This window comes from Camelus dromedarius, chromosome 3 (assembly GCF_036321535.1).
Source record: "Camelus dromedarius isolate mCamDro1 chromosome 3, mCamDro1.pat, whole genome shotgun sequence".
NCBI classification, from domain to species: domain Eukaryota; kingdom Metazoa; phylum Chordata; class Mammalia; order Artiodactyla; family Camelidae; genus Camelus; species Camelus dromedarius.
Genome location: NC_087438.1, coordinates 70,427,841 through 70,499,929, shown reverse-complemented (window position 1 = coordinate 70,499,929; position 72,089 = coordinate 70,427,841). Strand labels below are relative to the sequence as shown.

Here is a 72,089-nt window from a genome sequence, read left to right as displayed (position 1 = left end):
ATACTGGGGATGGTGTGGAGAAAACGGAATCCTCCTACACTGTTGGTAGGAATATAGTTTGCAGCAGCCATTATGGAAAACAGTTTGGAGAGTCCTTAAAAAACTGAAAATAGACTTTCCATATGATCCAGCAATTCTACTCCTAGGCGTATATCCAGGAGAAACTCTAATTTGAAAAGACACATGCACCCCAGTGTTCATAGCAGCATTATTTACAATAGCCAAGACATGGAAGCAACCTAAATGTCCATTGACGGATGATTAGATAAAGAAGTTGTGGTACATAAATACAATGGAACATCACTCAGTCATAAAAAAAGAACAATGTACATTCCATAAAAGAAGGTAATGGAGTAGTATTTTACATCTTAGAATCATTTTGATATTCCCATCCTGTCTTAGTCAATTTAGGCTGCTATAACAAAATACCATAAATTTGGTGGCTTAAATAACAGACATCTATTTCTCAAAGTGATGGAGACTGAGAAGTCAAAAATCGAGTTGCTGGTCAACGTGGTTCCAGGTGAGAGCCCTCCTTCTGGCTTGTAGAAGGCTGCCTTCTCGCTGAGGTCTCACATGGCAAAGAGAGAGAAAAGGCTCTGGTCTCTCTTCCTCTTATAGGACACTAATGCCTCATAAGGACTCCATCCTCATGACCTCATCTAAATCTAATTACTTCCCAAAGGTCCCACCTCCAAATATAATCACATTCAGGGCTGGGGCTTCAACATAACGAATTCCGAGAGGACACGAAGATTCAGTCTAAATTACGCCTCTAGCCCTAAGTCAGAATTGCATTATTTTATAACATGAATTTAACTCCATACAACTTAAGTACAAGATTATACATGTAAAACAGTATTTGAGATTTAAAAGTAATCAGTTATTTTAAATAATTTAAAGATTAAAAATTTTGAAATAAAACGTCCTCTCTCAAATGTCAAGAGATGCTATTTACAAATCTTTATTTACAGTAAACTCCTTCCCCCACCAACAAAAGATAATTTCCTGAGGAAGGATGCATGCATCTTAAACAAGCTTTACTCTCCAGTTCCCATCAATGTAATCTTAAAACTTTCAGCAAGAATGCCCAAATGCCTAAATGTATAATGTATCACATTTGGGGAGAATAAAGTAAGCAAGATCGAGATAATTTTGGACTTCATAGTCTGTATAGTCCACACCTTGAATTTTATCTGGAACCAGAGCATATCACAGAACACCGATGTAACAGCCAATGGAAACATTATCACAGCTTGATTATGTAGGAATATGATGCATTTCTCATATTGCTTTCATTAAAACAACATCATATCCACAAAACTTTTGAATAGACCATCTTTGGAGAGAGTAGTCCAAAATTACCATCTTATTAAAATATAACTCCTGCTTTGGTTGCTTTTTCTTGTATTCTTCAAAGTTCCAAACTATGGTGTGTGGCCAGGGGAACACAAATTATCCCTGAGATCTAACAGAACTGGCCTTTAATGTTACAGACAAGGCCAGAAATCTATTTTCCATGTGTCTTCTTTGAAATATAAACTCTTCACCCACTACCCGCCGGTCCTAACCCCAGGGCATCAACTTTCAAGTTAGGGTTGTGATAAACAAACACTTCAGATTTTAGGCCTAGCTCAGCCTCATTCACTTTAAGTCAGATTTTTTTTTTTAATCTTCTCCTTTCTGTCACAGAGTCTCAGAGAGTTCTGCACCTGAATGTCATGACTTGTCATGACCTGAGCTTGTGTTCACTGACAGGAGCTTGCGAGAAAATGAGCTGGGAGAAATAGATGTAACCAGAGCAAAGTCAAACAGAATGTTATGAATTAAAAAAAAAAAAAGTGGAAGAAGAGGATATTTAGGAGTTTTCCCCACCTCTCACTTTCCCATAATTACACACATCGCCTGACAGCTGTTCTTGATCTCCTTTCACTTAACATTCATAGGATCAAGATGATTTCAGAACACACGGGAAAGTTAAGACTGTGAGAGGTCATTCATCTTCTCCATAAGGAAAGAGAAGAAATGTGCCCCTCCCTCATTCTCAGAGTAATCCACTATAAATGGTGATTTTTATGCCAAACTGGAGTTTTCTTCATTCCTTCTTGTATAGCTGTATGAAGGCTTCTCCACACTAAGATGGGTCACCAAGGTAGCTTAAAGATTTTTCTTCCCTTGAGACCTTTAAAGAATATAAATATCAAAATGTCTTTGAAGGATGGCCTGGGGTCCTTACTACATGTTGAGAAGTGGATTAAAAAAAAAAAACAAAAAACAAAAAAAACCTTTGCTGTACCTAATGCCTTGTGGGTAAGGAATAAAAGCAAAACAAAACATTAACTATACTCATAATATAAAATAATTCCTTTTATACACTCTTTATTTCCAGTGTGGTGATTTTCTTTTTTTATGCATAACTCTCTGCCTTCCTGACATTAAATGTCAAAGCAGCACTCATTCTGTCCAGTTGAGCTACAAAATTAATTGACTACTACGAAGAATACCAGTTTAGCATAATGAGCCACAAAAGACCCATATCAACAATAAATTAGAAGACCTAACTGCCATTTCATAACTCAGTTATACCCAAGCCTGTAGCATCCAGAAATCACTGCAGGGTGATTAGAATGTTTATTAAAAGAACAAGGATATCTGATGTCTTCTGAGTAGACAAAGAATCTAAGGAAAAGATAAATCTTCTTTAGAATTTCAAGTACTAAGAACTCATTGGTCTTAAAATAGCAACAGGTTGACCTTTGCCTGGCATATAGTAACTGAATGTTGAATAAATGGACTAGAGCTAAAATATTTGTTTCTTCTGTCCTTTCAGCCTTTTTGAGATGACTAATTACCACCCCTCACAATATGCTCAGAGCTCTCTCTCCTTCAGGTATGAAATCTGGATTCACTTATCTTTGTGTTCTTTTATATTCAAAGTATAACTGCCTGTATCTAGAATCTTATTGGCTAATTTTATTTATACAACTGAGGTTTACTTTATCTTTTGTTAATTCCTGAGTTTGTATAAATCTTAATAGACCTTCCCAATCGTTATTGAAACATATTTTTAGAGTTCAGGAAGAGTACTCATTTTCTTCTCTAAATTACCACCTTCCCCCATCTCAATTAGAAACTGGAAGGCTGGATCAGCCCCAGAATCTCAATGATAATTTCTAACACTTGTCCATGATATTCAATAATTGTTACTTTTTCACCTCAAGAATTCTTTATAACAATTTGCCTGTAATCAAAATTTGCAGAGGTATGAACAGAGATATCGCTACTATGAGAGATATAGGGCTATAATCTATAACTAACCAGATAAGAAAGTTTCAAGAATCTGATTCCTACGTATGCAGCGATGTAAAGAACCATATTACTAGATCTTCCCTTAATTCAGCTCTTGTGGAAGACGGTCACTGAAAAGACAGGAAAATGGCCATTTTTAAGGGCTTCCCTTGGCTCCAAGATTCTGATGGTGAAAAAATGAGGAATGCTGTGAGCTCTGGGGCATATCTTCTTAGTAGATGATATCCTACAACAAAAAATGTTTCCACTGACTCAACATCTCCTGTGAGATTTCACTTCAAAAGTTGATTTTATTTTGAAAAGCTAGCATGAAATCACCAAAGAGATTATTTCTAAAGCAGATCTTTCATACATAGCCTTAAAAGTAAATGACCAACAATCATTTATTTTTATGTCCTCTCACAATTAATAGGGAATACAGTTCTCAATTTCATCTTAAGTTGTCACAAAACAAAGATTTCATTTTGAAAAAAATTTGATCTCATCTAAATGCGCAACTAAGACTATGTAATGAAACTTTATGGAAAAAACTGCTCTGTAAGAGGCACCTTGCTTGTTCCTTCTGTCAATTAATCTATTAATATTTAAAGTTACTTTCAGGTTAGTTGTTTTGTTTAGTTGGGTTTGCTTCTTAAAATTTGAAAAGGACCAAATAATCCATTACAGTCTGCCTACATACATGTTTCATAAAATCATACCATCTAAAACAGAACATAATTCTAAGACCCCAATTAACAAATAAATAGAAACTTTGTGTTCTGTATTTAGAAGACATTTAATGGCATTTTTGTCTTTCTTCCTCAAATTTTTCCAAAGCCTCTTATTCTAAGAATTAATTTCCTTTCCCTAATCTAAAGGCCATCCTTACAGGTAAGTGTAAACCTTAGGAGTTAGATTTCTCTAAAATGATAATCTATGACTTAAAACACCCTAGATTTAGTTGTTTCAACAGTAGCAATTGTAATTATACCCTAATCCTAACGCTGCTTTACTGATTAAAGCTTTTCAAGAACCAACACAGTGACAATTTGTTCACTGAAAAGAAGTCAAGAAAAGTAAGATTACACTCAAATGAGCATAGACTCATGTTCATCGAAATGCTCTGGAAGCTGTGAATGTTTTCTGAAAAGCTAAATATTTCACAAAGACACACTTCTCTCAGTGGCTTCTCATTCTAGGAACTGGGTGTGCACATTTCCACAATGCCTTTGCACCCTCTTATGGTCATTTCAGGATTTGCTTTATTGGGAGCAACTTATTCAAGGCTATTCAAAGGTTTCTTCATCCTGTAAATTTGAATTTTTATTAGAATAATGACATTTACACACTTTACACATTTAAACCTATAATTTCATAATCCCAAATATTAATTGAAGCTCGTACTTTTGAGAAAACAGAAGTATATAGAGTTGAGGTTACTAGGATAATAATTAGGAAACACTTCATACTTTCCAATTATGTCTGACATATTAACAAGCTAATAAGAATTTAAGATTCTGCCTCCTAGGCACAAAGCAATTCAATGGTAAGGCCATCATTAGATATCACAGTTCTTATATTCTGATACTGACACGATGAAATCAACTTAGAATCTGCTTAGACCTGTTTATACAAAGCATGGATAGGACTTCTAACTTACTTCAGTATCCTAAAAGAGAGCAGCATAAATGTGACTGTCTTTCATTAAGAAGTAGCAATAACAAGATTAAACATACTTTATAGCTCAATTTACTTGTATTGTCTTGAAAACATTAAATTCCTTTAACCTACCAATCTTTGAAAAAAAATAAAGATCGATTGGTACCTTTCTATTATATTTAACTTGATAACCATAATAAAAATAAAGACTGCTTGTTCCTTTCCTGACTTAAAATCTCCTTCTTTCTATAGGTTACAGTTTCATGTCTAGAAAATATTCAGAAAAAATGTGAAAAGTTTTAATGGCAAGCTTTATTTCTGAGTTCATGCCGCTGCCAGTGATAAGAATACTTGCCTTGTGGTTAAAACAAAACAAAACAAAACAAAAATACCAACCTTAAAACTATACAAATGGCAGAGGAACTACTTCTCAAGTGTTGAGAAGAATTGCTGCATTGCCATATATTTTTTCTCTCCAGGGTGACGGGCTATACATTTTAAGATATTTTCAACTTGAAGAGAAGTATAATCTGAGCACTCTGGATTTTAAATTCCTGACTTATATTACATTCATACTTTCGTCAGAAAAGTATGTCAGAACCTATACAAATATCTATAAATCAGTAACTTAGGTTTCCAAATACAACTACTGTTATTAAGGACACAAAAGAGTACTAACCAAAAGTGCAAGAAATTCCATATCTGAATAACATTTGAGGAGACAGAAAATACAATTTCACCAAGATGAAGTCAGATAGCATATAGGACAATGCTCCAAATATTTAAAGCTTCTATCAGATAATTCCCAAGTTACAAATGAAATTTAAAAATAAAACTTGGGGTGGTCTATCTGAAAAAACTGTAATTATCTCTCACAGTAAATAACAGCACTTAAAAGATCACCAATGCTGGCAAGGTATCAATCCATGGGTTTCCTATGTGTAATTCAGTGTATCAGATGTGCTGACAGCAAATATATACTTCAGAACATCAAGGTTATTGCCAGTTGTAAAAATTTCTTTATCTACCATCTACTTTCCAAGAATCTAAAAACCCACAAGTCATCTCTCTTAAAATGCACCCATGTATGTTGTCTAAAACACATTGTTAATATGTCATAAACATTGAAAACTATGATATGATATTGCCAAGCAAACACTACACATACCTCCTCTTGAATGCACTCTTTCACAATAACCATCACTGACAATTGGAATCTACTTTATTTCTATCTTTCTAAAAAACTCAATATGCTTTGTTAATGGGCATTGCAAATACTTACGTTCAAATGCATCCTATCCTACAAAAGTCTGATAATTTAATTGTATATTTAAAGACATAAAACAATTAAATTCACCAGTATAAGCAACCAGGAACTGACTTGATTCATCTTTACATCCCTGAGTATCTGAAAACTAGTAGGTGCTGAAGCAACAGGATGCTTTTGGAATCCAAAACATCATTATGGAAACCTGTGTTTCAATCCTAGGCTCAATATCTTAATTTTGTTGTTTCCTTACGTGTAAATGTAAATTACATGTAGAACACCTTGCAGGATTGTTGGGAAACTGAAAGGTACCTACAGGGTGACAAACCCAGAAAGATACCTATAAAGACTAACCCAGTGCTTGGCATGTAGAAGGCACTGTTACGTGCTCAATATACGTTAGTTAAATTGATCATTCACTACAGCTCTTTCCTCTTATACGTTTACTCAAAATATTTCCAGATTTCCCAAATTTAATCCACTACCTTGATCCTTTTCACTCTTTCTTATAAACCATAATTTAAACATAACCATAGCTATAAAAATAAAGAATTTTACTGTGTATTCAGGCAATTTAGGCATTTAAGAGCAGTAAGTTCAAAGTTTTTTTCAGAAATAAAATATTCTAAGAAATAGGAACTAAAGTGCAGAGCATTCAGTTTTATTGTCTCTTCTATTTCTCACCAAAAGAGAAAAAAATGCTTCAATATTTGTAAGACCAAGAATAATGAATGTGCATAATTTTGCCTTAACATACATTTCTGTCTTTTTAGACCAGTGTAAACTTAATGAAAGGCCTAGAATATAGACTTAATTACGCAGAAAAAAAAAAAAAGATCCTTTAACTGCATTGCACATTCAATAGACAAAAATCCAAAGAAAGCAGTCCTGCCTGAAACGTTTACAAATCGATTCATTATATTGATTTGGAATGAGTTGTGCTGTAATTTAAAACATAGATTATCACAGGCCAAACTTGATAAAGTTCTATTTTTAAGGCATTTTCAGTTGGCTGTGCACTTGACCTGAGAATTTTCATGAAACCACAATTTGCCTAACCTTAAAAAAAAAGCTATCGTATGTAAATACTAGCTTTTAAAGGGGTAGTGATTAAGAATTTAATCATAACAAAATTTCTAGAGTACAAAAATTGTATGTTTGAATTAACTAATAACTTCAATAAATTACTAGTATTTTATTGAGAATAGGTAATGTGCTTCCATTTCAAAATGATTTAGCCCACATATCATGTATAGAATGTTTCCATCTCATTTCCTAATTCTAAGGTAGTGCTGGAAGGAAATTTTAAGTTTGATTCTATTTTGTTTTTTTCATGGAAAAAGCTGCTCCTGGGGAAATCAGTGATTATGCCCAAGAACCCTTCTGTCCTGCTCAGATCTCCTGATGACTTACTGTTTATCTTAATGAAAGTTAAATATTTTGTTATTTTTTCCCCTTATCAGTCTTAAAATACAGTCTTAAAGTATCAGTCTTAAAATATACACAGGGTATAGCTCAAAAAGCACTGAAACTTAAGGTTTAGAAAGACCCGTCTAATTTTAATTACCCATCAAGCAAATGGGAGCATGAAGTCAACTATTCAGTTAATTAAGTGGCTAAAATAAGTGCTTCTTGGAGGGGATAGAACATTTGTTAAAATCATCTGTTTCAAAATAAAACACAGGACCTAGTAAATTTCTCTCTCTCTCTCTCTCTCTCTCTCTCTCTCTCTCACACACACACACACACACACACACACACATACCTGCCCCTGTTTAAAAAAAAAATGCTGGAGTCTAAGAGAACGTAAGTAAATAAAACAATAATTTGCAACTGAGTCATTCCTGAAGCAAGAACCAATGTAACAAGGTCTTTGCATACCATTAAATCTGTTTCAATGAAACTTTTCTTGGGCCTCAGTTTCTTCACCTGAGCAATGACCCCATTCAACAACATGATTTCTCAATGCTATTCTAATTTTAAGTACTTTAAGTTCTTAATAAATTAAATTAGATTAATAACAGAAATCAACTAAACTGCTGTTAGCTAATGTCTAAGAGACACATGGGCATTTAAACATATGAATGGTTAAATAAGCAATATGTAAGTTATTCAAACACATAGATCTATTAAAATCCAAGATATATCATCCTCAAAAGCCTTTATTGTTTCTAGCAAAATGACACAAAACCTGTGAAGAAACCAAACAGAATACTTCAATGAAAGCAAGTTATTTTATTTTCCAGGTTCCTTTTCTTTAAAATGAAAGAAGAAAAATACAACACAATTATGGTCTATGAAACAAACCATAACTAAAGAGGATATTTCAAATTATTTCCACAAATGCCCAGAGCAATTTGAGCTTTCTATAATTTGTTACCCTGTTGAACCAGAGTACTTTAGCTGTATAAAAGCTTTCTTGAAGTTTGCCACAAATTTTCAAAAATTATCTTTTCCTCAACAGAAATAAGCAATGTTTCTGTGACAGTTTTCCTGAAAATTTTAACAGGATTCAAACTACCTAAACTTCCCATTCTAAGTATTCTGTTTTTTGGTTTTTGTTTTTTTTCTTGTTTCTACAAACGAAATTCAAGGAAAAAAAGAAGCTGGCTTTTCTTACTGATTCGGTCCCACAATTAAAACAAAATTCAGCCTCTAAACAATTATTTTCAAACATATTCATCTTACAATTTTTAACTGATTTCTAAAGTAATTCTCGAAATAAAAGTGGCTATAAATGTAGGTCTCTAAAGATTTCTTACTAATTGTATTACTCATGCAGATTTGAAAGATACATTCCTTTCTGAGCTGATCATCTACCAAAAGTCACAACCTTTGCTAGTGCTGCCACCTGCTGTTGACTCTAAATCATTTTCCAGCATATCTAAATTGAAATGAAAATAAATAGGATAGGACAAATTGGTCTGGAAAAAAAGCAACAAAACAGATTTTAAAGACAATCTGTGTGAATACCACTAATGAAGTTTTTTTTTTCTGACAACTAAGTTACATTTACACTGTAAAAAGTCTCTTACAATAAAAGAGGAGCATAAGACATGACTGAAAAGGACCTTGAGCCTTTTTGGTTAGTCACATTTGATTAAAGTATATTTATTTTTAAAATTTTTTATTGAAGTATAGTTGAAATACATTAATCAACTACATTATAGCTGAAATACATTAACTACATTAAGTTAGTTTCAGGTGTACAGCATAGTGATTTCAACATTTATATGCATTACAAACTGATCACTGTGGTAAGTCTAGTACACATCTATCAGATTGAAGTATATTTTTTACAAGAGCATTAATTATGCGACAAAAGAGAGGAAATGCAGTACAAAAAAAATGAAAGCAATAAGAAGAATTAAGTGATTTCCTTTTGAGAAAAATGTCTAATAAATAAAGGAAGAAATAAGCATACATGTACAAAGATAAAAGCAAATGTGGCAAAAATTGGTGAATCCAGTTGAAGGATATATAGAATATCATTTTTCTACTTTTCTTAGATTTACAAAGAAACCTAAATTTCTAATAAATGGACATTCTAAATTTTGCTTTTCTGAATAAAAAGTTGGAGAAGAAAATACAATACATTGATATTTTTAATCTGTTTTACCAGTGCAGTTAAACTTCAATGAATTTAACAGAACACTCAACTTATAGTAGACAAACTTAATATGGATTTTAAAGTCTGAGAAAAGCAGAAATACTTTTTAAAAATAATACTGAGGCTTTCTGGGTTTTTTTCCCTCATTCTAGAGTAACATGATGTACAGCAACCTTGGTCCTGTGGGAGACAGCAAGTCGTGCGGCTAGAGCAGCGACCTAACACTGCCTCTTGGGTAAAACAGGAACAAAGCGTGTAAAAGAACATGAGTACATCCGATACTTTTTTCTTTTACAGTTTAACAGCTTCAAAACTGTCCTGTTAGTTGATTTTAAAGCTTTATCACTGTGCTTCCATTTTCCTTTTCTATCAAAAATTTAAAAACCAAAATGAGAATTTCTTTAAAACATAGGTGTGACGATTTTATTATTAAAAATAAAGAAAATTCATTTTAAAGCTGCTTATTTTTTTTACTAAGAAATCTAACATTTGAATAATAGACAGCTTTGGGGTTGCCTGTTGGAATCTCTCTCTGCGGATTCCCCCATCCACTTCCCTCAACCACAGAGATTTAAAATCCTTAGCCCTAGACAGGCATAGCCCACAGGACAATGTTTCTTTCTTCTGGAAGTTAAGAAATGAGATTCAGAAAGATAGTTCAGTCTGTGATGTTCTCTGAAGTGGCAACATGTAAATTTAACAGCTATGGGGCTGCCATTGAGCACAAAATGATTCTGTTTCTTGAAGCCAAAAGCCTTGAGTTCAACAAGTTGTTGGCACAGAAAATTCACAGACATTTTTGTTTGTTTGTTTGAAAGTTGCTTTAACAGTAGATCTTATCAAAGACATTTTTGTTATAACAACTACAACAAAAAAATTAGAACCCAGCCAAAAATTCTAAAAACTGAAAGATGTAGATAATTGCCCACGAAATACAAATTTAAAGATAAGCACCCACTACAGAAAACTGCAATATTTATCTTGAGCAAAGCCCATACTGAGGAACTACAATGGTTCCTATTGTATTATTTATTCAAAATATTCACTCTTCTTTGTAAGTTCCCTCTCTAGTGACTCTACCTATGTAAGAAATGTTAATTCCTGCCATCACAATTTCAAGCTTGGCCATGTGACTTGCTTTGGCCAATCCAAAGTAAGCCCAAGGAACCTGTGCCATTGCTAAGCAGAAACTTTAATGCCATCTTGCAGTTCCACCAAGCTTTTTTTCCCTCTCTAATCACAGAGGAAAAAACAATGTGAGGCTGTATTACAATAATGTAAGGATGTGTTACATGTCAACCTGCAACAGACATATAACATGAAGAAGAAATAAACCTATTTTAAGTCACTGAAATTTAGGAGTTGATTGGTACCACAGTATAACCTGGAAAAGCTGATGGTGTACGTCTCAAACAGATTTTCATTATAAATAAAGGCAATGAGTAAGAAAGTAAATGTTTAATTCTGAAGTTCATTTAAATATTGCTAAAAGCTTGTATTTGAAATAAGTCCTTTTAGATTTTAAGTTTTCACAGTGTTGATGATTTTAAGGCCCTTTATGCAAAATACCTATCAAAGAAAATATTTACTTCATTCATGTTTCTAAAAATTGTCAACAGATTTATCAAAAAGATACATATCTTCTTAAAATATATTTCAGAAATATTCTAATTTTAGTGTACATACTTATTAACTAAAAACTAAATATCATAAGACTTTCAAAACAGTAATATCACTTGAGAAAAAGTCCTTAACAAATTTTATATTCTTCTTCTATAATTATGAAAACTTGATTCCAAGGATTCTGATTCTTCCAAACAGTACAAACCAAAAACAATTATTAACACCACTCTCACTTTCTTCATCATTTTATAACACCAATGGTCTTGAGTCTTATATGATCCGAATATTAATTCTGCTTTAAGTATCTTTTTCTGAAAAAATGCACCTTATTTAATAAAGTTGTGATAACTGGAAATAGTTAATAAGTATAACACTGTAAATGAAGCTAATTCTATACATTCCATCACTAAGATGAGCTGTGTGACCTTAGGGAAGTCAGTCAACCTCTGTAAGCCAGTAGAAAGGCTTAGAAAAATGAGGAGAGCAATCTCTGCCAACTGCATAGAGTAGGAACCAAATTATTCTATAACTCCTTGATTAACCTAAAGGAAAGGCCACATGATCACAATAAAAGAAGCAGAATAGATAGTTACATACAGTGTCCATAAACCTTAGCATGAAGATTAAGTTGTTGAAGAATCAAGCAGTGTTGGAGACTCCTTCTACTTCTCCACTAACTCCACCATTTAATAATAAACTGTATTAATGAGAGAATTTTCTCGTACAATTCACATTTTAATTCTAGGTGGTCATTTGATAAACACTCTCCATTTCAAGAACAGAAATACTTTAATGTCCTTAACAAAAAAAAAAAAAAAAAAGAGATAAAGAAATAACCCCAATGTGTTTTAAATTAAATATGCCAGTATTTCTTAAGCTTTTCACTTTAATGAGGAAGTTACTATTAATCAATCCATTATTCAGCTATGATAACGGAGACACAGATTAAATAGCCCAAAGTCACAGCTAATAAGCAACAGAGTCAGATTTTGAACCCAAGCAGGCAGTATTATCTTCCACTTCAACCAAATACTATCTTACCTATACAAGTGAAGCAAAAAGATTTTAGGAAAGAAATGAAATGTAGTAGTGGCAAGAAAATAATAAACTATTATTTCATTAGTACACATCAAGAATGTCTTTTAAATAATCCCATTCACTTGAATTATTGAAGTTTCATACTGGCAGAAATCATGTGATCCAACAATTAATATAACTGTTGTTCACCTAAATCCATTACTTCCACTGCTACAATTTCTTTCTTTCATTGTTATTGATGAACCAACTTTGAAAAAACCATTTTTATTTCATTAATGGGGCTGAGAAATTTTAATTTGTGAACTAGACTGTCTCTAGCAATGAAAAGGTAAAGATGGAAAAGCTAAGACCAAGACCAAAATGTATAGTAGCTATAATACTAAAAATAACATCAATTACATCTAGAACAGATCTTTGATACAGCACAGTCTTCCACAAGAATACACCCCAAATTGTATATATAGCAATACATATTGCATCTTTTTAAGAATGAATATGTAAAGATGACAAAAGTAAAAGGTCCCATGGAATGACCTGTGTAAATGTGTAACAACTCTGCAAACACCAGTGAAAGCAACACACCTTACACTGAGATTTGAATGCTAACGACAATTTCTTGCAAGCTATTACTTGTATACAGAAGAAATACAATTTAAACAGAAAAATTTGAACTTGTGATTTGAGAAATCACTCACTAGCTGGAAAAAAATTTTTTTTCCAAATTTAAATTATATTCAAAACCTTCAAGAAAGAGTCACAAGATTCAGTTTAACCTAAATGACTTATATTTGACATATTCAAATAACTCAGAGCTTTTAAATGTAAAGTAATAAAAAAGAAAATACCCTATCCCCAGTATCAGAGAAAGGTGACAAAAATCCATTACTTTCAGGAGAAAAGAGTCAACCATTTCCAAGGAGACTATTTGACTCTTTAGAAGAACTAATTTGCCTAAAATGAGCCAGGATTTTTATGACTGGTCCTTTATGAAAAAGTAGATCTTATGCATTTTACTCTAATTTTTCAAATGAGAAAATTCAGACAGATTAAATATAAAAGAAAAGCCCATATATTTTTACATCTAAATTTTCTCAAAGACAATTTATCAACAGAATAGGAATCTGGTTTTATCAATGTGTCAGAAAAATGATTACTCAAAATAACTTTCTTTAGTACTGTAAACTTCATGAAACAAACAATGACTGGGAAATTACTACATTTTAGCTTTTAAGAAGGCTGGTCAGGGCCATAAACCTTTTTTTTCCCAGAATACATCTGTTGCTTTTCTAACAGTATCAATGAGCCCAAGAGGGCATCTACATACATTTCCAAGTTTCAATAATAGTCAAAGTATTAAATAACTAATCCAGTATAATGCACTGGTCCAAAATAGAGTCTTTGGCCAATATACCTCTTCAAAGAGATACTGTAATTGCTTCACTCTATTTCAATGAACCATCTATAATGAAAGTTGCTTTTTGGGCTTAACCTAGAGCTGTGCCCTGTGGGAAATGATGGGTCTTTGTAAAATGTGTTACAGTTTACTAATAAGGATTCAGAAGAAGCACAACTGATGAACCAGCAAATCTGCTCTGACTTATTTAGTCTTTGCTGAATGAATTTGAATATCATCAAAATACATTATCTTTATCCATAACCTGCTTTCTATGATTCTCTCTATCCCCGTACTCATTTCAAAAGGAACTTTAAGCACTTCAGTATCTTACATACCTGTGCTAGTTCCATGGCATTACATAAAACAGAATATTTTTTTTTTGAAAAGGACAAAAACAAAGATTTCAATAGAAAAAAGTTACCAGGTGACTATTTAGGACCTGAAGAAAAACAGAGAGCATTTACATAGCAATATTTATATTTGATACTGATATATAATAAACAGAATTTCTCTCCCAAAATAATGCAAAATACCTTCCCTAAATATTTACCAACTGACCATCAAGAAACAATAGAAGTAGATTAAAATTCTCCTTTCACCAGTAACAGACTGTTTTATCTTGAACACATCCATTAATTCATCCCTCCCTCCCTCTCTCCTGCTCTCTCTCTCTTTTTTCCTTTCTTCTTTCCTGGTTCATTCATGAGTTCATGTAACTTCTACTGAGGGCATAACACATGCCAGGCATTATGGTTGCCTCTAATGATGCACTATGAAGTAGCTGCTCCCCAAAGGAGCTCCTAATATTTTGAATGTTAGAAAAAAAGAAATATCTGTACTGTAAAATACAATGAAAAAGATGTATTTAGAGTGCTCTGGAAGCAGACAAGGGGATATAATGTGCTTGCCATGAGATGGTGACAAATGAACTTAGTTTTGAAAATACAGTTAAGAATTACTCAAGAAAAGGCTGTGTGATCAAGGAGGTAAAGTGAGGCAGGTATTTCTAACAGAAGAAATAGAAGGATCTGACATGCCACAGTCTCTGTAATTATTTACTTATGGGTCTAGGGTAGGTAGAAAATAGGGGAGTAGGGGAATTCTCCAAAGTTGGGAACAAAAGACAAATATAAGAATACAGGAAGAAAAAATGAGAACTTCTTTTACATTATTCATACCACCTCCATTTTTCAAAATTCTGTTTTTCTACATGTTATATACTGTATACAATATTTTAGAATTGTAAACCTTGCACATGTGCATAATTTGTAAATAAATATATACTAGATATAAGTCCCTGAAAAAATGTAATTAATGATACCACAATTAAATAAAAAGAAAGAACCTCATATTCTATATTGTCCTAAAGGTGATGCACAGTAATGAACTACTTTAAGCAAATAAAGAACAACCAGACTTTAAAAGACCACTCCTTCAGCTGTATTCTAGGAGGTAAATTAGAAGAAGAGATCTGAGACAACAAAAGCAGTTGTGAAGCCTCTGTAGCAATCCCAGTGAGATCTTAAACAATGATGGCAGCACAGTGGGAATGCCAAGGAGGAGGCAGAGGCTGCTTATAAGAAAAAAAAGTATAAACTATAAGTTGGATTGACTTACATCATCCATTACATTTTGGTGCTACACAATTCTACAAAGATGATTTATACATTCTTCCAAAAGCAGGCTTACAAATCAAGTTATAATGTACTATTATCCTATTTGAGGTCATCAAAACTCAGAGATGAAATTTTATTCTGCTTTCACAACTAGGACCAACATCTGAAAAGCAACATAGTCACTGTCCTAGCTATACCACTCCAGTTTTTTTCACGTAAGCTAAATTAAATCCTTGATGACAAAAGATGGGAGAGAGGGAAGGAAGGAGGGGGAAGGCAAAGGTGAGGGTGAAAGATACCAGCGGACATAAAGCTAAGATGCTAAGATCAGTATCTGATTATCCCACGCTATCCTATTGGTGATGGAACAAAGCTAGCATTGTGTTTCTGTTTTCTCTCTCAGCTTTACCAGATTTCATAGGCCAGGGGCTTTTAAATAAATCTGTATCCAAATATATCACAGATTTCATTTGCTAAGAAAACCAGAAGCCAAACAAAAGAAAATGAATGATAAGATATAACTCAGGTAAATTAAGCTTTATCCTCTGGAGTTTGAAGATGGATTTAACAAAGTTAGCTACATTTTGTGTAACTGATCTTCATTAAGTACTATTCTTCATCAACATTTTAACAACTCCTTATCTACTTTTGAATGAATGAATTAATGGTCAAATTTTATTTTACATCAAAGTGCCTGGTCCTACCTAAGAAGTATCACGCGATGGTTCTGTTGCCAGTAAAGTTCCCAATGATTTAAACTGGAAATGTTTTTACCCATGCCAGATAATTTTTTAACTGGGACAAAACGGAATATTACGAGATATCCCTAGTGGCATTTTGTAATAGTTCTGGATCCTGGCTTTCTAAGTATTTCACATAGCCTTCAGTGACATAGCTTCTCTCTTAAATTACTCTAGCTTTCCCACAATTCTATCAGTCATATTTGTATAGGAACTGGCTAGACAGTATAGTGGCAATAAGTGAATTCGCAAGTATTTTTCACAAGAACTTAATATATATAAAGTATTTTTAACATTAATCATTAATGTTAAAAATCACCAATATAATGTTGAAAATCAGCTTTCTATCCTAAATTTGTATAAAAAACCTTTTTGAAATAAAAAGTCTGGAAATTTACTGGATTAAGATTGACAGTTCAGTTCAGAGAATAAGAACAAAATGACATCCCACAGAGTCAAAAAGTGTTTATTAATCATTTTAAATTTCATTCCTCCTCTTAATATATTCTGAGAATATTGAAGCAATCAGCACTATATTATTGTTGTAATGATAGCTTAGGAGGCAATAGAAATCCTCCTTGGGAGATTGAAATCAGACAAGCTGGGGACAGATGACAGAGCACTGCTGGGGCACTTTGTTTAGAAATAACAGGTAAGGTGCCCTCTAATCATAAAGTCATCCCAGTTTTTCATTCCAGAATTCCAGATTTACTTCTGAACTAACTCTGTATGGGGCTAAAAACAGAATATATTCACCTCCAGCAGTGAATTAACTGACATGTGAGCACATAACATGTGGCTTTAAATATAGCACTAAATTACCCATCTTCCATAGAGATAGAATGGACTCTGATTCATAGAGCAGGTAACAAACCTAAGGCTCTCAATCACGACTGAAGGGATTTACGTGCACTGCAGACATTCACTCTCTTTAGAAGGTCATCACTTCACAGTCTGGGAAATAATCCCTGCCAGCCTATCTGCAAAGTGCCTGAGGCATCGCTCCTGAGAGGCATAACTCCTCTTCTTTCAAGGCTAGAGGTCAGAGCCATGATCACAGCTCAGTCAAATCTAAAGGAAAAAGTATCTGGGGTCAAAAATACCCTAAGGAAAAATAGAAGACTAAAACTAAAAAAATAGAGAGAGAGAAAGAGAGAGAGCGCAAGCTCCTCTGGGCTTTAGTATGGTGATGGAAAAACCTGTTGAAGAATATTAAATTTAGATTTTTTTTCATTTGATAGCTTCAAAATAACTAAAAGTGAGTACGGAACCTGACGAATGTCATGCCGCAATCAGTTTTGAAGACATTTTTAAATGCTACAAATCCATTTAAAATCTCATCAACTTAGACATTCTAAAAAAGCAAAATAAAATCAAGCTTAAGTGACTTAAGCATGAAATGTGAGCAGCAGCTCAATGATTAAACTACTGCATCAATTAACTTGAGTACACAGAAAGAAGGCTGCTCTTTCAAGCAATGTTAATTCTGCCTCTGATCAGGCGAAACTCCTCCTCACATCGTGGTTGTTGCTTCATAAAACACAACTCACATAGCAAAAAGGGAGAGAGACTTTGTAAATAAGAACAAACTGCTGTTTGAGAATTTTTTATAAAATACATAAACTAAATTGATGTTTTTCTGAAAAATACCGTCATTTCTGTATACTTTTAAGAGTGAAAAACTCTGCAAATTGTTTTTGAAAATCGTAAGACGGATGAAATTACCATTAAGCTCAACAAGAGTGACTTGGGTCCCATAAAAACCATAAATGAGTGCATTTAAAGATTAAAGGCATTTCTGGATGTACACACTGCAAAGGGTAAAGTGCTTTGTTTTGGTCATCTCTGCCAACTGCTATTACATGCTGTCATTTTCAGTAAGAAGAAACGTATTTGCAAAAGCAGAGTGAGTACAACAGGCCTTAAATCAGACGACTGGGGACTGCTGACAGAGTGCTGTCTGCGCTCTGCCTGCCGAGACCTTTGAGTATCGGGATTTTACGGTGTGTTTTTCTGACATGTCTGACACTTAGTGGACTCTAATACCTCTTTAAAATCTGGACTACTAACATACGGTTATCTGTAAGTTTGCAACTGCTCGTCTAAGGGTCCAGGTTCTACCCAGGCAAGGAGGAAAGGAAGAATCCCTGACAAACGGATTGTGCATTTTCATTGTCCCCAGCCCTTCAAAACAGTTCACAGCTCACCTCCTGTTTTCTGTATTACTCAGAATAGACTTGTTATGGTAAGGTAGCAACTTAACTCTGAAATCTCAGGGGCTCACACCACAAAGATTTATTTCTTGCTTATACCAAGTCCACAGCAAGTCTGGCAGCTAGCTCTCCATGGGGCCCTCTCCCTAGGGTGAATACCAGTGCTACAGCCCTGTGACTTGATCATCTTAATGTGCCATACCCAGACTGCCATAACAGGGTAATAAAGATCAGGAGGGCAATGTACTGTCTTGTAACGGGCACCACTTCTATCCACAGTGCATTGGCTAGAACTAATCACAAGGCCATGTCTAGCTGTAAGGAGCCTGGGCCATATCCTCTTCCCAGACTGTCTGGAAGGAGAGAAGAATAAGACTTGGGTAAGGTCTTATTTCGGTCTCCATTGTAGCTTTTCTAACCCAGACATGTACATGTATACTGGGTGCCCATAATGTGCTCTCCAATTTGTCTTCACCCTATCATAGAACACATGATAGTTTATCATGTGTTTTACTTCATTAGGCAATGAGCTCCTTGAAGGGAACAATCAGATATTATTTTCCTGACTAAATTCCATAAACACACAAATGAACATAACCACAGAAACTCAGATGTATGCCAGTTTAATATTATTTGAGAAGTTCTAATTACCAAGGTATGGTAGCAACATCAAAAATACATTTGACTTAACGTGAAAGCAACCATTTATACAACATCAAGAAGCATTAACTGAAAGTTTCTTACTGCCAATCAAAATTCCAGGTCTTAGGAAAACAGTAGTAAATGAGATAAATGAGGACCTTCTCATGTAGTAGTTTACATTCTAACAGACACAAACAATAAATACACAAGAGAAACCAAGAATATCAAAAACAAGAATACCAGAAAAAATAAGAAAATAAAGGTAGGAGAGCTACTGTAAACTGAGTGATCAGGGCAGCCCTCTACCAAGGTTACATCTGAGCAACCCATGAATGGCAAGAAGGAGCCTACAATTAGAAAATCTAAGAAAGGAGTATTTTAAAAAGAGGAAACAGCTAGCCTAAAGTCCAGAGCAAATTTGGTATATTCAAGGATATAGAATTTCTGTATAATGTATGTAAATTAGATTCCTGTCTGTAGTTATACGTGATATTATTTTATATCAAGGACCTTATGGAGAGCTCAAGATGCCCTCACTTTTACTGGATTCACCTCTAAATTGTGCACAGTTAAAAGACAGTTCCCAGCGTATCTCATCATTTTCAACCACCGACTTTTATTAAGTGCCTTACATGTGAAAGAAAAGCAGTTATTACTGCAGAAAATTTTTTAAAAAAATCAGACTCTCTTCACTTAAAAAATTATAATTTATTAGAGAAACTAGGCAAAAATATATAAAGTATTAATACAAAAGTTTAAATGCAATGTGTGGCAAGAGTAAGACAGATCTCCAGGCAATATAAGATTAATCACCAAGTAAAATTGTGAATGTAGAAGTTTATTTATATGTTGTCCATAAAATAAACTTTATATCTAGTTGAAAAGAAAATGACTGGACAGATTTTCACTAAATTTGCAGGATACAGTTGGCATATTCCTGTCTTAAGAAATAGTCTAGGTCTTCAAATATTTTCAAATGTTTGTAGTGATAATAGCTGAAAAGTTCCCTAATGTGAGACAGGAAACAGTCACCCAAGTGTAGGAAGCACAGAGAGCCTCATACAGGATGAAACCTAAGAGGAACACAGCAAGACACACTGTAATTAAAATGACAAAAATTAAAGATAAGAGATAAAATTAAGAGCAACACGGGAAAAGCAGCAAATAACATACAAAGGGACTTCCATAAGAATATCAGCTGGTTGCTCAGCAGAAACTCTACAGGCCAGAAAGCAGTGGCACGATATATTTAAAGTGATGAAAGGGAACATACTATAACCAAGAATACTCCACACACTAAGGCGCTTTTTCAGATTTGATGGATTAATCAAAAGCTTTACAGATAAGCAAAAGCTAAAAGAATTCAACACCACCAAACCAGCTTTAAAACAAATGATAAGGGAACTTCTCTAGGCAGAGAGGAAAAGGCCACAACTACAAACAAGAAAATTACAAAGTGGAAAAGCTTACTGGTAAAGGCAAACACATAGTAAAAGTAGGAAATTATTCACACACAAACTAGTAGAAAGGTTAAAAGACAAAGGTAGTAAAGTCATCTGTATTCACAATAAGCAGTTAAGGGCTACCCAAAACAATTAAACGTAAAATATGATATAAAAAACAGTAATCACGGGGGGAGTAACCTACAAAGGCAGGGTGTTTGAAATTAAGAGATCAGCAACTTAAAGCAATCATGTAGATACAAAAAGAAGAAAATCACGAGACGAGAACAAGAGAGAAAAAGAAAAAAAAAAAAAAAAAAGACCTACAAAACCAAATCCAAAACAATTAACAAAACAGCAAGGAGAACATACATATCAATCATTACCTTAAATGTAAATGGATTAAATGCTCCAACCAAAGGACACAGACTGGCTGAATGGATACAAAAACAGAACCCTAATGTACGCTGCCTACAAAAGACTCACTTCAGATCTGGAACCACATACAGATGGAAAGAGAGGGGATGTAAAGAAGTATTCCATGCAAATGGAAATCAAAAGGAAGCTCGAGTAGCAATACTTCCATCAGATAAAATGACTTTAAAATAAAGACTGCTAAAAGAGACCAAACAGGACACTACGTAATGAACAAGGGATCAATCCAAGGAAAAGATATAACAATTTTAAGTATATGTGCACTCAACATAATTAAACTTATAAGATTTGCACAGCAAAGGAAACCATAAACAGAACAAAAAGACAACCTATGGAATGGGAGACAATATTTGCAAAAGATGAGACTGTCAAGGCTTAATTTCCAGAACATATAAACAGATCATACAACTTAATCAGATGAAAAAAAAAAAACAAAACACCTAATCCAAAAGCAGGCAGAAGACCTAAACAGGCAATTCTCCAATGAAGACATATAAATGGGCAATAGGCACATGAAAAAAATGCTCAATATCTCTAAATATCAGAGAAATGCAAATCAAAAGTACAATGAGGTGTCACCTCACACCAGTCAAAATGGCCATCATTCAAAAGTCCACAAATGATAAATGCTGGAGAGGGTGTGGAAAAAAGGGAACCCTCCTACCCTCTTGGTGGGAATGTAGTTTGGTGTAGCCATTATTGAAAACAGTATGCAGATTCCTCAAAAGACTAAAAATAGACTTATCATATGATCCAGCAATCCCACTCCTAGGCATATATCTGGGGGAAACCCTAAATCAAAAAGATACATGCACCCCAATGTTTATAGCAGCACTGTTTACAATAGCCAAGACATGGAAGCATTCACAGATGAATGGATAAAGAAAATGTGGCATGTGTGTATGTGTGTGTGTGTATATTATCATTATGTATATATATATATATATGTATATATATATATTATTTTAAGTGAAGTCAGACAAAGACAGATATCATGATATCACTTATATGTGGAATCTAAAAATAATGAAAGAAATGAACTTATTTACAAACTGTAAATAGACCCACAGACATAGAAAACAAACTATGGTTACCAAAGGGCAAAGGGGTGGAGGGGAGGGGTAAATTAGGAGTTTGGGGTTAAGATATATACTATATCTTAGTATTAAGATATATACTATATACTATTAAGCTATACATAAAGCAGATAAACAACAAGGACCTACCGTATAGCACAGGGAACCATATTCAACAGCCTGTTTAAAAAAACTATCTATGTATCCAAAAAAAGGTAGAGAGTAATTCTCCAGACCAACTAAAACTGAAAAGCATTCATGAGGTCTTAGAGGTCTGCTAATAGTAAGGAATAAACCATTTTCTTAAGTGATGCTATGGATAACCAGAGAAAAAGCAGTGGTTTCAAATTACAACTCCAAATTATTTGACTCAAAAGCAATCAATCCAAATTCCATGCACTGATTTTCATTAACACTGATTCTAATATACATGAGAAAAAGTAGTATGACCCATAATGAGTGGTGATAGTGATTTATTTATTTAGTGATGGTTAAAGATTCTCTCAAGTTATGCAGAGGAAACTAACTACTATATAACAGAGGTTATAAATTGAAAGGAGGAAAAATCTTTGTCTTAGTTTTGCCCAGAAGCAAATACTGAGACAAGGATTCACATGCAATTGGTTATCTGAGAAGAAACAATGGTAGGGGAAGAAGGAAGTGAGAAAGGGAAAGGAAGGCAGGCAGGCAATAAAGGGTTGGTCATTAATCAAGTGTCCACTGTAGATAAAAAGAACCTAATCCCACTGGGGGAATCTGGCAGCCAGTCTAGAACAGAGTGGTCAGTGCAGTGAAAGAGTGAGAAAGGCTGAAGTATTTATATACTTGCTCATCTCAGTCATTACCTGAGGGCTGCTCCCAGGCAGTATTAATTATCTGGCACTGCTGATCTGCTGAGCAGCAGGACAAAGTGGGCTCTGATGACAAGGAAAAGCCCTCAGGCAAAGAAACACAGTTGTTAGCAAGGGCCAGCATACACTGAAGTGTCAAAAGCAAGGTGATGCTGGTGGTAAACTGATAATCATATGCACAGGAACGATCTAGAAGAACCAAGAGAAGATGGATTTGAGCTAGGCTTTGAGAAATGGATTGGATTTGGTTAAGGAAAAACATTTAAGCTAAGAAAAGTGCTATGAGCAAAAGTACTGAGGTAATAAAGAAGGCCAGTTATAAGCCAGTTTGGCAGGATCAGAGAGACAGTTTGTATAGAATATTGTTGGGAAATTATGGCTAAAAATATACGCTGGGTCCATAATAAGGAAGGTATCAAATGCTAGGCTAAAAAATTTTAATTTTTTCTCCTAGGTACTGAGTAACCTTTACATTTCTAAATGGGAAATTACTAAAATGAAAACATTATGGCATTAATATCTAATTTGGTACCATTATTGTCCTAGGAACATAAACTCCTATTAGATACGATCTGGATCTGTTCAACTTCCCTTAAAGAGGATTACATGCAGAGGAATATTCAGTAACCTGTTAGCAATGAGCACTCCACCAAGTACAAAGGCTGTGATATCTAAATACCATTTCTTACTAAAAGGAACCAATGCTCCTTGGAAAAAGGGCTGACTACAGATCTGTGCAAAATATTTACAAGATGAGTCTAAAACATTTTGTTATGCCCAAAAGGAAGTGAACTATCAAACACTACAGTAGCCTGGTCAAAAGAACTCAGGAGCCTACCTGAGGGAGCTCCCACTGGCCAAAGAAGAAACAACTTGAGCATTAAAATAATAAATATTATAGAAATATATTAAACATTTTAACACCCATGAGTTGGAAAATATACTTAAAAACTGGAAGGACACAAGGGAACTAACTCATTCTGAAAAGTAGAAAATAAAGGAGAAAATCATACTTTTATCCTACTCTTCCCATAAAAACTGTACAAATACTAATGAGGTAAAGTTCTTTAATATAAAAGAATTTCTGTTAGTAAACCTAGAGTGAATGATCAAACTAGAATTCTGCAACTCCTAGTAAAATAACAGACATAGAGAGTAATCATCTCTATGCTAGAACTATTAGTGGAAAAGGTAGCAGGAAAATTTATGTTGTTTATCATAAACTTTATCAGGTTGACAACCTCTAAACCCAATAACCAAATAAAACATGACAGAAAGATAACCAGACAGTGTATGCCTCTCGGTGTAATGCAATAAGAAGTAAATAATAGCACCTATGAAGTCTTTTCGGGGGGACCCCCTCAATATGAATAATTCTGTAGATTTAACTACCAGTTTACACACACACACACACACACACACACATATACAAACCAGGGGAAAGGACATCACAGGTGTCCATGCAATTTGCAAAATTCAGAATGTGCAGAATTCTACAGAGCAGGTGATCATTCTTTAACAAATAAACTGTAATAAAAAGTTAAAGGGCAACTACAACCTATAGATTGAAAATTTTCAAATGTAATGTGGAGACTGTTTAGGTCTTAATTTGAGAATATTGACTGTAAAACACAGGATGAAATTTTCTGCAATTAGATATTCACTGTCTCTTTTATGACATTACAATATTGTTAAAAGTTTAGGTGTACAAATCATACTGCAGTTCAGTTCTTTTTAAAAGCCATTTATATTTTAGAGATATACCCATACTTCCAAAATGCTTATTCTTAGATACCTATCAACAAAATAATATGGTGCCTGGAATTTACTTTAAAAGAATCCAAAGGACTAAGAGAAAGATTATATATTAATAATTGGTTACACTGTTTATTAATAAAGGTGCGTTCCTTAACTAATGTACTTATTTTAAGATATGTTTGAATACAAAGATTGGGTATTCCAGGTGAGTTAACTAAATTTAGTATTTCTGATCTTCTGTCTCGTTGTTGAAATTATTAAAGACTGAAGACAACTACTCACAGAAAGATACACAGAACAAAATTAGAAAAAGTAGTTACAAAAGTGCAGTATCAGTGAGTTTGTAATAATTTCACTGAGAAAATAAGGAACTTCCAATGCCTAAAATCCGGGCAGGAAGCACTGGATGGTCAACCTTGAGATTCCTTAACTGTTACTTAACGCCAAGGAGGCAACTGAGTAAAGAAAAAAATTCCTGCTCTGGGAGTTAGAAAATTACCAAGGCTGAGCTTTGTAATTTCGTACTCACATAACTTCTGTAGGTTTTGGAGCGTGAAAGTGCGGGAAATTAAATCAACAACAACAACAATAATTGCATTGTATGTACAAGATGTAAACTTCGCACTGTACAGAGGGCTTTTCATACATTCCCCTATTTACACGTCACAACAATCCAAGGTGGTGTTGTGGCGGATTGACTCATACTTTTCAAAGGACTACTGAACGAGGCAGGCATCATTACATGGTACCATTTCTCATACGAGGAGACTGAGGTTCAGAAGCCAACAACTTGTTTAAGGTCATATACTGGAATGACTTAGTCCAGCCAATATTCCGGGTTTATTTAATATGAAAGGATGCTTTGAACACTCCAACGCATTGGACTATATCCTAAAGATGCTCGTGGAGATTGGGTGTGAAATTCTGGAAAACTTAAAAGACCGTTTCCGCAGACCTAGAGTTTTTCTTGGCTCTACACATCTCGGTCCCACACGGAAAAAAAAAAAGACAAAAATAATAAAACAACTCTTCACTCACCGCCAGGAAGCCGATACTCGCAGCTACGACCTTCTGCCCTGGCTCCCCAACGCCTCCACCCGCAAGCCCTCAGCCTTCTCGAATCTCACACTGCGACGTTTAAACTACATCTCCCATAAAGCCGTGCGAGGACACCGAGCCCTCGCCGGAAGACCGAAAGGCTCCATCCGGCACCCAGAAGAGTGACTGCGGGGTTTTCCCGGTCCTTCGACTACATCCTGGTTTCCTCTGCTCTGGTCGTCTTTGGGTTAGTAGCAGCAGCGGCGAGTAGGTCGGCCCCAGTGCGCTTTCTGGGGCTGGTAACGAGTTCTCCGCGCTCTCGGCTCTCCGCGCCGTCTCGGCTGGCCCTGCCGGGCGGTGCGGCGCAGCCTCGCTCCGGGGTGCAGGTGCAGGAGCGGGAGCCTTGGCCTTGCAGTCCGGGCTCCCGGGATGGGACAGGGGCCGCAGCCGGGCCTGCCCATGGTGGTGTTTCCAGCCCAGTCTTTGAGGTGGGGAAGAAGTGCTGCTTCGGATCTGGTTTCACGTTTAAAAAGAGAACTCTCACAGTAGTGGCAAGAAAATAAACTCTCAAGGCATTTGTTCGGAGAGGTTGGAGAGACCATGAATGGGTGGCGCTTGAATCGGCTATGTGGCCCTCTTGAATGCGCAAGGAAGTGGAGTTCGTTGAATAATGGTCGTTAAATAGTAATGACTTAAGTGACAGAGCTGTATTTGAGGTCTGCCCCGTCTCTAGAGCCATGTGACCTTTGGCCAGTCGTAGGCCCCAGGTTACCCATCGGTAAAAGTGGATATTGGTTTGGTTAAAATCTGAGACCTTTTAAACCTAAAATTCCTTAAAAAGACCTCTCAGGATAGTTCATGGCCTTCTTGCAAAGCAAGGGCAACACTGAGCTCACTGAATCACCTCATCCTGCCTTCACATCCTTATCCTTACCTTGAGGAGAACCTGACAATGAGAAATGAAAAAGTAAACCAAGCTGTAGAACTGGACTTTAGACTTTGTGTGCTCTTCTGGAATGAGTAATGGTTCTGTTTTGAGATGGCTTTTCTGCCGAGAAAGCTAAGGCAGAAAATGTACATTTTTCCACTTCTTTTCTCCTGAGAATACTGTATGCATAAGCATTGCATTGGGGGTGGTGAATGTTACTATACTTTTGGAGGCCAGTTTTGCAGTCAACCCAGAGTGAGTGACCTGTGGAGAAAGTGAAGAAGTGGCCATGACTTAAATATTACTTAAAGTAAACCTAGGTGAAGAACCTGTATGATATGATTTTAATTTCATAAATGTAAGGAAAAGGCAACTTCGAAGGGAGACTGTAAATGGGTCAGTGTACAGCATTGCAAAATAAAATCCTGAAAAGTTGTAGCTTTTGTTATTCATAATGTGTTTAAAGCATTCAGATATCTTAATATAAAGAGAATGGTGAGGTAAGTTATAGAATAAATCAAAAGTAATAAAAACTTGTTATCTAATTGAGAACTCATTCCTCCTAATTAAGTTGAATACAGATTTTCGGCATTTTGTTTCCATTCCTGTGCGTAGTTTTGACCTATTTACAGGCAGCAGAAAGATATAAACAGGAAAGGTGAACAGACACAAAAAAAGAAAGTTAACCTCTAACCCATTTTTTCCCTTAGATTTGGTTATGCTACTCCTACTACAAGTTGATCATCCAGATTGCAGTGTTAGAACCCTAGAGACAACTGCTGTCAGAAATTACGGATTCTAACCTTTCTTTTTAGCCTCAATATCTTATGCTTAGAATGGTAGAAGCCTAGTTAGAATCCCAAATCTTTTCTTAGTATCATTTCATAGAAAAAAATCATACCTTAAAAAAAGTACTTTAAGAAGTTTATAGACAACTGAAATATGAACCATTTCCACAAAAAAGTAACCCAGTTTGTGCCCTATCACATTCAATCCATGATTAGGCAACATTTATTAAAGGTATAGAACAATTATTTTCTACATTTTTTTTCTTACTGAAACAACAGAATGCCAAAGCAGGCAAAGTTAATTGTTTAAAAAGCTTCTGTGATTCAAGGATCAACAGAACAGTGTCCAGTAACAGATCCAAAATACACGGTTATCTGATTTATGACAAGGATAATACTGCAATGCAGGGGGACAAAGATGGTAATTTTAAGAATAATGCTGAGTCAAATGGATTATCCACTGGATAAAAATGTATCTTGACCCCTACCTCACACCATGAGCAAAAGTCAGTCCCTGTTGGATTGCAGAATTAACAGTGCAAGTTAAAGCAATAAATTGTTTTCTTATAAAACTTAGCTTTTGAATAATTAGGTATAGGATCATAATTTCCCTGAGAGGACAGACCTGTTTCTGGTACCACAGAATCTGAGAGAATTCTACTTGTCATCTGCTAAAAACACCTGCCTTTATTTCTGTCTGCTTTAACTCCCCTCATGCCCTAATCCAAGTTGTCCCTCTGGTCTATTTTTCCTCTTTGTAATATCTATCACTTGACATCCCCTCCTAATGATGTCACCCTGTTCAACTATATTGCCAAAGTTCTGTATATGTTATTTTATACATCCCCTCATGTTGAATTTTATTTAAAATTCTCAACTGATAACAGTTTTGAAATGTATGCTATGATAACAGTTAACTACTAATTTTTTAGAGTATATTGTTTTAGAAACCATAACTAATATTATATCAGCACTCTGATAATGTTTAATCATTGATACAAAAAAGCAATTGCAAATAGTTTTTTTTCTTATTTTCCTTTTTTAAGATAAAATGTCTTCTGTACAAAGAAGTCCAAAGCAAGAAATAATTTCCCAATTTCACTATTCAGCTGCAGAAGGAGATATTGCCAGGTTAACAGTGATACTCAGTCATTCTCCATCTCTTCTCAATGAAACTTCTGAAAATGGCTGGACTGCTTTAATGTATGCTGCAAGAAATGGGCACCCAGATGTTGTCCAATTTCTACTTGAGAAAGGGTAAATGTTTTATGCTATACCACGTGAAGGGATGTCTGGTTTAATTTGGGGGTTACATTTTTTTCTTTTAAATTTTTCTTACAGCCATATTTACATCATTGGGCTTGTAAATTACTCATTGAACAGTCTTGTTATTGCATAATATCTAATTAAAAACTTAATTGTTATTGAGGAATTAACTCTTCATACTTAATACAAAGAAACTTATGAGTCAGTCTAATTTTTTCTTTCAAATGCAAAACACAAATCTACACACTATGACTACTAAAAACTCGTTGTAAAAATGTAGTCTCTCCTTACAGCATGTGAACCTTACTCTTTTTTATTTTATAAATAATCTTCCAGGAATTTTAAATATCTACTATGTCTAACTTTTAATCATTTATGATTATTTCTTTTAACTTTCCATTAGTCTGTTATGTGCTAAAAGGAAAAAAAAATATGTAATTATTAAACAGAGAGGCTATCATGTACACCTGGGAATATTTTATTGTAATAAGTACTGAAGAAAATTCTATTTCCTATTTTATTTTTTGCTTCTATCTGTAGGTGCGACAGATCCATTGTCAATAAATCAAGGCAGACTGCACTGGATATTGCTAAGTTTTGGGGTTATAAGCATATAGCTAACTTACTAGCTAATGCTAAAGGTGGGAAGAAGCCTTGGTTCCTAACCACTGAAGTGGAAGAATGTGAAAATTATTTTAGCAGGACACTACTGGACCGGAAAAGTGAAAAAAGAAATAATTTTGACTGGCTATTAGCAAAAGAAAGCCATCCAGCCACAGTTTATATCCTTTTCTCAGATTTAAATCCCTTGGTTACTCTAGGTGGCAATAAAGAAAGTTTCCAGCAGCCGGAAGTCAGGCTCTGTCAGCTGAACTACACAGATGTAAAGGATTATTTGGCTCAGCCTGAGAAGATCACCTTGATTTTCCTTGGAGTAGAACTTGAAATGAAAAAAGAGTTATTTAATTATGCTGGGGGAGTCTCAAGAGAAGAAGATGATGGATTGGTTGCCTGGTTTGCTTTAGGTATAGACCCTGTTGCCGCCGAAGACTTTAAGCAAAGACATGAAAACTGTTACTTTCTTCATCCTCCAATGCCAGCTCTTCTGCAATTGAAAGAAAAAGAAGCTGGTAAGAAGTGAACAGTGTTTACTTGTATTGGTAACAATCTGGTTTTTGGAAATGGATTAGAATTGTATGAATCTACAGTTTCTAAGAGGCACATTTTCCCAGTAAGCAATGAAATTAGGCTGTCTTCGTTAGAAACGTCCTAAAGTTCTCACCCCAGGGGACTGCTCTCCTAGGAGGGTGTGGCAGTTTTCATCAGCCAAGATTAGTTTCCCCAGAATTAACCCTAATGCATGCTGGTTTCATTTAGTTTTTCAATGAATGAGTATTGAGCACCTGGTATACACTGAGCATGACGGCCAAGACCTTGACTCTTTTGCTTTGTTTTCTGTTGCTGGTTATGCTGGTTCATGTCGGGTCTTATATACCATGGTAAGGAATGAGGAGTTTTATTCTAAATTCCATTTAAATGTTGTGACCTGGCCTATGTTTAAAAAACAAAATGACAGGAAAAAAAAAAAAACCCTCACTCTGCCTGCTTTGTAGATGATAATTTATAGGCAACTAAGTATGGAAGTTAGTTTTGTTAAGAGGGGACTGGAGATTACAGTAGGCAAGGTAAGAGACTGCAGTGGCTTGGATTAGTGGAGTAGAGAAAAAGGGAGAGTTTGAGATGTTCTGGAGACCGAACTGAGAGGGCTTGATCAGTAGGTTGAGATTGTTATTAATGAGAGGGAGATGATAGTTCCCTGGACCACGGCCTGAGTTGTTAGGGGGGTAATAGTGGAGGAAAAGGGGTACATTCAAGATATATTCTGGAGGGAAAATCAGCAGTACTGGCTAATGGACTGGGTGTGGAGAGCATAATAATGAAGGAAAAGATCAAGAATGACTGCAAGGTTTGAGGCTTTAGTAATTTAGTAGATAGTGATACTATTCCTTGTTAGTGCGATGGGTAGAGCAAGGGATGCAGGACAGACTTGAAGTAAATAAAGTTTAGTTTTGGGAATGTTAAGTTTCAGGGAAGGAAAACAGAATCTGGAACAAAGATGAGAGGAACTGGAAAGTTACCCTATGGGAGTCATCAACACAAATGAGGTTTTTAAATCTCAGGAAACTACTGAGATTATTTAGAGAGTTGAGAGCAAGCATGAAAGAGAACCTCAGAATCATTTACCTGAATCCCCCAAAATACAGAGGTCAGATGGAATGAGAGGATCCATCAAGGATGATGTTGATGAAGTGGCAGTAAGGTAAGAAAAAACAGGAGAATGTGCTCATGGAAACCAAAAGAGCCAAGTATTTCTTCGAGGTAGACATCAAATATATTGAATGCTAATGAGAATCTGAATAAGATGAAGGCAAAGGGTTTTTTTTTAAAGGATCTTTGGTTTCATAATGTAAAGCTGTTGATGAATTTGACAAGAGGAGTGTCAGTGGAGTAGAAGGAATGGAAGGCATACTATGGTAGTTGAAGAGTTAATTGGAGGTGAGGAAGGGACCACTTGTCAGCGTCCACCTTCCCTTAGGTGATGCTGTAAGCTCTTCAGAGACTGCTTAGACACCCTTCCGCAAATCAGAAGTGCTATGTTTTATTCTCCAAATCTGTAGAAAAACCACTGCACTTTTTAAAAGAAAATGTATCTTTTCTTTGAAACTGTATATATAATTTTAAGATCAAAAGGATATTTAAAAAAAAAAACTAGTAAGGTAACTAAGGCACTTTTACTCAACTGCTGTGTAACCTTACACTGATACTTAACCTGTGTCTGCCTCAGTTTCCTCTTCCCAAAAATGAGGATAGTAATAGTATCTACATTATAGTGTTGCTCTAAACATTAAATAAGATTATGTATGTAAAGATCTTTGCGTGGTGCTTGGCACACAGTAAATACTCAGTAAATGTTAGCTTTTCTTAATGTAATGATACTGAAATAATGGCAATAACTTAAGGTAAATTATATATTACAAACTAATATAGCAGGCAAATACTTAATGTTGCCTATGGTTCACTGAATTTCAGTGTTACCTTTTTTTTGTATTCTTTTTTTTACATTTGGTTTTATTTATGGTTTATTACTTTCATTTTTCCAAGCTTAGAACATTGTTATTGCTGTTTATGGTTATTTTATCTATTTCAAAATCCTTAGACCAAGTAATGTATTTTAGGGGAGAGCATGTTTGTTAGGCATTTGAAATGCAGCATTTCTACTCTTACTGCCCCAAATATGGTATTTTTGGTCAGGTCATACTAAATCTTTTTTGAAGTAACAGGGTAAAGGCTATAGATAAAGTATATTAAGGCATTTTTTTCATAAACAAAGTTAATCAGTAAAGTTGTAAACACAATCTTTTTTAAAATATTTTGTATAGTTTCTAGTTGTAAAAGGGTGTGTTCTACAGTGACACACTGGTATTGTCTTAGTCACCAAGGAAAGCAGAGATGAGTTCCTATAGTTTTCTAGTATTATTTCCTTTATAGTCTGAGTCTCAGTTAGGAACTGTCTTTGTAATGAATTTTTATAAAAGTCACTATTGTAAAGTCACTACTTGTAAAGTCACTATACACTAGAATCATGTGGATCCAAAATTTTTAAATCACCTATAATAAAAGCCTAAGCTAATACAGTGTATACTACTATACAGTGCATACTAATGTTAACACATCTATCTTACGTGAGAGTTATATTTTATTAGTCCGAATTAATGGTAAGTCTAATTTTCATTTGTCATCTGTCGAATTAAATCGGATACTTTAAAAGAAAGATACACATCATAAAAGTAGGAATACTAAAACCCTTGATTGCACAGCTGTTCAGAAAGTACAGTGTAATGATGGCTTTATTATGACTTAGGAACGTTTTACTTATATATTAATTTCTTTACAATTTGTCACAGGATTCAAACTTTTTCTGCTTCTCTTATATAGGTGTTGTAGCTCAAGCAAGATCTATTCTTGCCTGGCACAGTCGATATAAGTTCTGCCCAACCTGTGGAAGTGCAACTAAAATTGAAGAAGGTGGCTATAAAAGAGTATGCTTAAAAGAAGGCTGTCCTAGCCTTCACGGTGTGCACAATACATCATACCCAAGAGTTGGTAAGTCTTTTACAGTGAAATCTCAGCCATCTGGAAATCTTAGGGAGTAAGACATTCTGGAAAGATACGATTTTGAGTTGCTGAGGGGTTTACTTTTTATTAAAAGCATGTTTACTTTAACCATTAAGACTATAAATATTAAAATATTACATACTTTGATGACTTTTAGGTAAAGGACATTCTACATAACTAGCCATTTCTAAACTCTGGGCTAATCAGTATGATTTTCATGTGTTGAGATATATGATTTCCAAAGCCTACCATCTGGGTCCACTTAATGGAGAAAAAGAAGGAGGAAAAAAAAAAAAAAAAAAAAAAAAGCCCCAACAACCCAGTGCCTGTTTGTGGCATCACCAAAGCCAGGACAGCCTAGAGCTGGCTCCTCATTACTGCTGGTGTCTGCCTGTACCTTCTCTCCCCCTAATTGCTGCTTTGAGTTGGCTGTGGGTTTGGAAGTCTGATAACCCAGCCCTTTAAAACTGTGAAAAAAAAGATACTCAGCAACACCTGAGGAAGTCTCCTAGGGATAAAGTGCATGGCTTAGTGACCTATGTGTTTGCTGCTCAGGGTCCTTTCACATTTGATTACTGGTTCTCAGTCATGATCCAGTGAGGCGGATTCACTGAATTAGCAACTTCTGGAGAGATGAACTATTATTTAAATTAGTTTTTATTTTTTAATGGCTTAAACTTAATCATAGAGCCACATTAGCTTTTAAAAGCATTTTGTTAAGGATTGGAATGGAAGGAGGAGGGTAATTCACTACATTTACTCTGCTAAAATTTGAATTTTCTCCTTGCCATGTATTACCTACTCGAACTCTTTTCTAATTAAAAAATAAGAATAAGTCTAGCATACCAGAAACACACCAGAAATGTTGCTATTGAGATGAGAAGGAAGACAAAAACGGTCTTTCTGTAGCTTACCGACAGTATTCTATGCAATTTCCCTCAAAGACTCTGTCTTCAGGCAAAAAGAAACAATCTCTTGTAACTAGACAAAACTGTTTCTTACGGGAGATGTTTTTTATTATCCTACTAGACAATGGCTTTACACAATGAGTCTAAATTATTTTTTCCTGTCATTTATACACCTGATTTGTTTTATTTTGCTTTGTTTTTAACAGATCCAGTAGTAATCATGCAAGTTATTCATCCAGATGGGACCAAATGTCTTTTAGGCAGGCAGAAAAGATTTCCCCCAGGCATGTTTACTTGCCTTGCTGGATTTATTGAACCTGGTAAATCTTTTCTTAGTATTTTTTACAGTAATTTTCATTTAATTTATAATTTCCAAATAAAAATTTTAGACAACATTTGAAAAATAATCTCTGATAAATTATCATGTTATAAAACTAGGCTATCTAAAAATATTTTCTGTATATTTTAAATAATTTTTGTTTTGTTTTTACTAGTGGAGTAATTCTGTCTGTGTTAAAAATTCAGTATTTGCTCTTTCACACACCTCTCATGCATTGCTCTTACCCAAGGTGTCAGTATCTGTGTGCTTTACACCTCACTTCCTTCTGCGCTAGACTCAACTGTCACCTCTTCAAAGAGGCCTTCCATGGTAGCTGAAAGTACGTTGCTTAGCCTCGTGCCTTGCATTCACAGTCCCTGTTCTTCAGCTTGATTTCACCCTGCTCATCGCCACTGAACCTGTTATATTTATCTATTTATTTACTTACTATTTCCTAGTACCAGAAAGTAAGTTCCATAAAGGCAAGGACTTTGTTTTATTTATTGCTGTATCCCAAACCCTTAGAGCATATGTCTCACATGTAGTAGGAGTTCAGTTAAGTATTTGTGGAATAAATGAACAAATATGTCTAACTAACACATTTAATCTCAACTTCCAATATTAATCCATATTAATAGGTAGTAATAGTACTAAACATCTGTAGTGCCACACTCTGTTCTGAATGCTTTCTGTATATTAAATTATATGGTCCTCATACAACCTTATAAAGTACATATAACCTTATAAAGTACTATTTCAGCAGCTTTACAGATGGGGCACTAAAGTACAGGGGCTGGATAACTTGCCCGAGATCAAAGAGCCAGTAGGTGATAGGGCAGGGACTCAAACCTGGGCAGTTTGGCTCTGAGTCCAGACTCTTAATTAGCATGCTGCCTCTAGTAGCTCTAGGTCATTTTTTTCAACTGCTGTGTAGCATTCCGTTTATGAATATTCTGCAATTCATTTATCCATTCTGCTATTGGACATTTAGTTTATTTCAAAGCTCTTGCTATTACAAACAACACTGCAGTGAACATTCTTAAAGAATTTCTTGTACACACTTGCAGGGAGTAGCAAAAGCCTCCATAGGGTATATATCTGAGAGATGAATTGCTATCTCATAGAATATGAGCATCTTAACCTTTTCCACATGTTGCCAAGTTAGTCTCTGAAATGTTCCTGCCAATTTACACTCCCTGTGGAAGTACATGAAATATACTGTATCTGAAATGTTCTGTATCTTCACCAAGTTAGGAATTTCAGAATTTTTATTTGCCATTTTGAGGAGAATGAAATGGTATATCATTGTATTTTTAATTTAGATTTCTCTCCTGATGGAGCATCTTTTTCAAATGTCTATTAGGCATTCAATTTCTTTTTCTCTGGATTTTACATGTTTATATTCTTTGCCTATTTTTGTTTTACTTTTATCCTTTTTTCTTACTGATTTTAGGGTTTTTAAAATATGTATTATATGCTAGTCTTTAGTTATAGTCTTGTAAATATCTTATGCTACTCCATGAGTTATTTTTCACTATATTTTTATGAACATAAGTTAATTTTAATACAGGAAATTTACCAATCTATTTGAAATAAAAAACTCTATTTAATAGCAAAATATTTCTAAACATCCAGAAACACTTAACTTAGAAACTATTCCCTCTATTCTAATTCTCAGTTTCAACAAATCAGAAATACAAAGTACATTTAGAGGCATTACATTATCATAGCTGTATCTACAACTATCAAGAAGAAAATAATAATTTAGAAAGAAAAAATATTGAGTTTCATCTTATGCTGTTTTTAAACTTTTACTCATTTTTTTAACTCTTTAGAAAAGACTTATCTGCAATAACTCTTTGAAACATAAGAAAAAAAGTTTCAAGATTTTACTGAGGAAAAGGCTAGATACATTAAACAAGATAATATTTAATGTGTTTGCATAGTGTTTAGCCAATAGTTGGTGCTGGATAGTTGTAGATGTTAATAATTTTTTAAATGTAACAAATTTAGACCTTTAAAGAATGAAAAGTTTCTTGGGACTTTGATTCTGTATGTGGTCATATGCTTTACGAAATAATGTTTTCTTGAATTCCAGTCTAGTTTTAAGGTTTCTGCTTTCTGATTCTTTGAACTGAGTTTCTGTCCAAAGTGATTTCCAAATGTTTGAACCATTCAGAGCACAAATGTCCAGGGCATGTTCATCAGCTCCTTGTTCTTTTGCCCCATTTGATTAGGGGAAACAATAGAAGATGCTGTTCGGAGAGAAGTAGAAGAGGAAAGTGGAGTCAAAGTTGGCCATGTTCAGTATGTCTCTTGTCAGCCATGGCCAATGCCCTCCTCATTAATGATTGGTTGCTTAGCTGTGGCAGTGTCAACAGAAATTAAAGTTGACAAGAATGAAATAGAGGACGCCCGCTGGTTCACTAGAGAACAGGTAAAGTTCAATTTAATTTCCTTCTTCTATTGATTGTTCTCTGACTGTATTGGTTTGGGCGTGCAGCAAGGATACATGTTATCAACAAGTTGAATGAATAGCTATGGCCTTCTCATCATTCATGGGTTACAATGTAATTGATGTGTCCTATGCTAACATCCTGTAAAATTCTTCTAGTAATGATGATTCTGTGCCATTTTCTCATTTCAAATGCCATTCCTTGAGATTAATGATGCCTTTCAATGGCCTTAAAGTGGGTAAACATTATTTCAGAGATGAGAAGCAGGAATATTATTATTACACATTTAACATTTTAGTTTATAGCATTGAAACAAGTTAACTCAAAAAATACCAGTAAAAGTGCTTTGAAAAGTTCTTATTCGTTTTAAATGTACTTGACAAGACTGACGAAACTGTGTAACAAAGATACATCCACAGAACTTTTTAAAACTCATACTTAAGTAATATAATGAAAGATAAATTACTTGTCTGTGTTTTGCATGACCCAAAGTCTTTGTGCAGAAAACAGATTGATACACTACAGTAGTGAAGACCTGAAATCCTTTGTGACTTTGTGTACATAAAATTAATTTTATTTTATGCTCAATCTCAAGAAGTAGAAATTAGGCTTTTCTCAAATTTTATAGAAGGGAATCTGTTCTAAAAGCTAACTCCACTTTGAAAATAAGTTTGTAGCATATACTTTGCTTTTTCATGACATTATTTTCGTAAGGGAAAATGTCTTTCTGGAATATTTAAAAAATTGAGTCACTAACTCATTGAAGCAACTAAAAATACTAAACTAAATTTTGCAGGTTGAATATGGATGTTGTTACCTTCTACTGTTGTTATTCACTGTAAAAGTCATTACATTTTAGTTGAATTACATAAGCATAGAAATTTAAGTATGACAGTTTTGAAATCCTAATACATTTTATTATGGTGTATTTTAGGTTGTGGATGTTCTGACCAAGGGGAAGCAGCAGGCATTCTTTGTGCCACCAAGCCGAGCTATTGCACATCAATTAATCAAACACTGGATTGGAATGAACCCCAATCTCTAAATCAAATAACTGGACTTTGACTATGTCTAATTGATTTCTAATCCCATTTATTCCTCAAGTGAGATTAGAAATGTTCAGTGCTTTTTAGAATGTCACAGTTCACAATATCATACTGGGTTTTTGAAGTATTTTCAAAGGGTACCTTCCATGTTAACCACAAAATTCACATTTTTATAAATTACAACACTGCCTCAGCTTTTGTTAAATCTTAGTAATCTTTGAAATTGTTTTCACAATTTTATCTCACAAAAACATATTTCTATTAAGAGAAATCATGTTGTAAAGAAGTATATTCTAAAAATGTAAATAAACCTAAATTCCATTGCCTCTTGTAAGCATTAAACCATTCACTAAAGGTCTTTTCTGAGAAATGAGACAGAATTATTTTATGAATTTTGAGCTTGATTTTTAATGTTTTCATTGTCATAAAGGTCCTTTTGGTGGTCAGTAGCTGATTTTTGCTCTTCTTCCCATTTTAATCCACTTTTTCTCCTGGTTCCATTGTTCTAGCAGTGGCACTCTTACCGTGTTGCTACTAGTCTTGTTTTGATCAGTGTTAAATAATTTTTTATTTTAACAACTCTACTAGTGATCAGTATACCATGCCCTTAGGGAAGGAGAACTTAAGTGAAAATGTATCACTATGTCTGGGACCCCCTTCTTAAACGTAAAATTAATTAACGTATCTATTTGTTAGCTATACTCAAAAGTTGTTCTTCGGGCGAATCAAGATCCTCTGCTTTTTCACTCAACTTAAACATATTTGAAAGGAATTCTCCTCAAAGGTCAGATATTATATAAAATCCCAGATAGATATACGTATGTGATAAAAACATTGGTTTATGTCATTTTGTGATAAGGGATGTATCTTCATTAGCAAAAATTATATAACCATTATTAATAATATTTCTTAAATACGTCCTGGCTTTTTACCTTATTTCAACACATTCTAAAAAGCATTTATACAATAAGTATGTCTTAGAACTGAATCAATAACACTCTAGAGAAAGTAAGTTGTAGTAGTTCACAATTTCACAACAGAGAACTGTCATATTTTATAAGGCTGTTTTGAAATTGTTTTAAAAAGTACTGTATAAATGTATATAGTTTGGCTCTTTACTACTGTATGTTAGAACTAGAAGAGACCTTAAAGACAATATATGTAGTCCACTGCCCTTTTTTTTTTTAATAGATAAAAGGAAATCCTGAAAGGTGAATTTAATTAACTTACCCATTAAAGGTGAATCAATTAATTAATTAATTGGAGAAAGTTACACAATTACAACTACTTACAATTGTTAATACAATTAATCATAATTAAGTAACTTAATTACAACAGTCTAATACTGTATAACCTAGTGCAGGATTCTCCCTCTAACAGAAAGTAGAAACTATTACTAAAAGTATTTAGTGAATAAATTAAAATAGAGGATGATAAGAAGAATAAATTTAATTTACCAAATACTGTTAATTAAACTTATAGATACTAAAATTCATTTAAATTACTTTCTTAGACAAAACTTTACCAATGAACAATGATTTTCTTAGTAATCGATGAAGGCTTATTGGTATCAGGACTTTAGACAAAATTAAGACTTACATAGGACATTTAGATACATAATAAAATTTGAACTACCTAAGTATATAGAAAAGAATGTGCCTTGATTATTATAAAGCATAATGACTCTATGTTCAGTTTTACCCCAAATGTACTTTTAATACTTACAGATTCTAAGATTACATCATAAAATTCCAAGTTTCCATAATGTTAGGATAGCCAGTATTTTAGGATAAAATATACAGTATCAACAAAATGTAGTTATAGATTTAGCTTTGGATATTTAATCCAGTACTCAGGGAAAATCAGTATCTAAGTAAATTATTGTTTTAATAATCATTCTTAAATTGCTAACCTCTGAGAGGTGGATAGCTACATGTATGCAGAAGGAATAACCAAGAAATGGTAGAGGTTCAAGTGCCATGATTGTATCTAATAAAACTGAAGGTAACATTAAAATATTTATCGTATATTTTCTGTTGTGTGTGTTATGTGTGGTTTTTTAATATATTTTGATAAATGTCTTCCGAAAAATGGAAAAAGCCAAATTTCAGTCATCTTCTCCTGTTTCGAATTAATAATATTGTAAACAAAAAATACAAAAGCCTTTTTAAAAGTTGTCACATTTGGAAGACTTAAGTTTTTTTATTTAAATCTTTTTAATCTTTCTAATCTTGTAGCTTTGGGTCATACATATGTGTATACATACATAACACATGGACATATATATACTATATATACATATACGCACACATATATAGGGCAGTAATTTTTCATCTTCAGATTTAAAGTTATATATTAGTCTAATGACTGTTTTTTTATTTGTCTAATACTACCAATCCTTGCATTTTTAATTTTTCACTACTTTACTATTTACTATATTTCATCTAGCTGGAAAAATGATTTGAGTTAACTCTTTCAAAGATAAGGTTAGGGACATAGATGCAGACAGAATAGAACGGAACAACAGAGTGAGACTATGAGATGGAAGGAGAAAGTGTAAGCTTGTTAATAGGTCAAATAAACTCAAGTCTCATATAACAACAGTAGACAGCTGCTCTTAGAATTGTGTTGCTATTGTGTATATAACAAAATACTAGATGAAACTGTTCTATAAAACAAATCAATTAATTATTTAGAATAAAATTTCCACAATGTGAATTTAATTAGGGATGAGAACAAGTTGTCTGGTTCTCAATGTGTGTGCGCAGGCTGCGACTAGTGGATGATGGGTGAAATTTACATGCTGTGCTTAAAAGAGACAGTTTTCTCTAGCAGAAAAAAAATATCTAGGAATCCAAAGTAAAGTAATCCAAAGTGTAAAACTAGGAGTGTCTGTCTACAAATGTAAAAGATCTAAAGATCTAAAGAAATTTAACTCCTCTTAGCCAACTGGAGATACGCACTTCATAGGGTTGTTTAAGGATAAAATGAAATAATAATTGTCAATACTCTATATACCAAGTCCTGTATAAGCATTATTAGTATTATGAGAAAAGCTAACCAAAGAGTTGTTTTCTTAGGAGTTTATAAATAGGGATCCATAAATAATTCTTAGAAATATATTGGAAATAATAGGCAAAAAATAACTTTTACAAAGTTCTGAAATTTGAATTTTAATTAAATTTATCATTTATTAGTACTAATGTTACATGTACTAAATAAGAAGAATTATGTGCCCTTCTCATGTATAAAACAAAACAAAGCATTTATGTGATTAAATATATCATAAGAGAATGAAAACTATGCTTATTATTCATGAAGATTAATGAAAAGGCTGGGAAATAAAGAGGTCAGTATGACAAACCTAGTAATTTGTATAAAATAAGAGTATTTTTCAAAAAATAGTCATTATTATATACCTCTACAGCCATGAAAAGTTTGAGGTTCACACAGATATAGCCGTATTTTCTCCTGTCATCCTTCACAGTGCCTCCCAGAACACACAGAGTTCCTACTGGCTTCCCCTTCATGGCTAGATTCCCCCGAAGACCTCACTATGACAACGCAGAGCAGATAATAGTCAAGGCCAACATGGCTCCTGAGATTTGAATTTGCACACATTGCTGGGGCATCTTTTCTTTGGAGTTCCAAATCCCCCAAACTATTTGGCACTAGAGCACTCAAACTTGTTTCATAAACACAAGTAAACTCAGCAAAAAACGCAAAGTAACTCTTAGCAGCAAAGCTTGAATAAATGGCATTTTAAATCGTTTTTACCCCACTGATGGAGATGACTTGCACTCACTGCTATCTGAAAGCAGTAATAAATATTTATAAGGTACTCCTCTGAGATGTTCAAAACATCACACTGCTCCAAATACGAGTGCAATTTCAGGCTAGAGTAAAATGAGCAGGATAAAAAGTAAACAAAAATAAACTTCAGACTAGATCACTTGTCCACTAACTCTGTTCTAAAATAGATACGAGTACCACTTTCAATTTCTACTGCTGGGTGGAACTTCCACATTACTAAAAATGAAACTACCTCACAAGTTAAGTGATTAAAAGAAAGCTCCTAATCCATTAGGGGTGAGACAAGGGGCTGGTCTGGTACAGTTCGCATGAGCCTAGGAATGGAAAGCCAGGCATGTTTTCATTCTTTATGCTGTAGTTTGTCTCTTATCAGACTTCTAGTTAGAAAGAAAAATGTATCCATTACGAAAAAGGCTTAAAAAAAGAAAAAAAAAAAAAAAAGATCTGTTTTAAAATTCCACAGCCACCCCCCCACTCCCCGCCTTCTGTAGAGCATCATTATAATGGGATTTGTGAAAGGAGAAATATCTGTTGTCCAATGGATAGCATTGTCTGCTTAGCAATAAAAGAAGTGTAGTATTCTTGAAGGAATAAAGCTAAGTTAAAAGTGCTACTTCCACCAGTGAGTACCATGTATGTGGATATCCTTCAGTGAAGATAGAATTTGCCTCTTAGCCCTATCAACATGACTAAATGTTCATTTAATAGTTGAAAAAATTTTCCCAAATAAAAGAAGAATTCAGGCTGATTACCCATTTTCCCCATGCCATCTAATTACTCAAGTAACTTTCCTTTTGCTCATTTCTCCTTTGGGCAAATAAATTATTTGAAAATTTATGGGATATAATAATAAAATGCACACCTTTTTTCAGAAGCTGTTTTGAATTCTACTTGAGTGTCCTGGGAAGGAGAAGGACAGGATACAGTGTAGGGGAAAAATCATTTTCAGTACTAAGTGTATGTTCGCAAACAACTCCTTGCTAGATCTCTTCTGACTGATGAGACTCTTTTTGAAGATTCAAGCTCTTGGCAACATTAGTATTCCTGTCTCCTCAAAATACGCTGTGTCTCTGTGCCTCTCTTCAGCCCCTGTGGTGTCAAAGCTCCAAAGCTTTTGGCCCCCTTATCGAGCACCCCTCATTTGCACTAAAGTCTTCTGCCCTCCTTTTCTAACCCCTTTGCAGCTGCTTCTGGTTTGCCTCGAGCCAAAGCTTGAGTCCAAATATTTCACCCCAAATCCTTTTATTTGTCCACTTACTAGAGCTATCTTACAGAACTTTCCTAATAATGCTGCATTGTCAAAAGCACATCCAGTCCTGTTTTTTTTTTCTTTCAATTTTTTAAGTTCTGGTCATTTTTCAGATGGGCCTTCTACTCATGTTACTCTGCACATTTCTGCAGGACCTTCACTACTTATCTGGTTCCCAAATTTCTATCTTCAGCTGTCTATCAGACATACCTACGTGGATATCTCAGAGCCTCCTAAATATATGTATAAAATTAAATTATCTTTTTTCCCAAGCATGTTCCTGCTTCTGTATACCTATTTCAATAGTCTTGCAATTACCCAACATGGAACTTTGGATATTGTTATCCTTAATGTGTCTACTTTATCCCTCACCCTACCCTACCCCTCAGTCAGTCTCCAAACTCTGTCCCTTTTATTTCCCTTCCTATTTCAGATTTTATTCCCAATCCATTCTTTACATTATAGCCAAGGAGATTTTGCTAAGAGGCAATCTTTTCTAGTCCTTCCCTTATTTAAAATTCCTGTAAAAGACTCCCCTTTGGACAAAGGATAAAGTCCTATTTTCTTAGCATAGTAATTTACCTCTGCAGTTTCAACTCTCATCACTTCCCTTTCTTCCAGCCCTTTATATACACCATAATTTATGTTCTTGCAAAAAACCACAAGACAAACCTTCTAAATTTTTATCAGGTATTAATATTTATTAAGGATCACCTGAAGAATTATGATCACTATCATACGCTACTAGTTTAAATAGAAATGTTTCATTTATTTAAAGATTCTAAACTATGTTTTCATTGATACATTTCATAGAATTTCAAAAATTCTAAGTCAGGGCCTGTATTATTTCCCCAGTTTTACAAATGAGCACACTGTGTCTAAGAGAAGTCAGATGACTTCCCCAAGGTCTACACAGGATATGAAAATGGGATTCAAATTTAAATCTTAATCAAAGTCTACAGCCTCCCCCATACCATGTACCAAACTGCTTCTGCCCCTGTACCTAACACACAAAGATAAATGAATTACCTGATAATTAATCCCACCCATGTAACAAGCCCAACTAGCGCATTTAAGTTTTCATTTTTGTTTGGGTTTCTTCCACTTCATCTGCACCATGAGAACATCATAGCTGTGTTTCATAATGCTCCTATCCAGGCTCCTAAGCCACAAAAGCACACAGTGCAGCATTGTTCACTAAAAATACATTTGAAAATAAACAGACTGTTAGGAATGGTTAAGACAGATAATAATAGACTAGATTAAAGGATAGCAGATCACTCCTGACACTGCATAAGATTAAGTATGCTAATCAGATTTTAGATTTAGACAACCCAGATATATCCCAAGTAGAGCAAGACAAGGTACTCGGATCTTTACTTCATTTTCTTGCCTTTCAAAATACATATTTGAATTTTATCCATGTCTCCTTTACAGTTGAAGAATTTATGAAGGCTTTATCCAGGTGAGCTGATTATACATTCTTTTTACTTTTTTTGGTTTTTTTCCATTTTGAATGAAGTGTTCTCTATTTTAATTCTTGCTGTAGTAAATTAGTTGCTTGAGAAACGATAAAGGCAAAAGGAAAACTATTTGAATGTTATATGTAAAGATAATTCAACACCATATTTCTTTCATCACAAAAAATCCAACAGCTGTTTGTAATTTACTTTGTTATCAAATAGAGAGGATGGATATACCCCCCCAAAAAAAATTCTAAATAGACAGTATGTTTAGGACTCTTTTGTTTATGCTAAGAAAGACATCATATGCACATTTCAATAGCCACTATCGATACCCTAATTTGGTAATTTGAAATAAATTGTCCATTTGGAAAGCAAGGAAAATGTAACTGAAAAGCCAGGCTGTTAAACATAATTGAAATTCATTCTGAATTCAGTGAGGGTCAGTTTCATTTCAAAGCAGCAGTCCTTGTTTTGAATTCCTATATTCTGCTTTGTTTCAGCTGCAGCATTAAATGTACTAATCACCAAAATGATTTTCTCATCTGGTTTGGTTAGTAGAATTTTTCTTGATTAATTTTATACTTAATTTTTCTATTATATAAATGTTTATATTTAATTGTTGGGGAATACATTATATCACCCAGAATATTGTGATCTGATCTCAAGAAAGAAGACATTAAGGATTAAAAATTTTCCTGTAACAACAACTGCATCTACTCTGAAATTTAGACCAATTTCATAGGCAAATTATTCTGGCTTATATCTTTGGTATAAATAATCTCAAATTAAACTTTGCAAAATAAAGTATTTGCAACTTCACTGTCAGTTGACCTTTAAGTAACATGTTCCAAGATTTTATGGCAATGTATATTTATAATCAAAGATTCCTCTGTGGAACAAGAATTCAGCCTGTCCTCCTTAACTTCCTCATTCTCAGAATGTAAATATTAGTTTTTTTATCTCCTTTTCTTCTCTCAGAATTTAAACATTAGTTCTTTTATTCAAGTATCAGATTACCATAATGTTGACTAAGTATCCTAAAATTACTTATTTGGAAAGTAAACTGAAAAGTAAGCTTCTATTTTCTACTTTTTTTTAAAGATACTGTATTCCCTCCCTGTTATGTGAAGTTATTTAACTTTTCAAAGAAATCTGTAGTAGACACGTGATGAAATTACAGTCAGGATGTTCATAAAATAGTCTTATTATCCTCTCTTCAGGGGGAAAATCATCGAACAACCAAGTTTTCAAATGTCTTTAAAATGACACACCAGGAGTTTAACTCTGATGGGTCAAATTCTCAACTGTCTCATTATCTATGATGACTCTTTCATAGAGTGTTCTTGATTATTTTTGTAAAAATATTAAAAAAAAAATTTGCAGAAAAAAATTCTGTATGTGATCTGACCTGTGAAGATAAAAACTCACTACCTAAAATGCAGTTACTCTTATCTCATGAGACTGTCCAGACCTTAGTGAATTTAAGAGATGGGATGGAATGTTAGCACTGATTATCTGCCCAATATAAACCCAACCATAAAGTGATTAAATTAACCTGGCAGATTAATTCTAAACATAATTTTGCATTCCCTCACCACTGGCCAGACTGCCAGTTACACACTTTTTTACGACAGTGGGCAAAACCTCAGCTTAATCAGTAGCTCAAGCTATGTAAAAGGAAGGTCTTCAAAAAATGTCACGCATAGGATATTTTAAAATAAAAGCCTTTTTACTGCTTGAAAAACATGCATTAGTTTGTATTAAGCTACAAAAATTTATTTATTTTAGTGAGTAAGTAAACTGAGCATAGAAAATGTTTTAAAATGTTGATTCTAAAATTTTTGGAGAAGATATATCCTCTAAATATTTTGATTAAAGTCTTTTTAAAGTCCATATATCTTACTTACAGTAATATTCTTATCAAGTTATTTTTTCAGAGGTAATACAAGTAATTTCAAGGTAATTCAAGTTATCTTGAATTATGAATTCTAAACCAGTAATAAGGTTTAACATTGCCCAAAATATCCTAAATATTGCTAAAAATAACAGTTGGCTCTTAATAAATAGCTGATGATGATAACATTTCCACTGAAACATTTGAAAACATTGTTCATTATTTTCTTCTGAATGATTCAAAAAAGTAGAATTAACCTACAGCCATTTTTATTTTAAGTATATACTCAAAATTTTTCTCACTCTGTAGAATTTCAAAGTGTGGTTATATATGAGTTTTCCTTGGCTCCTGGAAAGGAATGAAGATGTTACACATTTTCTGTTTTGAGCAATCAAAAACTCCCTAGTGTCACAGACTTGATGACATTTGCCCCTGAGGAATAAGATGCAACTTCATTGAAAGAATCACAGGGATTTCATGTTTAGGGGGAACTACACACAAAGGTTTCTGTATGGAGATCAAGACATACATTCAAACACTACTTTAAATTGAGTTTTCAGATTGAATGCTTCAAAATTAAGAGAGTGTCACTTAAACCCATCAAGAGTTGGTAAATCAGCAATTACTAAGTCTTCAGAAAACCACAGCTCTTCTGGAACAGTCATTGAAGTAGTGTGGCTGCACTTCAATAAGTCAAAAGGGACACAACACTTCTCTTTAGAAAACTTAAAGACATTTTTCATTTAATTAGTAAGTAAGGGAAAGTCTTTAGCAGAAAAAAATAGTCCCTGAGATTTATTCAGTTAGCCTTCGGTGCCTATTCTTTTGCTAAGTTTTTCAAAGTGTCTAATGATATATTTAAATGCACATGTGCTTTATTTTCACTCCTTCTTCATCTTAATGGAAGTACACTTGTTTAGTAAATTTTTTATTATTTGAAATATAATATAATGCAGACAGTATAAATAATTAGACAAAAGAGGAATGATGTGAATTGTCACATGGGACTGAGTACATGGAAATGGGTTTCTTAAGATAGATTCTGAAAGTTCCTATGCTGGTCAAGGTCAGAGTAGGAGAAAACCATAATTATAGATTTCTCAGATCTAATAACTGAAAAAATTTAGAGTAGGGAGGGTTCTAATTGTTGTTGAATAGGGCAATATTTAATTCATGCATCATTCTGCACATGGGATTAGCTAAACTTGTCCTCTAATAGTAATTCTAAAACCAAAGAGGAGATGAAGCAAAGCAAAGTACACTTCTTCAGGGATTTCTGGTCTAATACTGTCATGATAACAGCACATAAAATATGATTACACCTTCTAAAGTGAGAGACACATACCATTGCTGATATGCAAAATGGTTTTGGGTGGTGCAAGATGAAAATATCTTCTTTTTATTAGTTATTTGTTTCTGTTTTACTGTGTGTTAAGTACAACCCATAATTTCACATATACTGTTGTCTAATATGAAGCTAAAGTTAAAAATTTAATAGATAAAAAATTATTACACAAATAATAGCACATATTCCATGAAAGCAGTAAAAATCACAAAGGTAGTATACAGATTACTGAAGTTGGGAAACAACAGAGCAAGTGGTACTCGTTCGTTCATCCAACAAATATTTATTACCTTCAGTGTTTTCCCACACACATATAATAGGGACACGGTGAAGTGTAAGACAAGTAAGATCATTGCCCTTGTGGATCTTAACATTTTGGCTCACATCTCTAGTGATTCCTCAGCAGACTGGAGTAACCGAAGGCTGCCTACACTGGGGTATTTTATTTACCTTTGCTGAACCCAAAAGTATATTTCCTCTGAAGCTCTGTTGGCTCAAGTCAAAAGCAGCCAGGGATGTGGTTAATTCCCGAGGAGATACTCTCACTAGTGGTGCTTCATAAAGAACCATGCCCTCCAAATACTGAGCTCTGAGGAAGATGAGCTGATGGGTGCGCCATCATAAATAGGAAGACCAGGGTCTAGGTGCCTCATCCACCCTGCCAAGTACCCTCCTTCTGAACACTTCCACTTCACAGTAACCCCCTGTGTACTCACCAACCACTTTTACTTCTTACAGGCAAAGTCAAGCCCAAAATATAGAACACCTTTGACTCTGAGAAACCAAATGTGAACACAGGGGAGATAAGCAATTAAAAATGCATAACATTGTCTTAACTCTGGTAGCCCTGGCCTGCTAATTTGACTAATCAGATTTTTATCACAAGTCATAGTTAGAGAAAGATGAAAGAAGGATATGAGGGAGTTAACACCTATAATTGATTTGGGACACAATTTGGGTAGCGCATCTCTACACTGCGCTGAGAAAAATTAGAAAGTGATCTCTCAAGGCGTTTTCTTCCTAGAACGCTTACTGATACAGAAGAAAGGAAAAGAATCTGTGCTTAAACCAAAACAAAAAAAAAATTGAAAAATTAAACCTTAATGTGTACCAACTGGGAGAGGAGGAGAATGAGGTGGAATGAAATGAAACTGAATTCATTGCAAATTTCCTCAGGACTGCCCTAATCGAAAATCCTAAGGTTATTAAAGATTTTCTGAATTAGGCTCCATTCTGCCTATCCAGTTGTATCTCATTCAATGGGGTTTCTGCGTCAGGTGTGTGTGTGTAAGGGGGTGGGAGTGTGGGTGACTGCTTATTAAAAATACATATTCCTGGGCCCCACGTCAGAATCTGAATTTCTAAAGGGGCCCAAAATCTACATTTTTAGCAAGTTGCTCAGGGATTCTTAAGCACTCTTAAGTCTGAGAATTCTTGTGTTAAACTGTAAACTTCTTGAAGTTTACATTATATGTACTTTTTTACATTAAGTCCAGCTCAGAACCTTGAGCCCATCGGACAGAGTGCCAAATTCTTCAGTCTGTCTCTGTGGGAAGTACACTGGGCTTTCTCAGTCATAATCTAACTCCTTTCACCAGGCTCATTCCATAAGGAAGTGAGAGAGAAAAAGTTCCTGATGCATGTCAGGAAGATCCTCTACCTTGAACACAGTAAAGCAATAAAAATCTTTCAAATATTTTAAATAAAAAAATTCTTCACTTTCAGCCTTTTGCCATGTGAAGACAGAAGTGAAGCAGCATCTCAACACTATGTTTCCTCGGGCAGTTTACTGCATCTCTTCACTTCTGACAAGAACGAGGGAGTTGAGTAGATGATCTCACACTTATCTCTTTTCAAAGGGTAGATACTTTTGAAAGTGTAAGGGATTTTCATTTTTAGTTCATCCTTCCCTTCCTTTACTGGTATTACTTAATGGATCAAGCTTTATTCAATACTGAGCTCAATTTTCTTTTGGTTTACTAAGATAAATATTTCCTTACCCAGTTTTTTAAAACATCAATAATACTAGTAATAATAATAATTCCACTGTGCTGTTTTCTGCCTACATCTCATTTCTGCAGAGACTGTGATTTCATTTGTATAGGGTGACCTTCTTGCTCTCCAAAGAGTACCCTCCTCCATTAGTTATGTTATGTTTGCCCAATTATGCGTCAAATAGGGTGATGGCATTCCGACAAAGCTTATCCTTAAAGACAATTATTTTAATATTGAGGCTTTTTAAAAAAAATCTGTTCTTCTGAACTCAAGACCTTAACAGATTTATGCTCCAATGATCACCAAGAGTCTCTTTTGCAGACAGACATGACTATTCCCTGTGAGCTTCAACAACCTACTCAATGTATGGTGCTTGGGGAAAGGCAAAATTGGTTTCACTGGATATGAGATTTGGCTATTTCTATTTTAAAATTTTAACCCAATAAGTTCTAGTATTTTATCTAATATAATATCCCAATAGATTCAAATATTCAATGTATATAAATATAGATCCAAATACATTTACTCATCAACCCTTTCTGCAGTGGTAAGAAAGCAAAGGTGTGAAGAACAACTATTACTCAACAATAGCGCTGAGAGACACCCATAAATGATCTTAGCTAAAACTGTTCAGTTTCAAGACACTAGGAAACCATAGTATTTATTAAGAATTACTGGCCAACAACCAAGTTTATAAAATTTCATTTTTGCAGACCCATAGAAATTGACTGCAAGTCTGAATTTGTTTATAGGCATTATTGAAGCAGCTGTTTTCCAATATTATTCTTCTTATGCTCACACATAATTTTTAAAAATTTAAGGACAAAAGAATATAGTTTAAAATCCATGCTGTTCAAAATCAAGAATGACAGTAGAAGACAAGTTTGCATACTTTCAACATACTTGCAAAAGTAAATGCAAATTTTGGAATTTTCTTTTCTGTAAGTATTTTTAACATGAACTTCTCATAATTTGTTTTACATATATAAATTTCCTTTAAATACTTAGTAGAGATAACATAGGCTTTCTGTTCAAATCAAGAAAATGAAGTTATAAGAAATACATTAAGATTTCTTTCAAATTCTACAGACAACTGGTGCCAATGGGCATTAAAAAGAATATTAGATGATATGCTCCCACTGGAAGTTAAGCCTTTAACCTCCTGAATTTATTTCATCGTCTCCTAGAATTTTAATAGTGATCATAATCTACCTTTTTATGAATCTTTCTCTTCTTACTGGCAATAGAACATTCCCTTTGTGTGTTACAAGGAAAACGTTTCAGCTTTAGTAATATAATAGAGAATTTTTAAGTAATTTGCCCAAAAAATGGCACCAGTAAAAAATTTTCTAATGATACCTTTTAAAAAAATCTTTACTGTCTTAAAAATTTTCTCAGAATAATGGTCTCATTGTGTAATTCTGCAGTAGAAAGATATTGTTCGTATTTCCTGTTTACATTTTTCCTCATTCTTTTGTGAATTACAGTAATGAGTCAAAGCCCAGTTAAAAAAAGACCTACAAAATCCAATATAAAGGTCTCAAATGTGATAGGATTCAGTTGATATATAATAGCAATCACGGTAACTTTCCTGAGCTTTATTGCCAATTTTGCACAGAACAAATAAACATTTATGAAAAATATAAGCCCTGGAAATCTGCAGTGGAATGAAAACCTTAATGTAAATCCAGGGTCTAGTGGTGATATATTTTATTTGTGGATAAAATTATACTTCATATTTATGTGTAAAAAAAATACTAAACTGCTTAGAATTTTTTCAAAGTAGAATGAGAGGCCATTAGAGTGTTTTAAACAAGGGGGATAACATGATTTAATTTATATATTTTTAAAATCAGGCTGCTATGTAAATAATCAAAGAATATAAATAGAGGAGAAAGAAAGGCAATTAGGAAGCTATTGCAATTGTCCGTATTTTTAAAATATATATCTATTTATATACATTTATAATATATATTATATACACATTTAAAATCTGGAATATATATATATACACACATATACATATAAAATAGAATATATATGTGTGTATACATATATATAAAGTAGAACTTTTATTTACTATCAACAAATTAATACAGAGTAAAAGGAAAGAATACATTTAGAAATAGAAGAGGGCCTATTATTAAAAACATAATTAGATACAGATTGGGGCTGCCCATCAATTCATTCCTTCTTGCATGTTTATTAGGCACTGATTATGTGCCAAACACTGAGCTAGATACTAGGCACGTATTAACAGTTCTTTCAATTTCCTGAAACAAAGTCGTTGTGCCATTTCAGAGCTGAAGTACAAACTGATTATAAAATTTGCTCTTTATGATCAGAAATAATTCCAGGACATCTACCATATGTCACTCAAAGAAAGAGTCTGCCAAATTCCCAAAAGCCTAGGTTCTAGTCATGAACTTGCCATTATTATCGTGATACAAGAAGCAAGAACTCTCTGGGTATCAGTTTTTCTCCTATAAAATGAGAACTTTGGATGAGGTAATCTTGAAAACCTCTTTTAGATACTCTAGCTCAAAAAGAGTTTATGGTTTGATCAGCTTTGTCTAAGCACTCCTGTGATAGTCTCCCAATGTCAGGCATTGCTCAAGTGTAATTACATGTATATTCTAATAGATGTGTATATACACTCTAATAGAAGATAAAGAATAATAGATGCCATTTACCGGAAGCATGTGTAAAATATTTTCAGTTGTGTTTCTTCAGGACAACTCTGCAAGGTGAAATTTGTTATCATTTTAGTCTTAGACTTGAGGGAAACTCAGCCTCATGGAAATTACATAACCTGCCAAGCACACAGCAGAGCCAGACCACATCCCAGATCTTCCACTAAACACAGTGCAGCAGGCTGCATTTTGCTGTTCAAACTATAGGGGATCATAGAGTAAATGTCAATACCCTAGTCAAGTGCATTTGAAGCATTTTTTTTTTAATTAGAAAATCCAATGTGTGTAAGACAGGGGTTAAAAAAAAGACAGATATTAATTACGTGTTTGTAATCCTCTCCCCAATCCCATCTCCACATTGGCCTTCTGAGAAGAAAGGATTATTACTTGCTTAGTCAGCCAGAGAAACTTAATTGTGCCTATTGGGGGAGAGAATAGAAAGGATAATTGGAAGACAGAAAACGAGTGTCAGTTGCTCTATGTAAGAAAGGTAGCCTAAGGAAAAAGAATCTCCATAATGTTGTAAGACTTCGAGAGTTTTCTGGAAGAAAAAGGATTTGAAATCAATACATATTGTGATGTAGTGGATTTTCAGGAGAGAGATGAGTTAAGAGGAATTTAAATAAATTTTTTGCCAAAACTGGCCACAGAGCAGCCAGATTTTATATGAGTTACAGGTAAAACAGATAAAAGCTGAGCTTCTCTGCTGAGGTGTCCAAAAGCACAGCTGCCCAAGCACACTGAAAACAAACTGCCTCAGTGGGAAGCTGTTTCTCTTTGCATCTTTGCAGACAGTTTAATCCTCTGAAAGTAAAGCAATCGAATCCAGTTTAGCTCCAGGCTGGTGCCTGCTTGAGGTGGTACCTGGAAAGTTACCAGGCTGCCTTTTGCCCAGGTATCTCCCCAATACTTTCTATTAAATACATCGCCAGGGAAAATAATCCTTTATTTCATAATCAAGGTAAATAATAAATTTGATCTTCTTCAAATAATTGATTCTTCTACGAAGACTGTATAGAGTATATTAAATCTTATAATATTTACATATAGTGTATATAATGAAAATGTAATAAAAGGCAAACCATCTCTCTACCCCACTTAATTTAGCAGGACCATAAATTTGATGATATTGAATTAGGGTCAACTTTACCAAAATAATTAGGTATTTCTATTAGGCTAAGAAAAATTGGTATATAAAAATGATCTATTAAACAGAACATGGCTTTATAACTTGCATCCTAAATGTCTATACATTTGAAAAGAATATACATATGAATGTTCACACAGTATATAACAATGCACCAAATAGTTGGGGTGGAATTACACAGGAAAGGAGAATATGATTATGATAATAAAATGTATTCAAAGTAGAATACTATGGGATACCAGAGAATGATACCATGCTATCAAGTTGGCCAATGAGTTGAGTTAGTCAATAATTTTACTAAACCTAAATTCTGAGTGGAAAATAATTTCAAATTTTATGCTTTCAAAGAACAGTGAAAGCTGAAGACCCTCTGCTCCCCCAAATGAGGAGGAAAAGAAGAAAAGTCTATAAAAAATGGAAAATCTTGAATTCCACAGTATGTAAGTCCAATTTATTGGTTTTACAAGTACATGTAAAACGAACTACTCAGCTTATGTATCTTGTCCTTTATCACAGGGATATCTATGAAAGAAGGAAGATAAATGCATATAAATGTTATAAAATGATTTAGAAATTTGTTCAACTGTTATTATGTACACACTTCTGCATTATTAATTATGTGAATTGTGAATAGTAAAACTTTAAATAAAAATATTTACATAATCAAAGGTTATTAAAACCCATAGTCTTAGAATCTGTTATCAATGCATTAATACATAACTGTCTCAATTCTATCTTCCTACTTGCAGAAATTGAAAAGTAGTCAGTTGAAAGAGGCTATAAGCTGTAAAATTACAAAATTGAAAATGGCTATAAACTGAAATGTTCTTGGCATGAGGGTGTTATTTTAAGAATAAGTTGTAATCTACAATTCTGGAAGGCAGGCTATCAGTCTATATATTGCTGTTGTGTACATGCTGTATTAAACAGGAAAGGAGAATGTAAGTATGTAAATGGGCTTTAGGGAACTATGTCTCCATGTCCTTTCTCCCATGACTTCCACATGACAGCTCTCAGGTTGTTACCAGGCCCACTGGAAACTGTCAGTACTTGCTGTGAGAAAAGCCATTTTCTCAGACTCCAAGAGAGACAATTGGGAATAGTTAGTCTCTCCAAGGAACTTCAGTATGCTTGAGAACCTGTATGTCAAATCAGAAGTTTGTATACCTCCCCTGAAGTTCAAAAGTAGTAATTCCTAAATGTATGATTCTTTATTTGATTCTGAAACAGCAATTATATTTCTGTACCCCATACTTCTATGCCACCTCTAGCCAAGTTTTGGTGAGATATTTTTCTTTTTCTGATTAAATAGAATTTATTTCTTCACTTTTTTAAGTATTTGTGTAAGTATTTTATATTAAGAATACATGAATATATAAATCATACGCAATTAAGAATATTTAAAATAATTATAAGTAATCCTTTTTCAACTTTAGCTTAATCAATTTATTAAAAATATCCATGTGGACATCTGGTGTATAACTTCATAATTTATTTGTTCCCCATTCTTCTTTCTTTTCCTTTTGAAATACTCTCTTTCAGACATAGTTTAAAATGTAATTTGAAATCTTTGTATTTTGTCCACTGTTTTTTACACAAGATCTGGTACCTTATACTCAGGTTCACAAATTTCTAAAGCAAAATATTCTAACATATAAAGCAGAGGAGTAAAGGTTACACGCTGGCAGTTGTTGGGTCAAAGCTAGTTTCTAAATGTATTGGCCTCCATCTATAGAGGGTTTTTGAAAATGTGAGCCAATCTCTAGAAACTAGGAAATTTCACAATATAGTAAATCTAGAGTATAGTTTTCTCCTGAAAAATGAGAGGATCTGGCAATGTTAGGATACCTTTTCTGTCCTATAAAAAGCTCCTTGCCCCAAGCAAAGGAAACTATTGGGCCTGTTTAAAGGGCTGTCTAGAAGTTATACTCAGGTCTCTTCCATCCTCTCTGGCAACATCTTTATTAGTTGTACCATCTCAAATTAGATCAAGCTTGATTTAGCCAATAGCCTTATAATGCCATGCTCAAATACCTGATCATGGCAACTTGCTCTTTATCAAGAAGTCTCTTAAAATGTATTTGTATAAATTCGCTCTGAAATTTTTATTTCATCCATTTTGGAAGTCTCTGTTTCAGAGTAAAACTTAATTAGGTTCTTACTTCCTAAAACTACCAGGTGATATTCTGCATTCTAAGATAATGGATTTAAAATAAGATGCTAGAAATAGAATTTTGTGGAAAATACCTTGCCATACTAGAAATGAACAAAAAATGTTACTCAAATTACTTAAAAAGGATATGCATTGAATTTCATCCTAGAATTTGGAACATCTGCTGTCTAAATGGACACAGAAAACTCTTTTTTTTTTTTTTTTTTTTTTTTTTTGCTTCTTCTTTAGGTGAACCTCAGCCTGCTAAGGAGAATGGAGATAAGCATACAACTGCTTCTATGACAAAGCCGAAGTCCCCTTTTCTCCCTGAAGATAAGAAACGACCTCCATCTGACAGCAAAACAAGTAGGGAGAGGGAAAATGATGATCCTCCTTCGTCCATTTCTCATCAGCCAGTGAAAGTCTTACCAGCTGTCATGTTTAATGACTGTGAAGAATCATTATCAGGAAAGATTACACTTCAGGATTTCCCAGACACATTAGACTTTAAACGAGCAAAAGGCAAAATTATTTCAGAAGTGAAATGTGGAGCTTTCAACGTACAAGTAGAAATCAAGAATAGACTTTTCTGTAAAACAGGAACACAGAGCCCCACAAAAAAGAGATGTTCGAAATGTCACCAGTATTACTCTGTCAGACACATTCAGAGATGCTACACTTCTAGAAGCTACTCTTCTAAATCCAAGAATATATCAGTAGAAGAACTAAAACGTGAGACACCATCTAAATCTGAAGGCAATATCGCCAAAGCGGAGAGCCCTTCACTGAAAGTGAGCATTGTAGGGAAAGGAATTAAAGTCAAATACATGAGTAAGAAACAGAATGTATTAATAAATGTAACTCATCCTAAAAGAAGTGGGAAAATAGCTAAGTACAGAAACATTTCCTCCAATCAAACTACTAAAGAATGTCCCAAGTCATCGTCAGAGTCTGATACCAGGTGCTCTGAAAAGCGGCAGCTTGAAAACAAGCATCAGAGTTCAGATTGTTTGCATGTCTCTCCTATTGTGTCTGCTGCCCAGAAGGAGGAGAATTTTGATACAGTTGTGGCTTCTCTGTGTTCAACCCCTGAGAGGGAGAAGAATAAGCCTGACACACTATCTTCAGTCTTAGATGACTGTGAGGTAGAAGCTGCCCTATTTCAGCAGAAGGACTTTATAATTAATAAGAATACCCCCCGAAAGAAACACTTCTCTGAGGCTGAGACTCTTCTCAAAAACATTCTTCCTACTTTGCGTGATACCCTGAAGACCACAAGTTTAAGTGATACAGACCTAAGTAAAATGCCTTTTGAGGATCCCAAAGATGTGGATAGAGAAAGAAAAATCATCTTTGATAAGCCAGAAAATACCACATCAGACTCACATATACAGCACAGCACAGAAGGAATAAATTATATGCCAAGTACCACTGCTGACATCTTTCTAGTTCAAGATGGCCAAGACTCTGACTTTTGTTCTTCATCATCTCTGAGCATGCAACTCAAAGGAGAAAGAGCAGCCAACATTTATTGCAGAGGCAGCAAAATTCCACTTGCAGATTGCTACGAGAAGTCAAATTCTTTATCTTTCCCTTCTGTTCAAAATGCTCTGAAGTCTTCCATCTCTTTCAGCCCATCACACTGGGCCACCAGACACTCAGAACCTAAAGAAACCCCTGAGGATACATTTTCCTTTGATCACCATGCTGTATTTTTGAAAGACTGTGAGGAAGAGCATGTTAATGTGATTGACAGAAACTTTACCAAAGCCACTTTGCAAAGTGACTCTCATTCAAAAGCACAGCAACTGTTGGAAAGGAGGAGTCCACAGCATCCAGCTCTCAGCCCTGCATCCTCCAACAGCCTCTCTGCTGGCAGCCCACTTAACAGTAGTAGCCACAGCACAACAGAATGGGATCACACGGAGTCCCAGGCAAGTCATCCAGAGACAGAAGTCTCCAGCAAAACAAAAGCACCAGTAATGACCTTAGTAACTGGCGAGTTAGACCAAAGATTAATTATTCAGAATGATAAAGAAGGCACAGTTTATTCTAACTATCCCATGGGAATTACAACCCCTAACGAGTCACCCAGCTCTCTGGGAAATGTTGAGAAAGACACATCCCAGATAATTACGTCTGTGGTAAAGAATGCATGCCACAGAGATTTTGAAGACCTATCAAAAGAGAATCAAGAGGAAGTCTGTTTTCAAATGGGTTTTCCTAACAGTGCTGAGTTCAACTGTGCAGTGTGTGCTACAGATAATCTGTTTCTTATTGAGAAAACACTGACCAATGATGCAGATCAACATGGTAACCAAGATGAAAACAACTTTGGACTAACCAGTTTTAAACAGGAACCAGCAGAGTGCCAAAGGACTGAATCAACAAAGCCATATTCTGAAGGAGATAAAAATGACCCAAAGGAAACTTACTATCACCAAATAGACATAATGCTCTCCCCTCAGAAGCAGAAAGCTTTGAAAGGTACAGAGGGCTATACAGAAACTTTAACTTTCATTGTTTTTACAGGTTTGAGCTTTGGGGAGTCTTTTTTATTGCTTGGAATTTTTTCTTTATTGCTGAAGATATATTGAGTATTTTAGAATTAGATGAATATGGGTAAGCATATATCAGCCTGCTTCTTTCCATTATCACCTACTCCACCCATAAATAGTGCATAACAAAATCACCAAGGCTGCAGTTTAATATAAAGTAAAAAAAAAAAAAATCAATTCCTCTTTAAAAGGTTGATGTATTGCCAAGGCAATTTTGTAGGAAATGTTACCCTTTTGCCACTCTTAAATAATCCACCATTTCTTTCCTTCTTGCAAGCTCAGCATATTTAGAAGAATAGGAAGAGTATGTTTGTGATAAAAATGTGTTTTTAAACCTTGCTGTGTTGGTTTGGTATACATGGCATACATGTGTTGGAGGCCATGTGGAATAGTAATTAAACAAAGGACAGAAAACAGAAACAGCCATGGCTAACCCTGACTGAGCCATCCATGGGGACTCTGACCTCAAGCAGACCTTTGACCTCCCTTGTGGACTGGCTGGCCCTGGTCAGACCATTGATAGAACCCAGACACTCTCTAGACCTGGAGAGGGCTAAGATAGAAGCCCTTTCCCTACATACATAATACTGCTCATCTGCTTTCAACCTTGGATCCACGAGGTGTCATTTTTGGCATTTCATAGAAGGCCCTTCTTGTTTTTCTCCAGTAAGCCCCAGATATTTGATGTTTCAGGTTAGCATTATTCCACACTGTATATTAAAATACATCTTGAACAAGTAAAAACTTCCTCCCAAACTACCAGTAACATTCCTAATATGTCCAGAAATGACATTTGGAGTGATGAAATTTAGTCAAGATGCTATCTTTTTCTTGTTGTTATTCTATGCCTGATTTTTTAATAGAATTAATAAAATATAGAAGTGGATATAAAACACAAAAGCATATAAGTGTTGGCATGAAATATGAAATTTACTTTACAGAGAACTGAGTGCCCTAAGACAACACAACAGCTATACAGTCAGCCGCTTAGCAAGAACGCTCTAAGGCAAGGATCCACCAGTCATGACGACTGATTCCCAGTCATACCCCTAGATACCCCTAGACACCAGGATCGATGGCATTTCTCCTAACATTTGCCTCAGCCCATAATTATTTAAGTCTGCAAGAGGCAGACCTGTAGTAAGAGCACTTGTGTCTCCCAGAGCAGACGCATGCTTGCCTGGATGGATATCCCTCCCAGGTTGGCTCTCCATCCCCCGTGGACATGCTCCACCCTGGACTGCCTCTCCTAGCAAGAATATTTCCTCAAGAAGATCAATAATTCAAGTCAGAACCCTCCCAAAGCTGATTATTACCCTTCAGTAGACCATGAAATTGTTCCACTTGGTGGGCAATTCTGGTTCCCTGTGTTACTGTGTTTCATCAAAAGTCTGTTCCTACAACTTTCTCCTTCCCCTTTTACTCCTCTTCCCCCAGATCGTCCTGTTCCAGACAAACTGACTTCTTTGAGTTGCTAGAACACGCCAAGCAAGAGCTCACTCAGGCCCTTTGTTTGGGCTGCTCCCAATACCTGGACTACTCTTCCCCCAAAAGTCCACGTTTCACTCCCATCCCGTGAGAGTTTTGCTCGCATTGCACCTTCTCAGGGAGGCCTCCTCAGACCATTCAATTTTAAATTGCTGTCTGAGCTGTCCATTCCAGCCTAGGCATACGCTATTCCCTTTCCATGTCTTACTGTTACACACAGCATTTTCACTTTCTAATGTGCTGTATATTTTACTAGTTTACTTATTCTGTCTTCTCCCAACAAAATATAGTCATGAGGGCATGGGTTTTTTCCTATTTTGATCATTGCTGTACCGAGAGCACCTGAACAGTGCCTGCCTGTAGATCAGGCACTCGATGAACATTTGTTAAAAGAAAGAATGAATTCTAGAAGTTTTATCAGGTTTCTTTGTGTAAAACTCTGTGTTCACATACAAAAACAAAAACACACACAAAAAAGGAAAACAATTCAGAAATTAAAATGTTGGTATTAGAAGATATTTGAATCTATAAATCTTTGCATGGATTTGACTCTCCTAGAGCTATGAGTATTTTTATACTTTATTCAATACTGTTGTTATTATAGTACTGATATCTCAGACCAGGATTTTGTAATTTTTTTTCAGGATATACATTGCTTTGAGGAACTGGGACATCTTTGAACTGTTTCACCAGAAAATCTTAAATTTGATATAGGCAAAAACTTATGCCTCTGTTTTTTCAAAGGATCCTTCAGCTTCTCAAAGTCTACCCATGTACCTCAGATTAAGGGTCCCTGACATGAGTGCTGAGTGTATTTACGTAGTTCCTTCCACCATGTCTGTGCTGGGGAATTAACTAGACTAGAGGTCACGCTCTGGAGGGGCCAGGCAGCTAATGTAAACGAGTAAAGCAGGCCCCATGTGAGAAATAATGGAGTGTTGGTGGACTAGAGGGAGCATGCTCTTGGGGGAATGAGAATGCAGGCCCCGTACAGCCATGCCTTCTAATTTTTCAAGATAGCTGGAGATCTGGGGTTTTTATCTATATAAATCTCTAGAGTATATGACTTTTAAGGCACAGTACAGCCTGAACTGTCTGCCACCTCTGAGCTAGATAAATTAGAGGGAGCAGGGATGGGCATGTGGAAAGAGTTAAAAAGCCAGGGGTATAAAGGAAAGCATACCTATCTGAACCTTTTAAGCCTAAATTCCGGGTTCTGGTCTGCACATTCTCAGGTAAAGGGGTTTCTCAGGATCTCAATTCTTCAGCTATAAATTGACTAAAGTGTATCTTTAGGATCTCTGCCAAAGAATCAGAAATTCTATATTATAAAACATTTTAATGAGGAAACCAAATCTAGGCTACTCTGAGGGAATGACAGATAATGAGAAGGACTAAATAATACTTTCCATGGCATAGAAATACTCATAATTAAGCAGCCCTTTATATGCAATATGATACAAAACTTACATGCCGTATGTGAGATATTTTATTTCCCTGTGTCCCTAAGGAAGGAGTGATTATGAAAGCTCACACCGAGGCAAAAGATGCAGAGGACTGCAGCTCTGACAAAGTTTGTGGTCCTAAGGTCTGCGCCAAGCACCAGGAATAAAAAGATGAATAAAAAAGTTAGTCCATTTTTTGTAGCAGAATACAACTCTTGGGATAAGAAATGCCTTCTTATGAAATTGGGAACTTTCCACATTCACACCCATTTCAACATCTCTCAGTAAATTAGCAAGTCCAGGGTCCAGGGTCCAGCTGCAATGTTCCTGCTATCTGCTAGCAGGGCTCCACCCAGAGCATCCTCTCCTTGGTCTCTATTTCAATTCCCAGGCTTCCTCCTGGCTTTCAAGGTGGTTGTTTTCTACTCGCACACTCTTGTTTGATAAAACATTAGTGTGTTTTTTAAATGGAATAACATACTGTCTCTACAAATGTACAGTGTGTATTTTAACAGAGTTTTTCAAGATGCTTGAGTGTCATCATTCCTGCACCAAGCAAACTGCCTGATGTTCAATAAACATCCATTGGGTATTTATGGAATGAGGAAGAGGCATACATGTGAATGAAGCTTACTGAGATATACAGGCTCAATTCACCAAATAAAAACATTCTATCAGCTTGAAGTGTTCAAGGATTATGCTGATTCAGGTAGTAAACAAGTAGTCAGTTTGAGTCTGAGAAGTGTTCAAGCTGAGACTGAACGACGGCTTGGTAGAAATCTTGTAGAATTGTTTTATGCATATAGAACATGTTTGGACAAAATTACCTTCTACATTTTTGCAAACCTGAGATTATACAAATACCAGGCAGGGCAATGGGAGTGATGCTTTGCTTTCAGCGGACATTACAGTGGTTCGCAAATCACATTACGAAACATACTGTAGGACACATAATTTCTCATTTGAGTATTTAAGATTCTAGAGGAAAACTTTTCTTGCCATGTCATAGGGGTATATTTCCATCACACCCACTTTCCTAGGTTCATAGGACTTCTTTTTTCTCCAACAATTTCAGAAAACAATTTCTTCAAATGTAAAATATTTGACAATAGAATATTTTCCTTCTCAAGGATGCCTTCAGAGTCAACCTAGACGCTTAATCTCAACAAATGGTGAAACCAGAGTGAGCACTGAAGAAACTAGCTAGAGGCCAACTCTGTAGCATTTTCAAAAGCTCTGCCACTCTATAAAATTTCAGAGGGCAAAAAAACTCATCTTGTTCATAGCTATCATCTTAGCAACCAGCACGATAGAAATTAGTATATGGAAAGTTAACAGTAAATATTATAGAATGCATATCATTTTTCTGTCACCCTCTTAATCCCTAGAGAAGAGATAGGAGTCTCTCTATCAGCACAGTTATGGAAAATACAAGGGAATTGGATGATGACTCTTCTCCCTTCTCATATCTTTAGCCCTGATAAGTGAGGTTTAAATTGTTATGTAAACAGATTAATAATAACTATATATAAAAATAAAGAGGATAATTTATTCATGGATATATTCCATCTATTATTTAAATAGTTTGAGAACCAATGGTGATACTGATAAATTAGATTTTAATTTGCAAAGGACAAATCTTAAAAACTTATTTGCTCCTGGGAATCGAATAAAAATAAAGGATAAAATTTGCTTTCTTTCTAAGTGATGTTGCTTGCCTATTGTATAGTATCAAAAAGTGAAAGCAAAAAGAATCCTAACTGATTCTAGCCTATCAAATTACTTTCTAGGTATTACGTGCTCTGTTCTTTGAGTTTTCTTTTATTTCACTTTGTCAGTTATTTTCTTAATGTTTACTGTATTTCAACTAGTTTCTCTGTAATTTTCTTACTTCTAATTAATATATAGTCTCATGGCTTGTGATGACAGAAAGCCGCAGTTTGGAAGTATATTAAGTATTTCAAGTTGTTATTTATTCAAATGTAAAATTATCAAAGCCTTTTTAGGCAATTTGGCTTTTTTTCCCCTTTTCCTCATTTTGAACCAACACATGCAGCAAGAAAAGTATCATGAAATTTGTATTCTCATGATAGAAGTCAAACTGTAAAGAACCTGAGTTTAATAGTAAACTTATCATAGATTGTAATTAACCAATTCAGGTAACAATATCTTGCCTTCTTATTGAAATTTCAGGGGACATAATTAACAGTTTATTTGCACTGTGCCTCCCCAGAACAACTAATATAATGTATCAAGCATACTGCTGGTGCCCAAGGAATGTCTACTGAATTGAATCCAGTTGAGGCAATGCACAGTGATTCCCCCCATATAAATCTATTTTCAATCCATATGGCTCTTTCCTGCTTTTTTTTCTTTCTTTCTTTCTTTTGATTAATACAAGTTTAGAAAGTGAATCATAAAAGTTGAATGAAATTATTCTACTTCTAGTCTATAGTGACTGTTTCAAAAGCTGGAATATTTGAAATTCTATCTTGAAATGTTGTCTCACTTTCATACTTAATATGGTTTAATCTAGATTGGAATTTGGAAATAAACAGCCTCCGAAAGTTATCCCAGGAATTGGCTCCCAGAGGTGCAAGGGCCAGTGATGGTTCCCAGGAAGAAGCAGTAGACCAGTGGGCCAGGAGGAGGCAGCAATTCAAAGACGGCAAAAGGTGCAGCTCAGCAGGCGGAAGTTCATTTACCAGCAACGTCACTGAAGGATCCAGTGAGTAGACAATTGCCTTCTTTCTCAAAACCAGAGCAAAGGCAACAACTTACTGAAGCTTAACCAAGTCCCCTCCTTCTTATCTTCATAATATAAACCCTATTGTTTGACCATAGCAATGTGGTGATTATATGCTTTTATATGAAAGATATTTTTAGAATAATCAACTCTTTATTACCCACTAAGGAATCTCAACGTGGTAAATTACCTCCTTCAAAACACACAACTGCCTACTAAAGCTAGTTTTTTCTTCAGAAACTGAGATAACCAACCATAAGGTTCTTTACTGAATTAAATGTCTCTTATTTCAAAGAATTTTGAGTTGGCTTACAGAAATACATTTAGTGCCAAAAGATAAGATTAATATGTTTGATCATAAGAAACAATTTTCTTCTTGTTTTAACATTTCTGAAACAAGGAATCGTCTTTAAGAAGATGCGTACTTTAGTGAGATAGTGATATTTCTCCTGCTGCTGAAAAGATGTCATTGAATCAGCACCATACCTCTGTCAGGGAGGGAAAAACCTTCCTCTACCCTTCTAGGTTCTTTTGGCTCACCTAAGAATTAAATTGGCATAAGATAGATTAATAGGAGAAAAATTTAATTTCATAGGTACAGGAACTCCACATACATGAGAGGGTCAGAGACCTCACATACATGAGAAGTTTAAAGGCAGAAAGGTAAAATCAGGTACATATGCCACCCTGAGCTAAGGAATGAGGTGGGAGCCTGGGGCTTTCAAGGACAGAAAGGTCATTCACGGGATGATAAGGAGAGCAGGTATTTGGTAATTATATGTTTGTCCTGCAGTATAGATGAAGCCACTTAGATAATATTTACCTCTGGCATTAACTCTTTTTCTGGGAAAAATCCCCAATCTAAGTAAGCTCTTCTAGGTGGTTAAGAGAGGGGCAGTATTCTCCTGAGTCCAGAGGGCTTCACTGCCTTTAGCTGAAAATAATCCACAAGCCAAAGAGGCACATCTTGGGGAGGCCCGTTCTAAACTTCCATACCTTAGTCCCACAATCAGTGGCAAACTGAAAATGGAAGGCTGAAGGGAAATATGGGTTAAAAACAAGTGGGAGAGGCATTAGTACATACCACATTTAGTATGAGGACTGAAATTTTTAAAACACACAATGTTAGAGTTGTGAGTTCCAGTTTTATTGGAAGCCCTTACTGAGAACTACAGCCTGGGAGACAGCTCTCAGATAGCTCTGGGGAACTGCTCCAAAGAGGTAGGGAAGGAGCCAGTATATATATATGATTTTTTTTTTTTTGCCTAGGAAATACATGTAGTCAAGCACACATCTTGGTAAAAGATTACTGCTAGCCACAAGGAACAGATATCTCAAGTTAATGATTTTAGTACTTACCTATGAGAAGATAACAAGAATCTTGGGTCATTGAAATTATTCCTTAGATTTTCATCTTAACTATTTCGGGGCCCATTTATCTAAAACACAGAATGTGTCATCCTGTTTTTCATCCTGAATTCCTTTCAGGGTGTAACTGAAGGTCAGTGACCGTAGTGGCTAGTGACCTGATCCTTGTAGAACTAGATGGCTTATTTTGCAACTAGATGTTTGTGCTTCTTAATCTCCTTCACCGATTTCTTAAATTTTTGCTCACACATATACTATTGTACAGGGTTGCTTTACTATCACTCTCTTGTTCACAGACTCTTGAAATACCATCCTGGAGAATATTTTTCTTATATCAGACTTCTAATAAAATATTCCCACTGCTACATATTTTGTTTTAATGTTCATTTTCTTCCACTCCCATTTCTTCTTCCCCTTATCAGTTACTGTATTGATATATTCTAGGATTTGATTTGGATTTTTTAGAATCAATACTTTTAAAAATCAACGCTTAATATAGTTCATTAATGTTTATTCACCACTGCTTTTGCACCAATTACTTCCAATAGGATTTGTCTTCTTTTTCTTCTTACTATAGTAATCCCCTTATAACTTTTTCAGAGAGATACTTTGGGAAGTAAAAACTAAGTCATTATGTATCTGAAAAGGTATTCACTTGCCTCTTAGTTCTGAAAGATAGTTTGGTATATAATTCTAGGTTCAAATGACTACAGAAATTGGCTATCTTCCAGTAATCAGTGGTGCTGGAGAGAAGTCTGAATTTGATCTCATTCTCACAACTTTTGTCATTAATTCAACTTTTGTCTCTGTTAGCTCTTAGAGTGTTTTCTCTTTACTCTTGGTATTCTAAATTTTTTTCTAGTACATATCTCAGTGTGTATACTTAAAATATATCTTCACATTTGGCATCCCATAAGCTATGACATGCTGGTGACTCTTATCTTTCTTCAGGTCTCATTAATTCTCAGATACAATTTCTCTAAATATTGCTTTTCTTTTTCCTCTCTATTGTCTCGTAACAGCACCCCTTTAAAAAAAACATTTAAAATTCTGGATCTATCCTCCAGATGTCTCAATTTTTCTTTTGTACTTTGCATCTCTTCGTCAATTTGTGCTCCATTCTGAGAAAATTCCTTAGCTCAATCTTTCAACTCAAGAATTCACCCTGCATTCAAATCCTTCCTCTCTTTAGCCTTTTTTAAAATGTTATTACTTCAACAACTCTGTTTTTAATTTCCAAGGATCTCTAGATGGTTCTTTTTTACTGAACATTTTTATTTCTTGTATTTCTGAGAACATTAAAGGTATTGTATAAAGTTTTAATCTAATTGCTCTATCAACTATCTCCTTAGTACCTATTTCACACTTGCTGAATTTGTTATCTTTCTTTGATAATGTTGGCTTTTCTCAAATGCTTTGTGATTTTCGACTAGGTGCTTATTCTTTGGTTCAAATTCTCTGTTCACTTGAGGCCTCCAACTGAGCACCTGGGCAGGTAGCAAAGGATCCATTATGGTTTTTGCTGTATTCAATATAAGTAAGAATGCTTCAGGTTACAATAAATGACTTACCCCTGCACGAGATATTCTATATCCCATCTGGGTGTCCTCTGTCCTCAATCTTTAACTTTTTGATACATTCTTTTTTTCTTCTGGACGTAGGTAAAATCATTGCTGCTACTTGACTCATGGTGGAGTTTCTAAGTGAGGAAAGTGTAGACATCAAACTACTTGCTGTTTCTGCTGTACTGCTCCAACTGATTGCCCTGTTTTTCGCACCTGGGGCCTCTCTAGCTCCTGGGTTCTCACTCTCTGTCATGCTCCCGCTACTCTGCATCAAAACTTCCTCACAGATAAGTCAGACAGAGAAAGACAAGTACTGTATGATATCATTTATATGCAGAATCTAAAAAAGCCAAATTCATCAAAACAGTAGAATAGGGGGTGGGGGGATAGGACAGATGCTGTTTAAGGGTACAAACTTGCAATGCATAGTAAATAAATCTTAGAGATAAAATGCACAGTATAGTACATATAGACAACAGTATTGTATTATAACCATCAAACTTGCTAGGAGACTAGAATTTAATTATTACCACCACTGAAAAGAAAGGATAATTATGTAATGTGATAGAGGCCCTGGCTGTCACTACAATGACAATCATTTTACAGTGTATAAATGTATCAAATCAACATGTGTATACCTGAAATTTACACAATGTTATGTGTCAAATGTATTTCAATAGGAAAAAAAAAAAGCTGTCTCACATACATCCTCTGCTGTGATTTCATTCTATGATTCTGGATTTCAGGTATTTCCCAGTTATTGGTGTACTGAGAATTCCCTTCTTGCTTTCAAACACAGCTATAGATCGTAAGACACATACCATACTACACATATACACACATCCCCCATTTCCTTCCTGATTTTCCTCTGGATTTTGAAACACCTCTCTCCTTATGATGAAGAAAAATTCACCTGCAATCCCTGCTTCTACATATGGGCAATTGAACCCATCACATAGTTCATAAAACAGAAGACCTTGCAGAAATTTGGACCTATCCATAAGCATGTTTTCTAGCATTCCTATCAAAATAGCATACTGGGTCTGTGTTTCGTCCAATAGTGGACTTGAATCCACGTCTGCAGTAGCTTCCATTTGCCCCTGACTTCCTTTCTCACCCTTCTCTACCTTACTGTCTGCCCCAGTAGTCTCACCTCTGTGGACTATTATTTGTGCACTGGCTTCCTGGGGATTTGGCCAAGAGGTAAGATCAGCAGAAGCCTGGAGGGAGTGAGGAGAATGAAATCCTGGTATTAGTGCCTCAGATCTGTCCCTATGGTTGTGAGGGCTGCTTGTGCCCCTAAAGCCACACTCTTATAATGTGGTCCTTTCCACACTGCCTGCTATGGCTCTGGGGTCTGGTAACTGGCACCTGCTTCCCCACTTAAACTATTTCAGTCTTAGATGGACTGGTCTATCACACCTGATTTCCTTAAGTCCTGTCCACAGTTTGTAAACAGGATTTTTATTAAACTCTCCTCAAATTACTCATTTGAGTATGTCATCAATTCATGCCACAACCTATGACATACCAGTGCTCTGTTCTGATATTACAGCAATGATCAAGTACCACTTTTACTACATGTTGGTAAGATGGAGCTGTTTATTGCTTACAGAGATAAGGGAGGGTATCCCCGGACAGAGGCTTGGTAATGCCTCACAGGGAGCAAGGTAAAGCCTGATTTTACTGCGAATTAGAAATTTGATTTAAGGCAGGTCTTTCAATGCAAGAGCTTGATAAGGACTGGGTAACAATCGACTTAAAAGATTAGGACTTAGGGAAATAGCAAGGTCAGGATTTTGAGGGTTTCAAAGAGATTGTTTCAAATAAACTATCTGTTGGTGCATTCTGTTGAAGAGCTGATGGTTGCAGGAGAAGTTCCTGTAATGAACTATGAAGGTATCTATCTGCCTGATCAGGAGTCTTCTGGAGAGTAAAATGTGTTACTAAAGACTGTGGACTAAGGTCACGTTAATTTAGACAGTAAGATGTGTGGGAGTGGATGGTTTTGGTCCTCACTGCCCAAACTGTAAAAGAGGATAGGGGTTTTGTTCTCAATGTTCTCACATCTTTCCTAATCTTGAGGCAAATAAACAGGCAAAAATTCACCAAAGTTGATTTCCCCAAACTGGATTTCTTAGACAGCAATATTCTGGGACTGCCACTCATGTTTTTCTTTGCCTTTTGTTGGATTAACTTGCAGGCTTTTAAATTTTTATTTCTTTTCATCTAAGAATACAAAGTTTGTGTTACATATGTAAATCAGATACAACTGCCACTGGCCCTACTCTTCCAGGTCCCCCAAAGAATGAACTCACACAAAAGCAGTACAGTTTGCGGACAGCCCTCTGTATCCTTGGGGGACGGTTTCCAGGACCCTTCCCTTGTGGATACCAAAATCCCAGAATGCTCAAGTCTCTTATATAAAAGGGCGTAGTACCAGTGAGACAAACAGGGTCTTCTGAAGGCATCAAAGGAGAGACAGAGGGGAGGGCTTCCATCACATACTCCACAGCATACAACCTGAAATCTCCTCTAGATACTCTACTTTGAAGACCCCTGTGCTGTCCTGTAGTCACCCAATGAGGACCTTCTATCCCTCACATAATACACATAGTCACTAAGTTCTATTTTCTCCTCTTTGGGTTTTCCCTTGGACCCTTGAAATTTCTCTCTTTTATACTGCAGAAAATTCAACTGCAGTTCATACCTCTAAAGCCATGTAACCAAAATTATCAAGGTGTTCAACAATCAAGTAACATTATAGTAATCAGAAGCCACTCATCTTAAAGGCTAAGAAGGAGGAAGCTGAGGGAAGAACAATTTGGTAATAAATAAATAGAAACAAAATTTAACATATAATAATAAAAATCTGTTACATACAGCAATACTGCTGTTTCCACTGCTACCTGGAACAACTTACACTTACTAAAAAATCAGATTGAATGGAAACTTTGTTTAGTTTGACTAGCTACAGATGATCTTCATTTGCCATAGAGAAAGGGACCATTTCTCTAGTCTTCAGTTCCTTCTGATACAGGAGGATCAGATTCTTCTAGTAGTTCACTGTGTCTTTTAGTTCCCTAGACTCCTTTAGGCCAACTCTATTTCATCCTTTGTTTTGTGGACAAATCCTCCACTACCAGTGCTCTTTCACACTCATGTCTGCTCTGCATTTCTTGAGAAAAAGGAGCAACTATAGGCCTGCTGGAATTAGCTCACTGTGATTTACCATAGCCAACTGCGCACATTTTTTTCTAACACAGCCATTCAGTAACATCAGGTTAGTAGCTTAAAACTGGCCATGGTGGGGTTATTTATACAATGGAAGCTGGCAAGCACTACCGATCAGGGTTTTTTGGTTTGTTTTTTTTTTTCAATTTGGAGAGTCACTTGTTAAACATTTAGCAGTACCTACATGAAACAACACAGGAATCAGCTGTATAACTTACACAAATTCAAATTCAGGCCAAAATAACATAGTCATTTTAATTAAAACAATGATTATTTCCTTTGGGGTGAATTCCGTTTTGAATGAGAACTTACACTAACAAATTTGTTTCGGATTAGACACGAGGGAATTGAACTACCATTTTATTTTTCAGTTTATCCACGTCAGAGACATTCAAGAAGGCATGTTGTATTTCTTCAGAAACTTTTCAGTAGGGACTGCAATTCAGTAAGAGCTGCTGGAGCTAGCATTGTTTAATGTGTGGTTTAAATTTTATCTCATTTATAGAGTCAGGATATGCTACTAATCCATGACTTAAAATCTGACAGCTTTATCGAGCATCATTGCAGCTGGTGTTTCTCAGCCTGTTAATCTCACTCATCTCTGACTTCCTACATAATAACTGGAAAAGACATTAGGAATGACATATTTATGTGTGTGGACACAGTTGATCAATCCATCTAGGCTGTGGGGAATGCTGACTAAGGCATACCAGGTAAATAACTTGGAGGCTGTATGCTGAAGTCAGAACGGGCTGCAAAGTGGAGCTCTGATTTTTATAATCTCGAATGGCTTCTGTATTACAAACAGATGTTGTAAGAATTTGGGTCTAATTGTGTGAGGATACTTGATAGCATTTCTCTTACTTCATTCAGCTGTAAGAATTATTATGAAAATGTATTTCCGTAAGAAAAGAGCTCCGATGGCTAATAATAAGAGCCAACAATCACGTTGTGCTTACTATGCCAGGCTTTACAATATAAATGAGTTAAGTACTGTATTTTCACCCTGACTTTACTAAATGAGGAATCTGAGTCATGGAGAGGATAAGTGACTTACCCAGTGTCACTCAGCTCTAATTAGTGGTAGAGCTGGGTTTCAAACCCAGACAGCCAGAGCAGGAGTCCATGCTCTTGAACACTGCAACACACTGCCTCTGGTTGCACTAGTCATGTCTGACCATGACCTCTCTCTGGAAATGTCCAAACAGGGTCTCACTTCATTAGATAGCACTTTTCTGTTATCTTTGAATAATACAGTAGAATGAAAGAGATATGAGAATATCTAAAGACGCTTGGAACTGAGCTGAATATTTTATTTTTTTGAATCTCAAGTCAACAAAAGGGAAGTATTTAAAATTTCAAAGCAACTATACATCAATTTAAAAACAAATAGATAAATTGTTTTTAATTTAAAAAATTTTCAAGAGCAAAGAAGTGAGCATGCAATTTCTGTCACACCAAGCATATTTAAGGGCTCATTCTCTTCTAAAGTTTCATTTATTAAAAGGCTCATCTAGCAAGCCAAATTTTGGTGACCAAATTTTGGTGACAGAATCATTTGGATTTGTTTTCTCTTTGGCTCAAAGTACCAAAAGGGCAGCTATTGAAAAGTCTAGCAGCTCAAAGCTGCAGCAGGTGTGTGGCTTGCTGCTTCATTGGATTTTAACACAAATTTATGTCTCAGTTTATATAAGAATATGTTGATTAGCTCTGTCTTAGTAACTGAATGAACAGAGAACTGCTCATCCACATAATCAAATCTGTTTATAAACAAGTGAGCTGTTTTAACAGTCTCATGCAGGCTGATAAAAACAGAGATGACTATAATTTAAAAGCCAACCTTCATATCTTTACATGATAAGGCATGATTACATATCCAACATGGACAGCTACTGCTCAGGAATAAACAAAATAAAGATAAATCTTTGGGCCCAGGTATCTGTATATGTTACATTTATAAATATTAAAGTATAACTGAATATTTAAGGCCAAGGATACATAGGAAATCAATGAATTATTGTAATTTTTATGGTTAGCTTTTCCTCCATTTAAAGTCAAATGTCACACAAATTTATTCAAAAAATGAATGCAAACATACTTAAGGGATTTTGAAATATGACATGTGGAAGAAGGTATTCTATATCCTGAGTTAATCTATTCTATTCTAAAGTTTTCATCATTTTTATTTCAAAAAACAAGATGTCCTGTAACTTTCTCATATCATTTACATTCCAATTTTATCATTACATAATATTCCCACATTATCATCCCCTTTATTTTCACACACGAAAATTGTAGTTATTCAGTCAACATGGTCTGTCTTTCTAGTACCTCCTTCCCTACTGTGGGCCA

At 35.0% G+C, this 72,089-nt stretch overlaps 1 protein-coding gene and 1 long non-coding RNA gene across 3 annotated transcripts; both read left to right on the top strand.

The window, feature by feature from the left end:
* The first annotated feature begins 25,842 nt into the window (after positions 1 to 25,842).
* Positions 25,843 to 39,613, top strand: NUDT12 (nudix hydrolase 12). 2 transcript variants are annotated; one of them, XM_010987538.3, is made up of 7 exons: positions 25,843 to 25,939; positions 28,455 to 28,665; positions 29,215 to 29,804; positions 32,671 to 32,838; positions 33,965 to 34,078; positions 36,315 to 36,514; positions 37,468 to 39,613. In XM_010987538.3, the coding sequence occupies exons 2-7, from the start codon at positions 28,460 to 28,462 to the stop codon at positions 37,576 to 37,578; spliced, it is 1,389 nt and encodes a 462-aa protein (XP_010985840.1). In that variant the 5' UTR covers positions 25,843 to 25,939; positions 28,455 to 28,459; the 3' UTR covers positions 37,579 to 39,613. The 2 variants fall into 2 exon arrangements, with proteins under 2 accessions (XP_010985840.1, XP_031304633.1); XM_031448773.2 differs by lacking the exon at positions 25,843 to 25,939 and adding an exon at positions 25,959 to 26,180.
* Positions 39,614 to 49,203: 9,590 nt separating this feature from the next.
* LOC135320167 (uncharacterized) lies at positions 49,204 to 55,647 on the top strand. The gene is made up of 3 exons (XR_010379409.1): positions 49,204 to 49,224; positions 53,530 to 53,621; positions 55,583 to 55,647. It is a non-coding gene; the product is annotated as an uncharacterized LOC135320167 (long non-coding RNA).
* The last annotated feature ends 16,442 nt before the right edge of the window (positions 55,648 to 72,089 follow it).

Bases quoted from the DNA above. Each gene is read 5' to 3' on its own strand.
- NUDT12 (XM_010987538.3), top strand. From the start codon at position 28,460: ATGTCTTCTGTACAAAGAAGTCCAAAGCAAGAAATAATTTCCCAATTT. The intron at 29,805-32,670 runs GTAAGAAGTGAA...TCTCTTATATAG, and splicing joins ATTGAAAGAAAAAGAAGCTG to GTGTTGTAGCTCAAGCAAGA. The intron at 32,839-33,964 runs GTAAGTCTTTTA...TGTTTTTAACAG, and splicing joins TACATCATACCCAAGAGTTG to ATCCAGTAGTAATCATGCAA.